Here is a 71,567-nt window from a genome sequence, read left to right on the forward strand (position 1 = left end):
TAATACGTTTTCAGTCTAATTTTCATTGTAATGTAATATGACACTCATGTGTGACTCCTTTTCCTACTTATCTGTGACGTCAATAAACCACGCCTACTGACCGAAGGAGGTCAAAACTCAATAAGTGTTTTTATCTGAATAATTCTGCCAGCAAAGAGTTTATATCTTTATAAACTCTGACAGAGAGACCCGTGTGTGGCTCCAGAGCAAGTCGAGCAGTCCAGTTTGTTGGCGATAGAAAGCATCTTCCTCCTCTTTTAGGCCAATTTTACAGGTACACGAAGGGGTTAAATATTCATTTAAAAAAAATAAAACAACAGGGCCATTGATGGTCTTTTGTGGCTAATTAGTATCAGCCCACCCATGGGCCAGTTTTGCTTTCACTTGGCCCACTTGACTTTGAGGGTGGGACACCTCTGAGTGCTTTGAAAACAAAAACAAAAAAGCCTTCCGACGCTTTCAAGTGGCTCTTGTGTTCGTGTGTGTTTTCACGGGACTGTTTGCCTTTCGCCTCGGTGCAATGTCTCCTTTTCTCTCCTTTCTTCTTCTTGACACTCTTGTTCTTTCTGGACCGGAGGCCTCAGATTCCTTTTCACTGTGAGGGACACATCAGCGTGATCGATTCAGGCCCATATATACTTTATTGTGATTTATGAGCTTCTTTGTGTCACGATTGCCCATTGCCCTCACCTGTGCCCGCTCGTTTGGCACCAGTTGCCGCTCGTTGCCCGATTGGTTCCCCCCCTATTTACAGTCAGTGCTCTCATTCACTCCTTGTCAGTCCGTCAACGAGCCTTTGCACTTGCAAGGCAAGCATTTTGACGCTGTCCCGTTCTGTCCGGTATCAATTCCATCAGTCCCGTCCTGTCCTGTATTTTGCTCGTGTCTCCTGCATCTAGTATTGATTCCATCTGGCCCGTCCTGTCCGGTATCCTGCTCGTGTATCCTGTATCAAACCCGCCTGTCCCGTCCTCACCTGTATCTTGCCTGTGTATCCGGTATCGATCCCGTCTGTGCCGTGCGATCCTGTATCCTGTATCCAGTATCAATCCCGCTTTTCCTGTCCTGTCCGGTATCCTGCTCGTGTATCCTGTATCGATCCCGCCTGTCCCATCCTGTCCGGTATCCCGCATCCGGTATCGATCCCGTGTATCCTGTATCGATCCCGCCTGTCCCACCCTGTCCGGTATCCTGCATCCGGTATCGATCCCGTCTGTCCCATCCAGTCCGGTTTCCTGTATCCAGTATCGATCCCGTCTGGCCCGTCCTGTCCTGTATCCTGTATCCAGCATCAATTACGTCTGGCCCGTCTAGTCCAGTACCCTGCTCGTGAATCCTGTATCCGGTATCGATCCTGCCTGTCCCGTCCTGTCCGGTATCCTGCTCGTGTATCCTGTATAGATCCGGCCTGTCCCATCCTGTCCGGTATCCTGCATCCGGTATCGATCCTGTCTGTCCCGTCCTGTCCTGTATCCTGTATCCAGTATCAATCCCATCCATCCTGTCTATCCCATCCTGTCCGGTACCCTGCTCGTGTATCATGTATCCGGTATCGATCCTGCCTGTCCCGTCATGTCCGGTATCCTGCTCGTGTATCCTGTGTCGATCCCGCCTGTCCCGTCCTGTCTGGTATCCTGCATCCGGTATCGATCCTGTCTGTCCCGTCCTGTCCTGTATCCTGTATTCTCTATCAATCCCGTCCATCCCATCCTGTCCAGTATCCTGCATCCAGTATCGACCCGGCCTGTCCGTTATCCTGATCGTGTATCCTGTATCCATCCCGTCTGTCCTGTCCTCACCTGTATCTTGCCTGTGTATCCTGTATCCAATATCGATCCTGCCTGTTCCGTCCTCACCTGTATCTTGCCCGTGTATGGTATCGATCCCATAGGTCCCGTCCTGTCCTGTAACCTGTATCCAGTATCGATCCCGTCCGTCCCGTCCTGTCCGTTACCCTGCTCGTGTATCTTGTATCCAGTATCGATCCTTCCTGTCCCGTCCTGTCCGGTATCCTGCTCGTGTATCCTGTATCGATCCCGCCTGTCCCGTCCTGTCTGGTATCCTGCATCCGGTCTCGATCCTGTCCGTCCCATCCTGTCCAGTATCCTGCATCCAGTATCGATCCCGGCCTGTCCGGTTTCCTGATCGTGTATCCTGTATCGATCCCGTCTGTCCCGTTCTCACCTGTATCTTGCCCGTGTATCCGGTATCGATCCCGTCTGTCCCATTTGGTCCTGTATCCTGTATCCGGTATCGATCCTGCCTGTCCTGTCCGGTATCCTGCTCATGTATCCTGTATCGACCCTGCCTGTCCGGTCCTGTCCTGTATCCTATATCCAGTATCTGTCCTGTCCGTCCCATCCTGTCCAGTATCCTTCATCCAGTATTGATCCCGGCCTGTCTGGTACCCTGATCGTGTATCCTGTATCGATCCCGCCTGTCCCGCCCTCACCTGTACCTTGCCCGTGTATCCGGTATCGATCCTGTCTGTCCCGTCCTCACCTGTATCTCGCTCGTGTATCTGGTATCGATCCCGTCTGTCCCATCTAGTATCCCGCTCGTCTGCCCCTGCCTTCCCGTTTTCCCGCGCCTGACTTCTCTGCCCAGCGATCGCCGAATCGTTGGCGTTTCTGTTCCCGCGCATGACTGCCCCGCTCCCGTAAATAAAGCTGGGTGTGAAACCGTTACGCGTTTGGGTCCACCGTGTGTCCGGGTCCGGCAGTTGGTGCACATTTCTTTTATAGCTCAGCCTGTCAAATACCACATTAAGCGTAACAGAACAATTCAAATTTTATCATGTGCCAAAATAGAGCGGCACGTCAACTCCAGGAGAGGAATGAGGTTTTTCCTGAGCCAGCGTGTATCTCGTTATTTGCATTCTCTCCAATCTTGGCACTGCCCTCATCGTTGCTCTTCTTTATTTGTAATATATGCCTCCTTAAAGGGGCAGTTTGTCATATTTAGGGTCTACTAGTGGTACAAAAATATTTCATTCATTAAAAAAAACCCACATTGATGTGAATCCTAGGCAAAAATACACAAATGATCATACCAGTGTTATTTTTTTAATGTTATAAATGTTTCCATATGTTGGCCTGGAGAGGGATGGGTGCCACCAGGCTGTACTTGCCCAAGACACTCCACAGGAAAGGGCATGATTCCCTGTTAAAAGGTTTTGTACCACTAGGATGCACAAAGTATTACATGGGTTCCCTTAACCCAGGGTTGTCAAAGTCATTTGAACTCAGGGGCCACATGATAGAACAAACGTTCTGTCGGGGGCCGGACTAGTGGATTAAAGCGAAAGAAAAAGAGAGATAGAGAAAAAAGAGAAAGAGGGAGGGAAAAGGAGAGTAGGCGGGACAAAGAATGAAAAAGAGAGAGAGTGAGAGAGCGTGAGAAACAAAAGAGATAAAAAAGATAAGTCGTGAGAGAGGGGGAAAGAAAGGAAGCGGAAGAAAAGAAAAGAGCGACACAGAGAGTGATAATACCTGATCTATCATTTAAACAGTATATGTTGAGGAATTTGTATTTCTTTTACATAGGAGAATCCCTACCTAGTACTCGCCACCATCTTTGTCAGTCATCTTGCTGCTATGCTGTGCTCTCGGCACTGGTTTTTGTTTGCTTTAGAGAATGCAGTGCCATCTAGTGCTCAAATACAACACACTGGGGATTTCAAGGTGGGGTGCGGCATTTGAAGGCTGCAATCATGACTTAAACAAGGAGATGGCGACAGAGGGACCCGTGATTTGCGTGCATTTCTTATTTTTTTTAGGTTTGTTCCGCTCTGCCCTCAACAGGCCCAAAAAATAAGAGAAAAGCAGTCCAGTGCAATGGAAAACAAAGCATAAGGGCTCTTTGAACTCAGTTGGGTCGTGTTGGGAATTAATTATCAAAATGTACCGTTTATTAAATTGTTCGAATGAGTTATCTGACTCCATTAATCAAACACAACCTACCTTCACCCAACAATCATGCGCGCTCGTTTCTTGAGAGAAAAATGATCAGGAAAGCCGAATTTTGCACACGGGGGCGGATTTATTTTCTTAAAATAAGAACTAAGTGTACTCAGAAGACGGCCGAAGTGAGATTGGAGTCTGAGTGGGAAGCCTTCTTCTGAAGTCCTTTAGCTTTCTCTTATTTGCTATCTTCTCCCCGCATAATGGTGTGCTGGCTCCTCCCATGGGCGTGCCAAGGAAGCCCCCTGGGCTTTACAATCTCATCCACGAGCGCCTTGATGTCTGACTTCCCAAAACCACATGGCCTCCACGAGTGCTGTTATCAAAATTCCCTAGACAAAATATTCTGCATTTCGAACAGCCTGCCCTTGTACATTGTACTAAAGCCCACTCAGTGAAAATCTCCATTGCATTATGAGTCAATCGTATAAAATCCTTTATAGTCAAATGTATAAAATCCTTTACCTGTTACCACATACTTAATAGAGAACATATTTAACTTTTATCTTCATCAGGACTACACAAACCATGCACCTGCCCTTTCAATTTAATATTATTGGCATCTCATTTGCTCCTAAATGTCACTTTTCCCTTTTTAGTACTCGCGTGAGAGAAACTGTGTGACACAAAGTAGATTATATTAGATGCATGTTTTGAATTTGCACAAAGAAGATTATATTTGAGACATGACTCGAAAATCAACAATAGCGGTTAAGCGGAGAGAGGCTATTATCGGTATTGTTAAGAAATCAAATAGTGAACACCGCCCAGCTTTATTTGCCGGGCGTGTACACGCAGATTACGTAACGGCCCTTTAATTGAACTTGACATTTGATATAATGTTCCTCGCTGTTTGTCACCAGGTGAGTCTCTGTTTGGAGTAACATTTCATGTCCGTGTCTTTCTCTTCACCTGATTTTTCTCTATAAACTCCAAAATGTTTATAAACTATGTTAAGATGATCCGACCGTGTAAAAGAGTTACTCTAAAACACACCATAATGCAGACGGATAAAAAAATCCGCCTAAAAGCATTTCTGCTTTGCTGGACAATCCTTGCTGTAATCCGTTTGTTTTGCTCCGAAACAAACTCGTAAAACTATTCCCAATATGGCCGTTGTTGGGAATTAAACTGTATTTACAAATGTACAGCACGGCGGCGCAGTGGTTAGCGCTTGTGCGGCACAGTTCATGTCATGGGAACCTGTCGTGGGTTCAAATCCAGCTCCAGATTTCCTGTGCGGAGTTTGTATGTTCTCCCCGTGCTTGCGTGGGTTTCCTCCGGGCACTCCGGTTTCCTCCCACATTCCAAAAACATGCATTTCAGGTGAATTGGCCGGTCCAAATTCTCCCTAGGTGTGAATGAGTGAATGAGTTGTCTGTCCCTGTGTGCCCTGCGATTGGCTGGCAACCAGTTCAGGATGTCCCCTGCCCACTGCCCGGAGATGGCTGGGATGGGCTCCAGCCCCCCCGCGACCCTAATGAGGATAAGCGGTACGGCTAATGAGATGAGATGAGATGAGACAAATGTAGCGTTTACCAAATTGTTCGAATTAGTTATCCATTGACCAAACACAAACTTTATTCTCCTAACAATGCATGCTCATTTCTTAATGGGAACATGAACAAAGATAGCGGGCATTTTCACACGGGGGCAGATTTATTTTCTTAAAGTATTTATTAAGTGAATTCCATCGAATTTAGCCGAATTATTGTCGAATTCGTCGAGCCTCCCATGTCTGATCCCCCGTCTCTATTCCCGTCTCTCTCTTCCGTCTTCCGTCCACGTCTTTTTGACATGTCGGGGCATCGGCCTTCGCCGCCGCCTCGCCGAAGAGCGTCGCAGATGTTTGTCTTTGTGCGTCTGGCCTTCTCCCGTCAGCATTCACAGGAATTCTGTTATTTAAAAGACGTCTGATGCATTCCATAACCTTCTAATGTACCTTGAAGAAAAACAGTCAGTGAATATCTCTATTGCATCAGACTGAGTACATATACTTATTTTGTAGTTAATTTTATAATATCCCTTATAGTCAAATTATAGAATCTTTCACCGTTAGCCTCTGTCCTTTTAAATGACACCACTCTCGGCCGATAGCAGGCTTTTTTTCACGGTCCACAGCTCTCATTAGCCAATAAGAACCTTAGATGATCAAACCTAGACCACCATTTTTGGGGTCAAATATGTCAAAGTGTCCTTGCGCAAGACACTGAATCCCTAATGCCCCCGATAGCAGGTAGTCGCCTTGCATGGCTGACGCTGCCATCGGTGTGTGAGTGTGAGTGTGTGTGAATGGGTAAGTGTGAAATACATTGTAAAAGTCTTTGGGGGGTCTTCATTGACTTGAAAAGTGCTATGTAAATGCAGACCATTTGTCAATTTAATGGCGCTCTTACTCGTGGTATTACGGTAAGCCGTTTTCCATTGTGTGACGTCATGACGCACATACCATATTTGGTTTGGCTAATTGTAGATCGCCATTTTGAATTGAATGGAGCCGTGTTGTTGTTTGCTTGCTGTTGAGGAATAAATATGCTTAAAGGCTGAACCACAATGTCCTGCTTATTTTCTCACGCATTAGGAAACTGCACACTCTACACTCTGACATATCCTTAACAAACTATTACAAAAAAAAACACTTCAAAATATAATTTTGTATTTTTATTGTGTGCGCAGTGCAATGTAAACAACTTCTTCAAGACGTGTAGGTCCTATAAAATTATTTTTTTTCTTCAATAATTTGATAATCTACACTTCACTTAATTTCATTATGCTGTTTATATTTTACTTGCTATTTATCCACCCTGTCCTCAATCGCCCTCCCCCCCCCGAAATACTACAATTCCCTAAAAGCCCTTAACAGGAAGTGACATCATTTGATTGTGGTGGGAGTTCAACTGTGGAAAGAGACGTAAGCTTCGAATTTTACTCTTTTTACTTTTCTTATTTGATTTTAAATATGTTATACTTGTATTACGAACTAGTAAATTCATGGAAAATCATGTAAAATGTTTATTGAATTTTCTTTATTTATTCTGTTGTGTATACATGTACACGTATTACATAAGGGCATTTAAATGAACTTGACATTTGAAATAACGTTCCTCACTGTTTGGAGCAACATTTTATGTCCACGTCTTTCTCTTCACCTGATTTTCCTCTATAATCTACAAAATATTTATAAAATATTCATTAATTAGCAAAATTAAAAAAAAAAACAATTCAAATAATTTGTATTTTAGATCATCGTTTTGTGCAATGTAAAAAACTTCCTCAAGACGCGTAGGTCCTATAAAATTATAATTTTCTCCAATAACTTGATAAAATACACTACACTTCATTTCATTCTGCAATTAAATATAATGAGTTTATGCACCCTGTCAAAATGTCCTCAATTGCCCCCCAAAAAGACTACAATTCCATAAAAGCCCTTTACAGGAAGTGACATCATTTGATTGTGGTGGAAAGAGACGTAAGCTTCGAATTTCTCTCTTTTTACTTTTTATTTAATTTTAAATGTGTTATAACTTTATTAGGAACTCTTAAAGTTCTACCCTGTTATGGAAAATCATGTAAAATGTTTATTGAGTACAATTTTCTTTCTTTAGCTGGTTGTGTGTACATGTACACAGGGTTAGGTAGGGATACTTTAACTTGATTACTTTCAATGACTTTTGGATTACTCCAATACCAAATACGCTAATAAAAGACAAAACAAACTAAATAGGAATGAAATCACTCAATTTTGTGCAGGCTCGGGGAGTAACGGAATACATGGAACGGCAAAAATGATGTTGGATTGATTTTCATTTTGTTTCTGTGGCATTTGATGTTCGTTTTGCCGGAGATCAAAGAGATCAAAGCCAGGAGAGAAAGCTTACCACGTGTTGTGAGTCATCATTTGATTCATATTTAGTTTATTTTGTCTTTTATTAGCATGTTTGGAATTGGAGTCATCCAAAAGTCATTGAAAGGAATCAAGTTAAAGTAACCCTACCCAACCCTGCATGTACACGTATTACATAAGGGCCTTTTTAATTAACTTAACATTTGATATGACGTTCCTCACAATTTGTAACCGTTAAAATTAACTTGTAAAGTAACTTAAAGGGTTTGTGTATAAAAATAAGCCCTGCGGTGGTGTTAACTAGTTTTGCATGTTTTTTAGAGTAAAAGTTCAATTTATGCTCACAAAGTGATAGAATCCAAAGTCCAAACTCGGGGTTAAATAACTGAAGTAGACTTGCTGTTGACTCATGCAAATTGATAATGGAAATATATGTTCTTTAACGACAGCCCGCAAGCTTTTTCACTCCACGGACCGGTTTTGCACGGAGATACTGCGATACTGTATTTCAACGCACCGGACACACTTTGACGTACGCAGCTCTCGATTTCACTCCATTTTTTGTTTTTTAATGCGGTTGCTGTCATGTTTCTTAGCATCAGAGTAGCCAAAAAGGATACTCAAGTAAAAGTACTGTTACTTCAGAATAATATACCTCAGGTTGACAGGAGCAAGAGATACTGCTTTTGTATTTAGGAATCATGGATAAAGTAGTCCTACAAACTAACCTCTGCCAATGAGTCAAGTGTGAATTTGCAAGCCATTAGGCACATACATACTATATATATATCCTTCCATCCATTATCTGCACCGCTTATCCTCATTAGGGTTGCGGGGGTGCTGGAGCCAGCCAATCACAGGGCATATAGAGACATACTCATTCACACCTAGGGACAATTTGGACCGGCCAATTCACCTAACATGCATGTCTTTGGAATGCGGGTGGAAACCGGAGTGGCCAAAGAAACCCATGCAAGCACGGGGAGAACATGCAAACTCCACACAGAAGGTTCGATCTCATGACCTCAGAAATGTGCCGCGCATGCGCTAACCACTGCGCCGCCATGCTGCCCATATATTTTATCAGTTTTTTTCAATTGCTGCTGCTAAATGTTATTGCACTTATTCAATGCACTATTCTTCTTCATTGCATTATTATTATTATTATTATTATTATAACTTAGGCCAGTTTTTCTAAGCACTACGTTGTTATGACTTTTTGGCCTTTATAGTCTTATCATTTTTTTTACATATATGCAAACAGCACTCCAGTGCAAATCTAGTTGCGTACAATATTTCCCAACGTTGATATCAATGACAATAAAGACAATTGTAATTCTAGATCAGGGGTGTCAAACTCATTTTAAGTCGGGGGCCACACGATAGAACAAACATTCTGTCGGGGGCCGGACGAGTAGATTCAAGAGAAAGAAAAAGAGAGATAAAGAAATAAGAGAAAGAGGGAGGGAAAAGGAGAGAGGGCGGGACAAAGAAAGAAAAAGAGAGAGAGGGAGAGAGCGTGAGAAACAAAAGATGGTGAGAGAGGGGGAAAAAGGGAGAGGAAGAAAGAAATCCAAAGAGAAATAGAAAGACAGAGGGAGAGAAAAAAGAAGCGAAAAGGAAAAAATGAAGTTAAGAGTAAAATAAGTTAAAAAGAGACAGAGAGAGAAAGAAAAAAAGAGCAACAAAGAAAGAGAAAAAGAGAGACACAGAGAATGAAAGAGAAAGAGACAGAGAGTGGGAGAAAAGGGGTGGGAAAGAAAGAGAGAGAGAGAGAGAGAAAGAAATGAAAGTACAGTGTCTTTGTGAGAGGCACCTGGCTTTGGCAACATCAAGTTGACATATTTCAACCTGCTGCTTGTTTTTCTCTTGTGCTTCTCTGAGTATTGTCTCGCGGGCTGGATTCAATCCCTTAACAGGCCTGATCTGGCCCGCAGGCCGCCTGTTGGACGTATGTGTTCTAGATGAAAAAAAATGTCTTGAGCCTCAACTAATGAATGAATGAAGACTTTGTTTCAAACATTAAAATAAAAACAGGACAAAAACAATAACTCAATAACAAAATAATGTTATCATCACATGTTCGAAAAGGGGCAGTAAGAAGCATATGCTTATTTTCTCTACCCCTTCATCTGCCTTATTAAGTACATTTTACAGATAGCTCCTCTTTTGTGTCTAAATACAATCACAATCTCCAAGACACACACACATTACACAGGTCAGATAGCAATAATTATAATAACAATCTTTAAAAAACAATTTCCTGAGAAAAGATGAACAAAGTGCAAAACGAAGTATTGAAAGGCAATCAAGCGAGACGATGAGGCGACATTCCAATGTCGGGCGAATAAAATCAGATTACTTGTCATAAAAGCATCTTTGGACAAACAAGTCCTGCCCATTTGGACTATTGTTCACACCACAAACACCGCAACAAGCGCTCACAATGCTCGCCTGAGTGACAAAGAACAGGTTTTCCAGGAGGGGCCAAAGTATAAATAGGATCCTGTAGACCGGCGAAAAACACTAGACGCTCTCCTGCACTCGAACATGATGCTGCGGACGACGTGCGCGCTCTTTTTGGCCGTGCTGCTTAACACTCTGGGTGAATGCATACGCTCGCCTTCTCAACATGACTGACTCTGCTATGGGTGTGTGGGTGAATGGGTAGAGCGGGAAGTCCATTGTGAAATGCTCGTCTTGGGACCAAGGGGTCAAGGTTAGATTCCCGGCTCCTCCGTGTTATATGTCGAAGTGTCCTTGGGCAAGACACTGAACCCCCTCATGCCTCCGGCAAGCAGGTGGGTAGGTGCGTAGCATGGCTGACTCTGCTATCGGTGTGTGAGTGTGTGGGTGAACGGGTAGAGCGGGAAGTGCATTGTAAAGTGCTCGTCTTGGGACAAAGGGGGCAAAGTTTGATTCTTGGCAGGTCTGGGTTAAATGTGGAAATGTCCTTGGGCAAGACACTGAACCCCCTCATGCCTCCGGCAAGCAGGTGGGTAGGTGCCAACATGACTGACTCCGCTATCAGTGTGTGTGTGCGAATGGGTAAAGTGGGAAGCGCATTGTAAAGTACTCGTCTTGAGATCAAGGGGTCAAGGTTTGATTCCCGGCTCCTCAGTGTTCTATGTCGAAGTGTCCTTGGGCAAGACTGAACCCCCTCATGCCTCCAGCAAGCAGGTGGGTAGGTGCCAACATGACTGATTCTGCTATCGGTGTGTGAGTGTGTGTGCGAATGGGTGGGAAGTGCGTTGTAAAGTGCTTGTCTTGGGACCAAGGGGTCAAGGTTTGATTCTTGGCAGGTATAGGTTAAATGTGGAAGTGTCCTAGGGCAAGACACTGAACCCCCTCATGCCTCCGGCAAGCAGGCGGGTAGGTGCCTAGCATGGCTGACTCCGCTATCGGTGTGTGAGTGTGTGGGTGAATGGGTAGAGTGTGAAGTGCATTGTAAAGTGCTTTGGAGGTCTTCAGTGACTGTTTATAGTGCTATAGAAAGGAAGTCAGTTTACCATTTCACCATAAATGTTAATCATTATCTGTAATATGGGATTTTACCATTTTTATGAAACAGTTTTACTATATTTTCATCTTGGGTCTTTTTGTAGAAAAATAAAAAGAATAGAAACCGAATACTTCAAAAAAGCAAAAAAAAAAATCTACTAGCGGAACACCACTTCTTGTGGTGTGTCTCAGGTTAGTACAGCCTGGCGTCGCCCATCCTGCTCCAGGCTGTTTTTATGGGGTAGGGGTTTGCTCCCCCCACGCGAAATAAATAGTACTGGTATCCATGGTTACCAGTAGACTCGGATACGGCACCTTTGTCATCCGGTGGCCGTTGTTTTTGGGTGTGCAGCATCACCTCGGCAGCGGCATATTTGCTGTCACTTTCTACTATTCGAAAAGTGAAACGTGAAATTAGAGCGTCTGGTATCTTGGGAATTGAATAGTCTGTCCTAAAATGAATGTATTCATGTCAATATGACTGTTTGTCAATAGTAAAGATGTTTTTTGAGCTCCAAGGAAAAAAAATGCAGTTGCCAGACAAGCAAACGGCAATATCGCTGAAATATTAACACTCTTCTCTTCTTCTCTCTCTCTTACAGGTGGCTCAAAAGCTCAGGGTAAGTTCAGCGATAAGTTGTTGCATCCCTTTATATCATAATCGATTGTCAAGAGTTTTAGTCCCACTTTGGTCCGGCGGAGGGCCATATTAATAATAGAGTTCTTCCATTTTTTAAAATCTTCAACACAGCATCGTTACAAACAAAATCGGCATGAAAGTTTCAAAAACACAACAAAAATATCAATATTTTGTATAAGCGTAGAAAATCCCGTCACATGTCCAATTCAACTTCAGGGATTCGGACCAACAATATGGATAAAGAAACAAATGCTGAAGAGAGCAGCTCAGTGGAGGACTTTTATTACAAAGAAACAAAATTAGAAACAAACTGAATATTCTGGGCTTGTAAATAGGACACAGTTATTCCTAAACAAGCATCGAGAAATCGCAGACCGATATTTTTTGTAGGAAACTTTGCCGAAAATGAAACTGAACAGATACGGGATTTTCCAGTCCAATTTAGGGAATGACATCTTCACAAGAGACCTTTGTTAAGACTGGATTTAGTTACATTTTGCAGGTGATATCATAAACCTTTATGAGACTTATCAGAACACCGCTTGGAAACATTGCTGGGATCGTAGTGAATAAATAAAAGCATCAAATGAATACAGCATGTAAATACTTCATTCAAATATGTGGATGTACATACTGTTTAAATAATAAAAGTAATATAACTAGAAATCTCACGCAATGGTCATATGATATTCAGTGACACGGATCGATAATCTAACAAGAGCAACAACAAAAAGACTGTTACATTTGTCACTTTAAGAAAGTGGTCATCGTGAAACGCACTATTCTGGAAAAACACAGGGAATATAGATTCAAATATTTACAAATGAATGACAAAATGCAAAACGATGACAACGTTTTATATACTCGACAAAAAAATGCACGTTAACTGACTGCATGCGCCTTCGAGAGACGAAAGAAAAGTGTTTCATAGGGAGCCGGCTCTCTTCGATCACTTCAAGGAGTCGGCTTATAGAGCCGCTTTGTTCACAAACGACACATCACTATTCATTTGTTCATGGTTCTTCTTGAGCAGCTCACCTTTATAAAATAAGAGCCATCGTCTTTTTCTTTGAAACAAAGTTTGCGGTTAAAGAGACCGTCTGCGTTATTCTGCGCCTCCTAGTGGTAGGAAAAGAACTTCGATGATTTCAAAGAAAACTTTTTTGATTTGATTCGAGAAGGAAAATCCATGAACTATTATATAAAATATTCATTGGCAGAGAGATTTGTGTTTATTTGACATGAGATGAGGGGGGCTCACATGTGCTTCTATTCTTCTTTTTTGTGTCCCTTTTTTAAAAAAAAATCAAGTTTTCTTCATTTATCTTTCATTACTCTTCTGAATACTTTTCCTTTTCTGACATTTTTCCATGTCTCATCTTTTTTTCTTTCCATCATTTCCTTTCTTCTTCCCTTTTCTTCTCTATTGCTTAATGTCTTTGATTTTCCTTTTCTCTCGTTCTGTATTTGATCTTTCTTTTCTTCCTAAGCTGTTTTCCTCATTCTTTTCAGTTTTCCCCTTTTTACTGTTTTTCTGTTTGTGTTTCTTTCTTTAGTTTTCTCTTTTTCTTTTTTCCTGTTCTTCTTCCCCTCCTCCTTTTTCCTTCCTTCAATAAAGGAGGGGCAAAAAAAGGGAATCATTAGCATTTTGGTCATTTTGAGTCACCGTAGTTTGTATTATTTGACACAACACAGTGACATCATGCTACACACTGTAGCTTTAATGGTTTTTTTTTCCTCCCGCAGAATGCGGAGTGGCACCCCTCAACTCCAGGATTGTCGGTGGCGAGGACGCACCCTTGGGTGCTTGGCCCTGGCAAGTCAGCATGCACGTCAACGGGAGTCACATTTGCGGCGGCTCGGTCATCTCGCCGGGGTGGGTGCTCACCGCTGCCCATTGCATTATCAGGTAAGGTCCTTCCAAATCTTCTCCACTTGAAGGTTCGCCATCTCCTGGCCTAAAGTCGTAAATGCGGCCTCAGTCAGCTGGTTCCTCAAATATGAATAAACTCCTTTTTTCATCTCATTGAATTGAAACGGGGGATTTGTGTTCAGTGTTAAACTGATTTTAGCCTTTTTTTAGGCTACACTAACAAAATGACCCCAGGGACGAGCATGAAATCGCGACCCCCTTCCCCCGCTGCCTTTCCTTCCAGCTTCCTAATGTGTTGCGAGTCCCGAAACAGTTGTGCTAAATGTTTGATAAAAGCAGATAGTTTATTCATCCCCGTAGGGAAAGTCACACTTCCAGCAGTATCCTTGTGTTGAAAAATAAAATAATAAAATATAGAATACAAAAATACCCAGTATAACGTTTTGCTATAGAGTATTTAAATAGTGCTACGGAAAATAAGCACTGTCATAAAAATAGGGTCATATGCAAATGTGGGGGTGGGGTTTTATGTGGGCTTTTACTCCCCCGGGTGGAGTTAAAGAGCCTCATGGCATGAGGAAGAAATGATCTCCTCGGTCTGTCCGTGGAACAAGACTGTGACGGCATTCTGTCGCTGAAGCTGCTCTCCTGTTTGGAGATGATGCTGTGTAGTGGATAGACGCAGTGGAAAAACATTGTAAAGGCTCTTTAAACTCAGTTGGGCATTGTTAACACGTATTCAATTGAGAAAACATTCTACTTTCAACCTTTTAAGGACACCTCAAACAATGCACCCCACATTTAGGTAGTATACCCTCAATTCTAGGCTATTCTTTTCGGGGCAGTTTAAACACTGCGGCTTTAATGCACCAAAACTTTAAGTTCTTAATTATAATGTACTCAGAATATTTCAACTTCTTCATCCGAGTATCATGTCCTTATTTTATATTTGGACTACAGTGGAAGTTATCTATAAAACATGCTACACTCCTCTTTCCGTATCACGGGGGTCAATGTTATTCCGCAGAATTTCCCTTTAATCGGCGAGAAACAATAACAAGCGGAGGCAATCTGGTTCTTTACCACGGCAACAACACAAAAAGACACGTCCCCGTTACGATCAGGCACTATTCTCCGCGGCCGGCGCCGTTGTCTAGAAATAAAGGGTTCCAATTTAAGGCGATGCGGCGCGCGTTCGTGTTTTCGTTCGACGCAGTAGTAAATAAGCGCTCGCCTTTGTGATCGCCATCTCGAACGGTCAAGTCAAGTCATGCTTATTTGTTTGGCCCTTCATCACAAAGAGTCTCAAAGGGCTGCACAGACCACAGATCATTGCAAACCACAGACTTTTATGACACCATCCCCTGATCTAAAACCTACATGAGGGCAAGGAAAAACTCAAAAACCTCAGTAAAGTCAAGTACTGTTTATTTGTGACGCCCTTAATCACAAAGAGTCTCAAAGGGCTGCACGGATCAAAGACTATTGCAAACTACAGACTATTATGACACCATCCCCTCATCTAAAACCTACATGAGGGCAAGTAATACACAGATATTGTCAACATCAAATTTAGGTTATTCATATGCTATAGAATAGAAGTGTGTTTTAAGCTTAGATTGAAACATTTCCACTGAGGTTGCAGATCGGATCTCAGGGGGAAGAGTATTCCACAGCACCGGGGCCTGAATAGGTTTTCAAAAATACTGATTTCTTCTTGGCTCTTGGGATCTCTAGTAAACCAACGTTTTCAGAGCAAAGGCTCTAGACCTGAACATTGAATTTGAAAGATATGAGGGAGCCAGTCCATGCGTGATTTTGTATACTACCAACAGAACCTTCAAATTACATCTTAAGCTAACAGGGAGCCAATGCAGGTTAGCTAAAATTGGGATCACGTGGTTAAACTTTCTTGTCTTAGATAAAAGCCTGGCTGCAGCATTTTGTACCAGCTGAAGGCTCTTGACTTTGGACTTTGGGAGACCGGAGAGTAGGGCATTTCAGTCATCGAGACGGGAAGTAACAAACGCATGGATTATAATTTAAGCATTAGGACTGGGACATCATGGGGCGAATTTTAGCAATGCTGCGAAGATGGAAGAAAGCTCATGTGATCCGAAAATACATGACGTGCAGGGGTAGGTGGCGCTCTGTGTTCCGCAGCCGAATTCCCCACGCGGTCGTTTTTTGGTGTGTGCCGTGGCGAAAAATGGAAGAAACGAGTTGATTTTTCTGCCTGTTCTGCTTGTCAAAGACCAAATCGAGTGCGGTTCTTCGATTTGAGCACGTGATTTTTTTCGAGGTGCACTGTCGTTGGGGATTTACGGTAGTTCTTGGCGAAGGGTGTGCGGGAAAATTGAGTGAGGCGTCTTGCACTTGGATTGAAAAACCTGCCCAGGATCAACATTGTGCAAATGAGTCAAGCGTGACTCATCATATCTCTAAAAAGATAAGAGGCCAACATGGGTATTTATTCATAGGCGTGTCATCGACCAACCCAAAATGGGACATTGGCGTTACCTCGACATAGAAGGGATCGGCAAACGGTTGGCCTTTCGCTGGAATCGTGTGACAGGGTTCCCGCAGATCCTTGAAAAGTCTTAAAAGGTCTTGAATTCACCCTTGGAAAAATAAAGCCTGAATTGGCACCAAAATGTCATAAATCCGGGCAGCACGGTGGCGTAGTGGTTAGGGCGTGTGCGGCACAGTTCTGAGGTCATGAGATCGAACCACCTGTGTGGAGTTTGCATGTTCTTCCCGTGCTTGCGTGGGTTTCCTCCGGGTGGTCCGGTTTTCTCCCACATTCCAAAAAACATGCATGTCAGGTGAATTGACCGGTCCAAATTGTCCCTAGGTGTGAATGAGCGAGTGAATTGTCTATCTAGCTATCTATCTTTGTATCTATATCTATGGTATCTATCTATCTACCTATTCACAAAGTGGACCTTTCCAATGTCCTATCTTGGTATCTATCTATCTCTCTATGGTATCTATCTATCTATCTCTATGGTATCTATCTATCTATCTTGGTATCTATATCTATGGTATATATCTATCTATCTGTCTATCTATCTTTCTATCTATTTGCCTATCTATCTGTATATATGGTATCTATATCTATGGTATCCATCTATCTATCTTGTTATCTATCTTGGTATCTATATCTATGGTATCTATCTATCTGTCTATCTATCTGTGTATCTATCTATCTTGTTGTCTATATCTATGGTGTCTATATCTATGGTATCTATCTATCCATCTATCTTGGTATCTATCTTGGTATCTATCTATCTAGACATCTATCTAGACATCTATCTATCTTTGTATCTATATTTATGGTATCTATCTATCTATCTGTCTATCTATCTATCTTGGTATCTGGAGGTCGGTGGTTCGCGCCCCGGCCGAGTCATTCCTAAGACTTAAAAAGTGGTCGGCGGCGCCCTCTGTTGGCTGCGGCTGCATCGGCTCGCTACAACGAGTCAGGTGCAATCGACATTTCGTTCTGTGTACAATGTTACACAGAATGACAATACAAGGAAATTATTATTATTATTATTATTATTATCTATATCTATGGTATCTATCTATCTATCTATCTTTGTATCCATATCTATGGTATCTATCTATCTGTCTGTCTATCTATCTATCTTGGTATCTATATCTATGGTATATCTATCTATCTATTATCTATCTTTGTATCTATATCTATGGTATCTATCTATCTCTCCAGGAAGTGGACCTTTCCGATGTCCTTTTTATGAACTAACCGGTCGGTATCTCCCCTTCTCCCCGCCGTTAGCCTGAAACTGGGCGAGTGGCTCCTGTACTTCGGCAAACAGAACCAAAGCACGACGGCGGAGAACGAGATCAACCGCACCGTGGCCCAAATCATCGTCCATCCCGGCTACGACGATCAGAACTTCCAGAACGACATCGCGCTGATGAAGCTGAGCAGCGACGTGACCTACAGCGATTACGTGCGGCCCATCTGCATGGCCAGCAACTCCAGCCGCTTCAATAACGGGACCATGTGCTGGGGGACGGGATGGGGGAGACTCGGCGCTGACGGTGAGTTTCTTCCTTTTCTTCAGGATTTCCTCGCCCTCCTGTAGCTTCCGGATCAGACTTTTTCTCTGTGGCTTGCGGGCTTGGGTTAGGGTTACTTGAACTGGATTGCTTTCAATGACTTTTGGATTACTCCCATACCAAATATGCTCATAAACAGGGTTGGGTAGGGTTACTTGAACTGGATTACTTTCAATTACTTTTGGATTACTCCGATACCAAATATGCTCATAAAAAACTCAATATGAATCAAATGACTCCATTTCGTGCAGGCTTGGGGAGTAACGGAATACACGGAACGGCAAAAATGATGTTGGATTTCTTTTCATTTTGTTTCTGTGGCATTTGATGTTCGTTTTGCCGGAGATCCAAGAGATCAAAGCCAGGAGAGAAAGCTTACCGCGTCTTGTGAGTCAAGGAAAAGGAGAGAGGACGGGACAAAGAAAGAAAAAGAGAGAGAGGGAGAGAGCGTGAGAAACAAAAGAGAGAGGGGGAAAAGAAAGAGAGAGGAAGAAAGAAATCCAAAGAGAAATAGAAAGACAGAAGGAGAGAAAAGAAAGTGCAAAGGGTAGGAAGAGAGAAAGGAGAGAAAAGGAAAAAAGGAAGTTAGAGAAGAAGAAGTTCAAAAGACACAGAGAGAGAAAGAGACAAAGGAAGAGAAAAAGAGAGACACAGAGAGTGAAAGAGACAGAGACAGAGTGGGAGAAAATAGAATAGAATAGAATCTACCTTTATTGTCATTGCTACAAATGGGATAACATATTGTGACAACGAAATTGGGCATGACACTCCAGTTTTACACATTCATAGTGAGGTATGAGCAAGAAGATAAAGGAACAGAGAAGATAATGTTATAAGACAAGGTGGAAAAAAGGCGAGAGAGAGAGAGAGAGAAAGAAAGAAAGAAATTCCAGTACAGTGTCTTTGTTCAGGGCACCTGGCTTTGGCAACATCAAGTTGACATATTTATACCTGCAGCTCGTTTTTCTCTTGCGCTTCCCTGAGTGTTGTCTCGCGGGCCAGATTCAATCCCTTAGCGGACCTGATCTGGCCCCCCGGGCCGCCTGGGCGACACCTGTGTGCTAGATAGATACCATAGATAGATACATAATAGATTTAGATTTATTCATCCCCGTAGGGAAATTCACACTTCCAGCAGTATCCTTGTGTTGTTTATTAACAGATTAACAGGATGACCTCAGGGTGCTGTGCTGTAGTTTAGCAACAGCGGAGTGGATAAAGTCGCACGCTAGGCCACGGGTGTCAAACAGGCGGCCCTCAGGCCAGATCAGACCCGCTAAGGGATTGAATGGTTCAATCTTTGCTAACATGAAGACGCTCTATAATATGCTTAAAAATCTGCCACCGTATGTAATTATTATGATTTTACTGTTTACTTCTTCAGCATTTTCGGTTCCCTTTTTTTGTGCTAATTTTGTTTGTAATAATGCAATATTTAATCATGCATTTTTTTTATAAAAACAGTCTGCTGGACAAAAGTGGTACTACAACTCTTAGTGTCGAATTGTGGATGCTCTTATCCGCATCGATTTAACCTAGTTAGTGGCACGTGAATCACGTGATACAACCAATGGATGCCAAAGCTTTTGATCATCGGTCTCATCGATGAGTTGTCGCGACCCTAAATATTTTATAATTTACACAAACATTAAAAACAAAACGAGTTGTTATCAGTTGATATAAAAGAGCGGATGAATGAGCGTCGGACTCCAACGATGCTCACCTGCTTTCGTTCTCTTCTATATTTTTTCTCAAACGACATAGCCTGCCGCCATCTGGTGGCCGGCGGTGGTATTGCACTGCGATAAAAAAACTGAGGAGGCCGCTGTGTCTCTATTTCCTCACAGAGCCGAACGTGGCCTTCGAAAGACTGCAGGAAGTTAAGATTCCCATCATCGGAAACAAGCAATGCAGTTGCGTCTACGAACTGGTGGACAACATCAACGTCACCAGCAATATGATTTGCGCCGGAGAGGAAGGAAAAGGAATCTGCCAGGTGAATATACCGCAAATTTTGGCATAAGCGTGTCCAAAGTCTGGCCCGGGGGCCAGTCACAGCCCGGGATCCAATTCTTACCGGCACAAAATGATTCATACGGGAATTTTAGCCCCACAAACGTCGATCGAAAATGGAAAGTTGTAACGAGTAGGTTTGTAGTATTTCTCTTGCAGTACTTTTGTATCATAATAGTACCGTAGTAGCATTTTTCTAGTATTTATATAGTACTTTGTTCTTTTCAGAATGAAATCCAAATCATCTTTTAGGTCCTTGTTTTTAAAACCAAAATGTGATAGATTATAATATTTCTGTAGTATTATTTGTGTCGGCTCTTTTGGCCCGGCTCAGCAAATAGAGTCGGCTCCTCCGGCACCTGAACGACTCTTCAGATTGTTTTTGTCGCTTCTATCCATATATTACCGATCATGATGTAACATTAAGCACATCATGACTTAAAAGGTGGGGTTAATGGAAAAAAAGGAAACTAGATCAAAAGAAAAAAAGGAAAAGAAAAAAGAAGAGGAAAAAAAAACGAAAAAACAGGAGGGATGTAAGAAAAAAAAAAGCTAGGAAAAAAAGAGAGAAATAAATTAAAAATAACATTAAAAAAGGAAACTATGAAACAAAATAACAAAAAAAAGCAGGAAAAGAGAAGTAAAAAGACAGGAAAATACGATAATATATGTATTATTTGCCCTCATGTAGGTTTTAGAGCACAGGTGTCAAACATCCGCCCCTCGGGCCGGATCAGGCCCGCCTAGGGTTTCGATCCGGTCCGCCAGACATCACTGAGAGAAGCGGGAGAGAAAAATGAGCTGCGGTTTTAAAACTGTCCGCCAGGTGTCGCCAAAGCCAAACTAAAGCTCTTTCTCTTTTGGTCTCTTTATCTCTCTCTTTCTCTGTTTTTTTATTATTCCAGTCCTTCTATCTTCTTTTGTTCTCTGACATTCTTACCCTTTCTTTCCATTTCTTTCACTCTCTCGCTTTCCCTTTCTTTTTCACACTCACTCTTTTTCTCTCTATCTCTCTTTGACTCTCGCTTTCACTTCTAATTTTTCTTTGTTTCTTTTCCCCCTCTTTTTTATATATTATTCTCTCTCTATACCGCTCCCCTTTTCTTTCTCTCTGTCTCTCTTTTTCTCTGTTTCTCTCTCTCTTTTATTACTTCAGTCCTTCTATCTTCTTTTTTCTTTCTCTCTTTTTATCTCTTTCTTTCTTACCTTCTCTTTCACTCTCTCGCTTTCCCTTTCTTTTTCACACTCACTCTTTTTCTCTCTATCTTTCTTTGACTCTCTCCCTTTCACTTTTAATTTTCTTTATTTCTTTCTCTTCCCCTATTTTTTATATAGTATGCTCTCTTTATTTTTCTCCCCTTTTCTTTCTCTTTCCTTCTCTTTCTCTCTCTCTATTGCACTCCTTACTCCGTCTCCCTTGTTCTCTTTATATTTCTCTTTTTCTCTTTGTCTCCCTCTCTCTTTCTCCTAAATCTACTAGGGTGGCCCCTGTGACATTTATTTTCTAGCATGTGGCCCTCCGCTAAAATGAGTTTGACACCCCTGTTTTAGAGGATGGTGTCATAATGGTCTGTAGTTTGCAATAATTTGTGAGTTTTTCCTTGCCCTCGTGTAGGTTTTAGATCAGGGGATGGCGTCATAATGGTCTGTAGTCTGCAATAGTCTGTGGTCTCTGCAGCCCTTTAAGACCCTTTGTGATTAAGGGCCAAACAAAAAAACATGACTTGAGTTTTTTGAGTTTTTCCTTGCCCTCATGTTGGTTTTAGATCAGGGGATGGTGTCTACATAGTCTGTAGTTTGCAATAGTCTTTGATCTGTGCAGCCTTTTGGGACTCTTTGTGATTAAGGGCCAAATAAATAGGACTTGATTTGACATGACTCGTAAACACACAAAAGGATAACGGAAACAAACCCCAATCTTTTTATCGGTTGTTTTTTTACTTACTCGGGTATATCTTGTCATGGTATTTTGGAGAAAGCGAGACGGGCCGGGGGCCACAGCTCGCCCACCCTTTTCCCGATCCTGATCTTGCACCCGTGAATCGTATTCCCAGGGGGATTCGGGCGGACCGGTGCAATGCAAACAAGGATCGGTGTGGATCCAGGCCGGCCTGGCCAGTTTCGGCGTCCCCTGCGCCACCGGACTCTTCCCCGAAGTCTTCGCTCGCGTCTCCTATTACCAGGACTGGATCACGGCGCAAGTGGGAGGAGCCAATATCAGTTTCCGCACCTACGAGTCCGACGGCGCGGACGCCGACCAAGCTTTCGTCTGCCCGGACCTTTCCGACGACTCGGCGGCCGCCGCCGCGCTTTCCAGTTTCGGCCTCTTGCTTTTGGCGCTTTCGCTACAGGCTTTGTAAGCCGCTCCCAATTTTTTTGCGTTTCCAGTTTGGTTTTCCTTCCAACAGAAAAGCTCGTCATCGCGCTGTGAACGTTCCTGTCTTACATTTACTGTTTTAATCATCAAATAGGACATATTGTAAAAAGATTTTCCATGTTCCCCGTCATTTTCCCCAGTTCTGAGCGTTGACACAAAGTGGGTGAGCAACGCTTAAAACAACAGTGAGCAACGGCAATCCCAAGTGTGGCATTTAAGTCATTATTAAACGTGTCCAAAACTTGACATCATTTTGCTGAATTTCCGGCAATGCAAAATCATTTTTAGCTTTTGAATTGATTTGACTCATGTATGATTGCCTACAAACATCATTTGTTGTGATGAAATGCAATGAAATGATCTGCATTTCTATGGCGCTTTTCAAGTCAATGACTTCCCAAAGCGCTTTACAATGTGCTTCACATTTCCCAATAGCGGCCTTGCAGCCATGTAAGGCGCTGACCTGCTTATTGGGGGCATTAGGGGTTCAGTGTCTTACCCAAGGACACTACGACATGTAACACGGACGAGCCGGGATTCGAACTGGGATACCTTGATCCCAAGACGAGCGCTCTTCCTCCTGAGCCACTGCCGCCCTAATGTAACACAAACTTTCCTCTTTTTCCCTGTTTTTTTCTACTTTTTTAAAAAATCCCTTTTTAAAAAAAATCTCATTGTGTTTATTTTTTTCCTAGCTGTTACTTTTTTCATGCTTTTTTGTTCTCTATTACCTTTTTTCCCTTTATTTGCTTCTTTCTTTTCTTCTGGCTTTTTTTCTGAATTTTTCATTCTTTTTTTCCTCTTCCTTTTGTTTCTTTTTTTCTCAGCTTCTCACTACTTTTTCATTTTGGTATTTTTTTTCTTTTTTGCTCTATTTCTCCCCTTCCATTAAGTCATTTTTTGCATTGTTTTACATAATATTTGGTCTTGTTGGGATGAAAGAAGCAAAAACAACCTGAAAAGCCATTTGGGATCCGAAAGAGCCGCTTCTTTTTAGTGAGCCGAGCCGAAGAAGCCGATTCTCAAAAAACTCTACTGACTTTACTCCACTTTGTTCGACTTCGACCTTGTTTTCAAAACACCGCATTTGGAACACAGCGTCAGGGGAACTCGTGTATTTTGACCTTCATGCACTCTAACTTTGACTTCATTCGCTTTTCAATTAATTTTCATTTTTGTGAAATGGCTAGATTTTCTTGTGCGCGGAAAAGCTCTGGGTAGCTTAGAGGGAACATTGATGGTCAATCTGAAATCAATGTTCATTCAAAAAATGGGAAATCGCCCTATTTTCTGTTAGGGCCTGACACACCTCCCGCCACCAGGGGGCACCGACCGGGGTTTGAAGTTTTCCAATTATCTTACCTGTGCCGGATTATCCATAAACTTTAAAAGGACATTTTGAGCATTGTCATTTTACGTTTCTCCTTCTATTATCCCTTTCCGGTTTCAGGCTTTGTCGCTGATTCGGACTTTGATTGGTTTCCTTTTGATTGGACATTTCCTTTTTTTTAATTTTTATGAATCCATGTTTGTTTGTCACTGTATATCACCTTTTGTTATTAAATGCATTCCCTTTCAAGCGCCGCTGTTTTTTTGTTTTTTTGTCCACGGACTCAAACTTATTAGAAACACCTAACCCCCAAAGGACCCGGGGGTGGAGCCTGGTTCCTGTCCTCAAAATACCTGCCCCCTAGTGGTCGACAGAGGCTACCGCAACTCGCTTTGGGAATGAATGGACCGTCGGGACGCCTCAACTACAGTGTCGCGACATGGATTTTTGCGGTACTGCAGCTACCGTTGGAAATACATTGAGCAGTGTCAAACAGGCGGTCTGCGGGCCAGATCAGGTCCGCTAAGGGATTGAATCCGGCCCGCGAGACAACACTCAGAGAAGCGCAAGAGAAAAACAAGCTGCAGGTTGAAATATGTCCACTTGATGTTGCCATAGCCAGGTGCCTCAAACGAAGACACTGTACTTGTATTTCTTTTTCTCTCTCTCTCTGTCTTTTCCACCCCTTTTCTCCCACTCTGTCCATCTCTTTCACTCTCATTCTCTCTTTTTCTCTTCCTTTGTTGCTCTTTGTGTCTTTTAACCTCTTTTGCTCTAACTTCCTTGTTTCCTTTTCTCTCTTTTCTCTTTCTCTCTTCCTACCCTTCGCGCTTTCTTTTCTCTTTTCTCTCCTTCCGTCTTTCTATTTCTCTTTGGATTTCTTCCTTCCTCTCCCTTTCTTTTCCCCCTCTCTCACGACTTTTTATCTTTTGTTTCTCACGCTCTCTCCCACTCTCTCTTTTTCTTTCTTTGTCCCACCCTCTCTCCGTTTCCCTCTCTCTTTCTCTTATTTCTTTATCTCTTTTTCTTTCTCTTGAATCTACTGGTCCGGCCCCCGAGAGAATGTTTGTTCTATGGTGTGGCCCCCGAGTTCAAATGACTTTGACACCCCTGTCATACTGATGGAATGTTGACGTCATTGAGACACTGGGCAAAAATTTGAATACCACAGAATTCAGAAGTACAACATTCCAAAGTGACTCTGTCACAAGTGATCTAAAAATGCGCCATGCCGATTTATTTCTGTCACTTATGAGAAAAATTCGCCCTTCACAGTTAAAATCAGTCCGTCTTTGAGCTTTTCTTGCATGAAAATGAACTTCCTGTTGTTTGGAAATCATCCAAAAATACTACTGCCTAAAGATGGACACAGAAAAATGTATCTATTTAAAACTCCATGAATACAAACAAGAGGTACATGACCATCTCGTTGCATAAAATGGTCCCATTATAAATAATTATTTCAAAAACTGGTTCTACCAAAAATACACATAGAGGAGATCATAGGAGATCATTTCTTCCTCATGCCATGAGGGTCTTTAACTCCACCCGGGGGAGTAAAAGCCCACATGAAACCCCACCCCTTTCTCTCTATCTATCTATCTCTCTATGGTATCTATCTATCTATCTAGACATCTAGACATCTATCTAGACATCTATCTATCTATCTCTATGTATCTATCTATCTAGACATCTATCTATCTAGACATCTATCTATCTATCTCTATGTATCTATGTATCTAGACATCTATCTATCTAGACATATATCTATCTATCTCTATGTATCTATGTATCTATCTATATAGACATCTATCTATCTAGACATCTATCTAGACATCTATCTATCTATCTATCTAGACATCTCTATCTAGACATCCATCTATCTATCTATCTATCTATCTATCTATCTATCTATCTATCTATCTATCTATCTATCTATCTATCTATCTAGACATATATCTATCTATCTCTATGTATCTATGTATCTATCTATATAGACATCTATCTCTATGTATCTATGTATCTATCTATATAGACATCTATCTATCTAGACATCTATCTAGACATCTATCTATCTATCTAGACATCTATCTAGACATCCATCCATCTATCTATCTATCTATCTATCTATCTATCTATCTATCTATCTATCTATCTATCTATCTATCTATCTATCTATCTAGACATCTATCTAACTAGACATCTAGACATCTATCTATCCAGACATCTATCTATCTATCTATCTATCTATCTATCTATCTATCTATCTAGACATCTATCTATCTAGACATCTAGACATCTATCTATCTATCTCTCTATGGTATCTATCTATCTTAGTATCTAGCTCTCAATGGTATCTATCTATCTATCTATCTATCTATCTATCTATCTATCTATCTAGACATCTAGACATCTAGACATCTAGACATCTATGGTATCTATCTATCTATTTCTATGAGAGTGTGTATTTTATGCAGCACTATTAAAATATCAGGGGTCGGCAACCTATGACACGCGTGCCAGCGATAAATGAACGAATCGTGACGGCTCCTCGAGCGAAAACATCTCGTTCTTTCCAGCCATGGACAGATGACTGGGGCTATGTGCAAAAAATGACCGTGCTGTTTTTTTTTGCATTATGCCTCGAGAGCGTTGTACCTCGCGCAGCAAGTGTTCAACGTCATTACGAGACGAAACATGGACGTGAATTCAAGGAGAAGTCTGACAAGGCGGAGACATTAAAACGCATTGTGTCCAGGTACGGCAAACAAACACAGACCCTGAAGACCTCTGTCACTGCTAAAAACACCACCACTGAAGCAAGCTATCACATTGCTCACTGCATAGCAAAGCACAGAAAACCACTGACTGATGGCGAATATTTTAAAGAAGCGTGTGTGTGTGTGTGTGCCTGTAGGAGAAAATGTAGGTTCGATAATCTTTTAAGTCTTCTTATGTGATTTAATAAAGTACACCGGGGCTTGCCATGAGGGGGAGCTCTTTATTTCGTCATCCCAAAGAAACTCAGAGAACTCCAGACATAACAACGCTTTTATAGCTTCAGTTTGAGTACAACCCAAAAGGCGGCCCTAGTCCTCAGTAACAACAAGGAAGATGCTGTCGTACCCTTATTAGGACATGTTGTTCGCCTCAGTTTGCTCAGAGAGTCCTTGAAGGTCCCAAGGACCTTCCCGAAATGATGTCAACATTCTGTCACACTGTAAGCAAGTCTTTCTACATTTCTTTCTAAATGTACGCAACTCTATTCTACAAATGCAAGTCTATTTTCCACAACATGCCTTCTGCATTGCTGCTGTTAATTCAAGTTTTGATATTTTCTGCAAGAAAATATCATCGATGAATGGTATGCTAGCTGTCCATAGCACTTGTTTTTTAATTGTAGTTAATTGTTGATGAAGAATGGTTAATTGTGGTTCATTCTTATGGTAAAAGGTTGAAGTCATGGATGGCTACAGGTCTTTCCACTTGTTTTTCACTTTCATGTTTTAGTTCGTTGATGAACAAGAAGAGTGGAAGATAAATTGGTCAGTTATACAATTTCAATGTCTATCCATTTGGACTGCTGCTTGGACCCCTGCTCTATATCAACACGTTATATTGGGTATTTCTGTATTCTATTTTTATTTTAAATTTTATGATTTTATTTTTCAACACAAGGATACTGCTGGAGGCAGCACGGCAGCGCAGTGGTTAGCGCATGTGTGGCACAGTTCGTGTCTTGGGGACCTCCTGCGTGGGTTCAAATCCAGCTCCAGACTTCCTGTGCGGAGTTTGTATGTTCTCCCCGTGCTTGCGTGGTTTTCCTCCGGGCACTCCGGTTTCCTCCCACATTCCAAAAACATGCATTTCAGGTGAATTGGTCGGTCCAAATATTCCCTAGGTGTAAATGAGCGAGTGAGTTGTCTGTCCCCGTGTGCCTTGCGATTGGCTGGCAACCAGTTCAGGGTGTCCCCCTGCCCACTGCCCGATGATTGCTGGGATGGGCTCCAGCACCTCCGCGACCCTACTGAGGATAAGCCGTGTCGCTAATGAGATGAGATGAGATGAGATACTGCTGGAAGTGGGAATTTTCCTACAGGGATGAAGAAACTATCTATCTATCAAAATACATTCGATGTAAAATGAAGACTTCTTGCAGCTGTCACCAAATCCATGTCATGATATCGGTCTAAAAATCCGCAATAAATTCAGTTTCAAATGCAAAATCGCTGCATTATTTTAAAATTGAGCCTTGTCTGCAAGAGCTACCATGTCAATATTCTATATCTTTACATTCTCAACAACACTGCTGTTTTATGCGTTAGAATGCCGCTTTTCTACCTTTAAAATGCCAGCAGATTATTTTTAATCTAAAAAAATGAATAACTTCGACACGAGTTTTTAAATATATGACTGTTTTATTTTGAAGTCTTTGAGCGTATTCAATTTCCGTTTTGGTATTTTTTTTAGTGTTTGAAACAAACGCACGTTTTTTTTCGTTTAGTTTTTTTTTTTTTTCATTAATCTGGAGCCAAATTGGTTTTTTAATAAAAACATCAACCGCTTTTCAATATCAAAAGTTTTTTTTGTATATTGTAATATAATTTTACATCATTTTTTTCTTAAGTCTTTTATTACATGTTCATCCCGGGGCTCCACGTCTAATCCCGCTGGGAACAATGTCGTGCACGTTGCGATAAGTGACAATAAAGACAATTTTGATCGCAAATTTTATATATACAATGTCTCGATAATGCACGCAGAAGACATGTTGTTTAAACGCATTGTGGCAGCGCCGCCTGGTGGACTGTTTGGGACAAAGCACTTTTTAACTTCATGGCCTTGTTTTTCTCTAAAATCTGCAAAATGTTTATAACTAATTATTCACTTCAAGTGTTTCAGTTAACCTTTAATAAAATACATTTCAAATGTTGGTTTGTATTTCAGTCAACTTTTCGATATCACGTATCACGCAGTGCAAGCTAAATCCCTTCCCCAGAAGTTGTAGGACGTATCAAATTATAATTTTTCTTCAATCGTTTGATAAACTACACTAAACATTATTTTATAATGCAATTAAATGTTATGAGATTCTATTCTTCTTGCAATTTCGTTCAAATTCGCTGTTAGAATGTGCTCGATTGCTCCGCATAAAGACTACAATTCCCTCAAAGCCGTTTACCGGAAATGACATCAAAAGAGGTAAGCTTCAACTTTTATTCTCCCGACGATTGATTTGATTTAAAACATTTTTTATTTGTACGAGCCACTCACAAATGATGAAACACTTGAATCGAGTACATTTTTAAATATATATTTTGATCAAAGGTTTGTTAATCTGTCAAAAAGTTAGCTAACTAAAAGTTGTTCATAGCTAGATTAGCCAAGAAATCCACCCGTTGGTTTATAAAGCCAATTGGTCACAAACAGTATCATGAAGTATTATTAATAATAATGTTCTACATTATTATTATGATAATTATAATAACTTTATACGTGAAAGATACACGTGTTTATAGAGAAAACCTTTTAAGTCAACTCATGTTCATTTGTGATGCCCTTAATCACAAGAAGTCTCAAAGAGCTGTAAAGACTATTATGACTCCATCCCCTGATCTAAAACCTACACGAGGGCAAGGAAAAACTCAAAAACCTCAACATGAGGAAAATGAAGAAACCTTGAGAAGGGGCGGTCTCAAAGGGCTGCACAGACCATAATGACACCATCCCCTGATCTAAAACCTACATGAGGGCAAGGAAAAACTCAAAAACCTCAACATGAGGAAAATGAAGAAACCTTGAAACCTTGCACACGAGGTCATCCTTCTTCCAGGATGACCAGGCTAAAATGGATGTTGCAATAACAAACTCAACAGGAAATATAGGTCATTCATTAACTATAGAATAAAATGTGTTTTAAGCCTGGATTTAAACATTTCCACTGAGTTTGCAGCTCGAATCTCAGGGGGAAGAGCATTCCACAGCACTGGGGCCCAAATGGAGAACGCTCTCGAACCTGCAGATTTCTTCTTGGTTCTTGAGATAATTGAATAGACCAGCATTTTCAAAGCCAAGGCTCTGGACCGTAACATAGGGGGAAATGATAAGCCCGCATCGAATAACTTTGTGCTTCCGGACTCTCCCGAGCATAATAACCTCGTGCATTTGCATATCATTTTCCAAAGTAGACGCACAGAGAGTACAAGAAAAATGGAGAAGTGGTTAGGAATTAAGGCAAAACCTCAGCCCTTGAAGAAAGATTCAAAAGAAGCTACCAAAATGGATGACGCTACAAAACGTAAACATACATTAAAAGCATCGTGGAAACAGTGGTGAGGAATCTAGCCAAAACCTCAGCCCCAGAAGAAAGATTCAAAAGAAGCTACCAAAAATGGATGACGCTCCAAAACGTAAACATACATTAAAAGCATTGTGGAAAGAGTGGTGAGGAATCAAGGCAAAACCTCAGCCCTTGAAGAAAGATTCAAAAGAAGCTACCAAAATGGATGACGCTACAAAACGTAAACTTACATTAAAAGCATCGTGGAAAGAGTGGTGAGGAATCAAGCCAAAACCTCAGCCCCAGAAGAAAGATTCAAAAGAAGCTACCAAAATGGATGACGCTCCGAAACGTAAACATACATTAAAAGCTTTGTGGAAAGAGGAGTTCACGTGGCTTGGAGCAAACATTGCATGAATGAAGATGAGTCAATACCCGTACATACTGATGGAAAACATGCAATGAATATTATAAGTCGATTTTTAATAAACTTCATTTTGAAGTGTTGTCCTGTTATATATTTTGATTTGAAACAATGTTTTTTTTTTTTTTGCGATTCGTCCTTAACCCAAAACAGCTAATACCCAGTCATACGCAACGGTTACACGATGTCTTCTTTATTCTGAGAAAAAGAAAGAATAACAAAATGGAATGTGTATCGCTTGCCCCTTTTCTGGGAAACCAACTAAGAATGCAAAGACCGTGACTCGTTTTTGTCAAACAAATCATCCGTTTGCCATTCCTGAGATAAAGAAAGTGAAAGGAAATCTTGACAAAACCTGTTTGAGCACATTCCCACGTTTGCACAAATTTAGGTTTGTGTAGGGTTACTTGAACGGGATTACTTTCAATGACTTTTGGATGACTCCAATACCAAATATGCTAATAAAAGACAAAAGAAACTCAATAGGAATCAAATGATGACTCACAAGACGTGGTAAGCTTTCTCTCCTGGCTTTGATCTCTTTGATCTCCGGCAAAACGAACATCAAATACCACAGAAACAAAATGAAAATAATAATGCCGTTCCATGTGTTCCGTTGCTCCCCAAGCCTGCACAAAATTGACTCATTTGATTCCTATTTAGTTTCTTTTGTCTTTTATTAGCATATTTGGTATTGGAGTAATCCAGAAGTCATTGAAAATAATCCAGTACACGTAATCCTACCCAACCCTGCACAAATTACTTCCTCGAGTTAGCATACCGCTCCAGGGCTCCATGCCAATTACAAACTGTCGTATTTTCCCTTACACGATACAAAATAATCTTGCACCATATTTTTCTTTCAAACGTGTTTATTGATGTAGTTCTCATCTCATCTCATCAGCTGCACCGCTTATCCTCAGTAGGGTCGCGGGGGTGCTGGAGCCCATCCCAGCAATCATCGGGCAGTGGGCAGGGGACACCCTGAACTGGTTGTCAGCCAATCGCAGGGCACACAGGGACAGACAACCCACTCGCTCATTCACAGTCCTGTCAGTCGCCTGTTGTCAGTCCGTCTGCAAACCTCAGTTCACACTAGGCAAGCCTTTTTTGACCCTGACTCCAACCTGTCCCGTTTTTTTGCTCCCGTCTGTCCCCCGGCTTCGACCTGTTTTTGATCCTGACTACGTCTACCCTCCCGTCCCGGCTTTCAACCTCTTTTTGTCCCCACGACTCGTTTCCGACCCTGACCACGTTTTTGCTCTCCTGTCCTGGCTACTGACCCGTTTTTCTGTCCCTGACACCGGCATCGCTCGCCACGGAAGATCCACTTCCGTGTTTGGATCTCAATCCGAGTCTGAGAGCGATTTTCTTCCCACCTCCAGCGAACACCGGATCGTGGGCGCAGCCCTTCTTCTTTCCTCCAATAAAACTTGAGGTAAACGTCACGCAAGTGGGTCCTGTTCCCGTTTAGGTCCTGACAATAATACCTCATCTCATCTCATTAGCTGCACTGCTTATCCTCAGTAGGGTCGCGGGGGTGCTGGAGCCCATCCCAGCAATCATCGAGCGGTGGGCAGGGGATACCCTGAACTGGTTGCCAGCCAGTCACAGGGCACAGAGGAACAGACAACTCACTTGCTCAGTCACACCTAGGGACAATTCAGAACAGCCAATTAACCAGACATGCATATTTTTGGAATGTGGGAGGAAACCGGAGTGCCCGGAGGAAACCCACGCAAGCACGGGGAGAACATGCAAACTCCGCACAGGAAGGTTGGTAGCTGGTTTTGAACCCATGACCTCCGAACTGTGCCGCACACGTGCTAACCACTGCGCCGCCGTGCTGCCTATTGATGTAGTTGAACATGTTCTATTGCACACGTGTTTCGTTATCTCATATATATTGTTCATGAACATTTCGAGTTGCTCGACAGGTTTATGATTAAAACAAAGTTCCAAAATGAAGTCGCTTGGACGTTCACTGTAGAAGGAAAAAATACATGCAAATAGAATGAAGTAGGATTTTCTTATTCCAATGATGAATTCATTTTCTGCATTCAATTATTCTTGGAGGTAATGTATTGATTAAAGGGATAACCACAAACCTGTCTTTTCTCATTTTCTACTTCCTTTTTTTATTAACTTCTTTATATATACATATATATATATACCAGAGCCAAGTCCCCCTAGTGGGAGGTGGCTAGAGTCATTTCTGACTCTTTCTGGGAAATCGATACAGAGGAGGGGATTCCCAGCCCCCTCGCTCAACCCAACTGAGGTGTTGGGAGTCATTAGGTGAGCAAACCCCCCAATTCCAACCCCTGATGCTGAACGCCAAGCAGGGAGGCAACGAGTACCAATGTTTAAGTCTTAGGTATGACTCGGCCGAGGCTCGAACCACAACCTCCCAGTCTCGGGGCGGGCGCCATACCCCCAAGGCCACCGAGCTGACTACTCTACTCATAATTTGACATCATACTTGGTCATAATGGGATGAAAAGAAGCAAAAACAACCCGAAGAGCCGTTTAGGACCCGAAAGAGCCGGTTCCTTTCGGCGAGCCGAGCCGAAGAAGCCGGTTCTCGAAAAACTCTACTGACTTGACTCAACTTCGTTCTACTGTGACAAGGACTTCCAAATACCGCAGCGTCAGGGGAACCCGTGTGAATTTACCTTTATGCACTGTAACTTTGACTTAATTGGCTTCTTAATGAGCAATTTTGAGCCCTGATTTTTGTGAGCTGGCTCGATTTTCTTGAAATGAAATGAAATTTTCGATTTTCTTGTGCGCAGAAAAGCTCTGGGAGGTGCGCAATTGCGCACAGGCGCAGCTTAGAGGGAACATTGGTTAACAGGTTCCTTTGACAGTTGAGCGAATGCAGTTTTACACCTGAACCGACTCGCCACGCGATTGAAACTCAACACTGCCCTCTAGTGGACAGGGAGAGCTTTTGATCTGCAGTTATTTTTTTATGGAAATTACCGAGAGATTCCCCTTTTTTTGACTCAGAAATGTATCCATTGATTTATTGCGCCATTTCATCAAACAGAACACGAAATCTTTTTGCTTTAGAAGATATTTTGCCGCCGTCAGGTGGACGTTATGGGGAAACGATCATAACGTCATGTTTTTATCAAGTTTATCATTATTCTTTTTATTTATTTTTACAATTTTGCTCTTTTTGTGATTTATCATGGTAAACGTGAACTGTCTACCAAATAAGACCGACGAACTGGCTTTGCTGGCGAAAAACATCAAAGCGTACAGGGAGTGCAGTTTGCTGTGTTTTACGGAAATGTGGCTCACGTCTAGCTAACGTAGAGCTACCCGGAGCTACCCGGCTTCAGCGCTCTTAGACGGAGACACGAAAGCCTGCGGGAAGCGGAGAGGAACCGGACTCGCTATCTACGTGAACACGAGGCGGTGTAACCCTGGGCACTAAGAGTTCCGTCTGCTGCAGGGACGTCGAACTTTTGGCCTAGCGTGAGACGTCATCCACTCCGCTGTTGCTAAACTACAACACAGCACCCCGAGGCCATCCTGTTCATCTGTTAATAAACAACAAAAGGATACTGCTGGAAGTGTGAATATACCTGCGGGGATGTATGAGGTTTCTATCGATCTATCTAGACATCTATCTATCTAGACATCTATCTAGGAATCTATCTGGACATCTATCTATCTATTTAGAGCCCATTGGTGCTGTTCTCTGAAAGGAGTAGTACACCCCGTTGAAGGAGATCTTCAGTTTTTTGTCCCTTCCAGGCATGGAATCTCCTTCATTTCTCAGACCGAGAATATCTCACCACGTTTGGCACGAAAGCTCTCTCCTTTGTTTTCAAGACAAACAGTAAACATTTGGCGCCCATACCAGGAAACCATGAGTCTTTCCCCTCCCTTGCCTCGATTACGAAAGCGGCGCTGAAAGTTACCCGTTCGTCTGCAATTGATTGGATGAACCGGTTTTAAAGGCGTGGCCAATTAAAAGTATTTATACAAGCGTAGGATTGGCAGGACAAGCCGAATCCAGTCATCGATATCATGATGCTGCCGACGACGTGTGCTATCCTTTTTGGCGTGCTGCTCACAGTACCAGGTAAATATGGCCGGGACCGACTCATTTCCGGTTGAATTGTCGAAATATATTGAGGACACGATAACGTCCGTTTCTTTCTTGATTCCTCCATCTCCGTCGCTGGAAGGCGACACTCACTCACAGATTTCTTTTGTCTCTTTCCCACAGGCAGCTCCAAAGCTCAAGGTAGGTTTTGCAAAACAAATGCCCTTTCTGGGTGCTAGAGGGCCGTTTTGAGTTTGTACAGCGTGGTGAAATGGTTCAGGTGTAAAACTGCACTTACTCGACGGTTAACACAATCAATGCCATATTGATATTTTGTCAGTACTGGAAAACGAAAATGTGGCATCAAAATACTTCCTTTAGCGCACTGCTTCTCTATGATATTCTCTCACGTCCCCCCTAGGAAGAGGAAAACCTCTCGTATTCTGGCTCGGTCAACACGCTTTTCACGACTGCAAGGTATTTGAGGGACAGGCAGAAAAGGGGAGGGGTGACTTTTAAGCCAATAGGAATTCAGAACATAATAAATAAGCAGTCTCAAACTCGCCGCTCGCGGGTCTCCAAGTCGGGGGTCTCAAACTCAATTGGGTTGGGGTCCCACTAAAACGGCACTCTTTTTAAAAAGGACTGTATTTTATATGAGTCCACTAGATGGCGCCCTCATGCCTAGTGCAATAAAAAAATGAGTCCAAGGAAGACTTCAAACTACGGCGACTGGGCGGAGCAAAAAGCAGCCTTTTCTTTCCCTTTTTTTTTTTTTTTACCCAGCCTTTCTCAAAAGAAGGGAAAAATAATGTCGATCTTATAGGAATGAAAAAAGGGGAAGAAGAAATAAGTAAAAGAGGCATAAAAGGATAACGGGAAAAAAGATAAGTAGGGGAAAAGAAAATGGATAAAAAAGAAAGCAAAAGGGAAAGAAAGAAAATAAAAGAATCAAGGAGGAAATGACAAGAATAAAAATATATTTCTCTTTTTTCTTTTCTTTTTTTTGCACCTTTTTCTTATTTCACTTCTTTTGAATCCCCGTAGTTGGTCTTCTTCAGTTGTGCTCTTAGCACTGGTTTTCGGTGACAGAATAAGGCGACTTCTAGCAGGGAAATAATACACACTGTCCCTTTTACTCTAATATTAAGGCAGGGGCTTCAAACTATCCTGGGGGCCGCAAGTTGTCCCCGGGCTGCGAGTTTGACACCCCTGGTCTAAAGGGACAACGCGCCTCTTGTATTCATTAAAATAAAAACTGATATAGGAAATTGGCAAAATTACGTGAACTATGAAATAAATGTCCGTGTTTTAAAATAATCATCCATCCATCCATTATCTGCACCGCTTATCTTCAGTAGGGTCACGGGGGTGCTGGAGCCCATTTCCAGCTATCTTCGGACAGTGGGCAGGGGACACCCTGAACCGGTTGCCAGCCAATCGCAGGGCATTAAAATAATCAAAGGGAGAGAAATTTGCATCGATCTGACATAACATTAGTTGGCGCTGACATAAATGCCCGTCGTCTTGCTGCTACAGGTACCCCGATAAAACCAAAAATCTGATTCTCCCCTTTTCTTTTTTTTCCCCCTCACTTTTCATGTTTTCTCTCCTTTTTCATCTTCTTTCTTTGGCTTTCCTTTTTTCCCTTTTTTCTACTTTTGCATCTTTTTTCATTTTTTCTCCCTTTTCCTTGATTTACTTTTTTCTTTCTTTGTAAAAGGCCGTTGGTCTCTCCAAGTCTCTCTTTTTGTCACCTTTCTTTTTAGCACTCGTTTTGTGTCGCGCGGCACGATAAAGCGACAGGAGAGGCTGAGAGGATTTCTTCTTCAGAGGGGGGGGCGACAGAAAATAATGAATAAGCCTGACTGTTATCTTTCAGTGCTCGGTGAAACTTGATGAATGCATCGGGAACATTTCACGCTTCATTTGTCCCCTCAACTCCAGGATTGTCGGTGGCGAGGACGCACCCTTGGGTGCTTGGCCCTGGCAAGTCAGCATACACTTCCGAGGGTTTCACAGTTGCGGCGGGACTCTCATCTCCCAGGGGTGGGTGCTTACGGCTGCCCATTGCATTGGCAGGTAAGGCCACCTTAGGGCGTCACTGGAAAGTGCAAAGTATCAAGCTCGCCTGCTATCTATCTATCTACACATCTATCTATCTATCTAGACATCTACCTAGACATCTATCTATCTATCTATCTCTATATACATATCTATATCTGTCTATCTCTATCTAGCTGGCTAGCTCGCCTGCTATCTATCTATCTATCTTTCTCAATCTATGGTATCTATCTATCTCTATCTATGGTATCTATCCATCTCTATCTATGGTACATATCTATCTATCTCTATATACATATCTATATCTGTCTATCTCTATCTAGCTAGCTAGCCGGCTAACTCGCCTGCTATCTATCTATCTATCTAGACATCTATCTCTATATACATATCTCTCTATCTGTCTCCAACTATGGTACCTATCTAGACATCTATCTACACATCTATCTATCTAGACATCTATCCCTCTATCTCTCTATCTCTAGCTAGCCTGCTAGCTAGCCTATATAAATATTACTTCATTGCATAAGAAAATGCATGAAAGGGAGCGGGACAGAAACAATTTATTGAATCCCACCGCTTTTCTCATATCTACAAAAATAGTCAATTTCTTGAAACATTTTTTGGATTTTTTTTATATATAAAAAAAGATACATGGTAGAATAGAATCAAATCCCATATAGCAGAAACCAAAATGAATAACATTTATGGTAAATGGACTGCATTTCTATAGCAGTCACCGAAGACCCCCAAAGCACGTTACCCATTCACACACACACACACACACACACACGCCGATAGCAGAGTCAGCCCTGCTAGGCGTCTACCTGCTTATCGGGGGCGTTAGGGATTCAATGCCCGAGGACACTCGCGCATTTAACTCAGAGGAGCCTGGAATCGAACCTGCGACTTCTTTACTCTACCTCCTGAGCTACCGCTGCCCTGTTTATGACTTCCTCTCAGGACCAGAACAGAGACAGGACCCACTCGCGTAACATTACTCACACTTTTATTGGGAAGAAGGGAAAGGATTGCACTCACGATCCGGTGGTCGCGGAGAGCAGGTTGCTCCGAACGCGGAAGTGGTATTTCCGTGGCGAGCGATGTCGGGAGCGGAAAAAAACAGCTCGGTAGCCGGAACAGGGGAGCATAAAACGTGGTCGGGATCAGAAAATGGGTCGAAGCCGGGAAACAGACGGGAGCTAAAACAAGAGTGGGTCAGGGTCGAAAAGCTAGCGTAAACTGAGGTTCGCAGACGGACTGACAACAGGTGACAGACAGGGGTATAAAAAGTGACCGGGAGCGGGCACAGGTGCCTCGCATCAGTAATCATGACACATTGTTCAAGTTAAACATTATATAAACTCTATGTTGGCACAATGACTCAAGTAAAAGCAGATATTAAGTTTTTAAAACTCCCTGCGGAGGAGCCCTCCTCGACAGAACTGGGGACTTCCGGTCAGGAGGGCTTTTATTGAAACAAACAGGAAAAGGAACATACATGAGCGCGACTTCACAATAAAAGAATATAAAATTGATAGACGTATAAAAGATGTACCGTATTTTCCACACTATAAAGCGCACCGGATTATAGGGCGCACCCCGAAAAAATAGTTTTTGGTCCTATATTTGACATACATAAGACGCACCGGATTATAAGGCGCTAGAATGGGAACGTGGACAAAACAGTCAGATGGTTCAGTCCAACTTCTTACCCCCTTAACATTCCCAAAGCTTGCAAAGAAGCAAATACGTGTCGTAGACACGTGCGGATGCGGTGTCCGTACCATGTCACTCAAATGCATCGTTCCATCATTCGGAAGGTTAAAAACTTGGGATTCAAGAAATGCCGACCATTCCTTAGTTTCTATTTTCTTTTTCGCTCGCAACTTTACTGTGCATATGACAATAAACACTTGGAATTGAGTTGAATTTAAAAAAAGACACTCCATTCCATCCATTAACATCGAGTTCAGTCTGAAACAAAATACAGGGAAAATATATAGCCGGAGTAGCTCACCGAAGTCGTTGTGTTCAATAATAATGTGCAGCCATGGTCCTCTTATATCCGTGAGTGTTGTAAATCCAGGAGAATAAAATATTTACAAATACAGAATAGTAAAAAAATGCTTTCTGTATGCCGTCAACCGCGTGCTATACGCATTCATCTTTGTCGGCCAATTGCAGGCTTTGTTTTGCCGTTCAAGCCAATGCCAGCCTGTAAATGATAAAAAGGATCCTCCCCTTGACCTCCGAATAACTTTAGCCAATAGTGATGGATTCAAATGATGATTGACACATTGTTTAGCCAATGAAACGCCGGTATATAAATCCCAGCATACACCGCAGACTACTCGCGTTCGGGGGAAAATCGAGTCGGCGGCTGCTCGGATTAGTTGCAAGACTTTGCGAATTAATTTTGTTCCATAAATAAGGCGCACTGTATTATAAGGCGCATGGTCAGCTTTTGAAAAAAATGAAGACTTTTAGGTGCGCCTTATAGTGCGGAAAATACGGTAATTAGGCTGATGTTTGAAACGTGACTTTATGTGTGTGTGTGAGAAAGATTGTTTTTATATTTAGGAATATAAAGACAAGTTCTTTTCATTGCATTGAATTCTGAGAAATGTACATATCCAAAACGGCCAACTTTACACACTTCCTTATTCAACAATCGATGCCAGGAAGAATTTTTTCCAAATGCTTTTGACGCAATAACGCCTCGAGATTTTCAGGTCGGAAAACGTGTGCCTGGGAAACACCGGTGTCAAGTCGTCCGACTGCCGATTTCTTTCAGACCGATTCCCTTTTCTTTTTCTCTCAGCCTCAACTTAGGCGATTGGCTCCTGTACTTCGGCAAACAGAATCAAAGCACGACGGCGGAGAACGAGATCAACCGCACCGTGGCCCGAATCATCGTCCATCCCGGCTACGACAACCAAACCTTCCAAAACGACATCGCGCTCATGAGGTTGAGCTCCAACCTGACTTTCAACGATTTTATCCGACCCGTCTGCTTGGCCGATTCCCCCAGCCGCTTCCACAACGGAACCGCGTGCTGGGCTACCGGATGGGGCCGACTCGGCTTTGACGGTGAGTACTACGCTCCTCCCCGGGTTTCTGCGCTTAACGGGAACCAGGAAGCTCCTACATAATGGAAAATCCACAGAGTAGCATCCTTCATAAAAGCCCCCAAGGGCCAAACGTATCTCTAGATGACATCCTTACCTTCAGAGAGAAATTTTGACGGGAGAGGGAGAAGTTGTTCATTGATATTCGTCAGCGTTCAAATCAGCGTTCTCATTCGTCTAAGAGACAATCAGCTTTCTTATTCCCTCAAAAGCATCACGTCAGAAATTTCACATGTCGCTTAGTGCGTCCTCTTGCGATGAGGCGCTTGTTCTTCTCAAAGGGCACGCTTCCAGGAATCGACCATGTTTTTTCTCAGAATGTTTTCGCGCTCTTTCGATTCTCCAAAGTTACACAATTTCCGAGAAAATCGTTGGAGTCGGCCTGACCCAGCCAAATTCCTGTCTCTTAGATGAATGAGAAGGCTGATTTGAACGCTCAATAAACAACTTCTCTGCTCTTTGTGCATATTTCTGGGGCATATTTCACGGGCTGCTCCGAAATATTTGGCACCCAACGTGGGGGGGATGATTTTGTTGTTCCCTCTCAGAGCCAAACGTGGCCTTCGAAACTCTCCAAGAAGTGGAAGTCCCCATCATCGGAAATCGCCGATGCGACTGCGCCTACAGGGTGACGCAAACCCCCATCACTGGCAATATGATTTGCGCGGGAGACGAGGGCAGAGGAACGTGCCAGGTGAACATCCCACCGTGACCGTACGGCACTCGGACCCGGGTTTCATCCCCGGTCTTTTTCAGGGCGATTCCGGCGGACCCGTGCAGTGTAAACAAGGCCCGGTGTGGATCCAGGCGGGCATCACCAGTTTCAGCGTCTCCTGCGGCACCGCCCGTTTCCCGGCAGTCTTCGCCCGGGTTTCCTTCTTCAAGGATTGGATCAGGGAGCAAACGGGGGGAGCCGATATCTTTTTCGTGGCGTACAATTCGTCCGGCGTGGACGCGGACGAAAGTTTCCGTTGCGATCAGGACGTGCTTCCTACCGCTCCTTCGGTCAACGAAGATGATCCGGTCAGTCGCGCCGTCTCTCTTTCCTGCAGGAACCTCCTGCTCTTCGGACTCCTGCCGCTAGCAAAGTGGATCTAAATTTCCTGGATGTCCGCGCTTCGGGGCGCGCACCCCAAAAACCAATCTTTTGTCATTCTGTTTCCAGATGTATAAGGTCTTCTAGACCATAATGTCATTAAAGCCAAGAAACGGATCCGTGTCATTTTTCTTCTTGAAATCTGCAATCTTCTTTTACATTCTGCCAAGAAGATGCTTTTCCGCTTCAATGAACCTGTTTTGGTCCCGCTCCCGTTAAAAAGCACATAGTCGTAGCATGATAATAGATTAGCCTTACCTCCAAAGCGCTTTACAATATACTTCACTGTTTTGCTCGTTCACGCTCATTCATTTCACTCGGAGGGGCTGGCGATCGAACCTGCCACCTCTTTGGTCCCAAGACGACCGCTCTACCTCCTGTCGATAGATAGATAGAGAGATAGATACCATAGAGAGATAGATAGATAGATACCTTAGAGAGATTGATACATAGATGCCATAGAGAGATAGAACGATACCATAGAGAGATAGATAGATCGATACCATAGATAGATCGATACCATAGAGAGATAGATAGATCGATACCATAAAGAGATAGATACCATAGAGAGATAGATACCATAGAGAAAGAGAGATAGATAAATAGATACCATAGAGAGAGAGATAGATAGATAGATACCATAGAGAGATAGATAGATACCATAGAGAGAGAGATATATAGATAGATACCATAGAGAGATAGATACCATAGAGAGAGAGATAGATAGATAGATACCATAGAGAGATAGATACCTTAGAGAGAGAGATACATAGATACCATAGAGAGATAGATAGATACCATAGAGAGATAGATCGATACCATAGAGAGATAGGTACCATATAGAGAGAGATAGATATAGATACCATAGAGAGATAGATACCTTAGAGAGATTGATACATAGATACCATAGAGAGATAGATTGATACCATAGAGAGATAGATACCATAGAGAGAGAGAGAGATAGATAGATAGATACCATAGAGAGATAGATACCATAGAGAGAGAGATAGATAGATTGATACCATAGAGAGATAGAGATAGCAGGATTAGGCCTGCAAAGGGATTGAATCCAGCCCGCGAGACAACACTCAGAGAAGCGCAAGAAAAAAACAAGCTGCAGGTTGAAATATGACAACTTGATGTTGCCAAAGCCAGGTGCCTCAAATAAAGACACTGTACTTGTATTTGTTTGTATCTCTCTCTCTCCCTCTCTCTCTCTTTTCCACCCCTTTTCTCCCACTCTCTGTCTCTTTCACTCTCTGTGTCTCTCTTTTTCTTTTCCTTTGTTGCTCTTTGTCTCCTTCTCTCTCTCTGTGTCTTTTAAACTCTTTTGCTCTATCTTCATTTTTCCTTTTCTTTTTTCTCTTTCTCTCTTCCTACCGTTCGCGCTTTCTTTTTACTTTTCTCTCCTTCTGTCTTTCTATTTCTCTTTGGATTTCCTTCTTCCTCTCCCTTTCTATTCCCCCCCTCTCTCATGACTTTTTTATCTTTTGTTTCTCACGCTCTCTCCCGCTCTCTCTTTTTCTTTCTTTGTCCCGCCGTATCTCCTTTTCCCTCCCTCTTTCTCTTATTTCTTTGTCTCTCTTTTTTTTTCTCTTTCATCTACTAGTCCGGCTCCCGACAGAATGTTTCTTCTATCGTGTGGCGCCCGAGTTCAAATGACTTTGACACCCCTGCCATAGAGAGATAGATAGATAACATAGATAGATAGTACCTACCTACCTATCTTTCTTCATCCCCGTAGGGAAATTCCCACTTGCAGCAGTATCCTTGTATTGAAAAATAAAATAATAAAATAAAAGGTATAGAATACAAAAATGCCCAATATAACGTTTTGCTATAGAGTATTAAATAGTGCTCCGGAAAATACTGTTGTAGATTAGGGACTTGCTGACATTTGTTAAAAAGACTTTCTTACATTTCAGGGAAATGTTGCCTACATTTCGGGAAAGTCTTGGCAGACGAATTGATATAAACAATCTTCCTTAAGGTAGGACAAGAGAATCTGGCAAAGGGCAAAGTGACCCAAACTTAAAAACACTTCCAAGAAAGTACAAAACCCCTTCACTGGGCGTCTGCCTCACGTGGCGTGTGTGTGAAGGGGGACGGGCCAATCTGTTCAGTCATGCTGTGTTAAAACTATAAAGCGCCACTCATATCCGGAGATTCTTTGAGTTTCTTGTTGAGATTGTTGCATCAATAAACGAGAGCTCCCTCTGACGTCATTGATTCCTGCATTCTCTTTGAACACGTATGAGACGAGTCCGATCTCATTTTCCTCGATAATACACACTGTCATAAAAATAGGGTAATATGCAAATGTGGGTGTGTGGTTTAATGTGGGCTTTTACTCCCCCGGGTGGAGTTAAAGAGCCTCACGGCATGAGGAAGAAATGATCTCCTCCGTCTGTCCGTGGAACAAGACTGTGACAGTCTTATTTTTGGAGATGATGTTGTGTAGTGGATGTGCTGAATTGCCCATGATTGACCGCAGCTTGTTCAGTGCCCGTCTCTCAGCTACAGTTCGTTTGTAAGTGTAGAAGTTTCGGGTCCTCGTCCTGATGTAAGGCGAACCTGCACCCCATTCTCAGGTCTCTTGCAGACTCAAACTAATTTTGTGCCAGAAAAGCAACTCAAGACGTGATCCTGCCACCACCATGTTTGACAGCGGGGACGGTATTTTCAGGGCGATGAGCAGTGTTACTCTTACGCTCATCTTACCGCTTTGCATTTTCAAATCATCTGACCGCAGGACCTTGTTCCGCATGTTATTTGCGTCTCCCAGGGACTCCTTGCAAATTCCAAACGGGAATTTTGCGCTATTCCTTCAAAAATGTATTTCTTTTTGCCTCTCTTCCGCAGAGAAGAGAACGACTATTGGTTGTCTTCTGCACAGATTGTCCCACCTCAGCTGTGTATGCCTGCAAGAAAAAAAAAGGAATTAAAGACAGAAAGCGAAAAGGAAAGAGAGATGGAGAAAAATGAAGGGAGGCAGCCAGTGTTCCCTCTAAGCTGCGTGTGTGCGCAATTGCGCACTACCCAGAGCTTTTCCGCGCACAAGAAAATCTAGCTGGCTCACAAAAATCAGGGCTCCAAATTACTAATTAACTAGGTCAAAGTTACAGTGCATGAAGGTAAAAATACGCGGGTTCCCCTGACGTTGTGTCCTAAATGCAGTATTTTGAAGTCGAGTCGAAGGAGAACGAAGTTGAGTAAAGTTAGTCGAGTTTTTCGAGAACCGGCTTCTTCGGCTCGGCTCACTAAAAGGAACCGGCTCCTTCGGGTCCTAAACGGCTCTTCGGGTTGTTTTTGCTTCTTTCATCCCAACATGACCAAATATTATGTAAAATTCTGTGGAAAATGACTTAAAGAAAGGGGGGAATAGAACAAAAAATAAAAAAATACCAAAATGAAAAAGTAGTGAAAAGCTGAGAAAAAAAAGAAACAAAAGGAAGAGAAAAAAAGAAGGAAACATTTGGAAAAAAGACAGAAAAAAAGGAAAGAAAGAAATGTAGGAAAAAAATAAATAGAGATCAAAAGTAAAAAGTAACAGCTCGGAAAAATTAAACACAATGAGATTTTTTTTAAAGGTATTTAAAAAACAGTAGAAAAAAAACTGGGAAAAAGAAGAAAAAGTTTGTGTTGCATTCAAATCATTTCCAATGATATCAAGTGAATCTTGTTGCCAACATTGTACTTCCACTCAAAAATATGATTAAGTACAATTCTGTATCTTACAAGCGACTCAATAAGCCCCCAAAAATGTTAATATTATGCCACAAAATATGTCAGGAAATAAAAAGAAATGGAAATCTTGTGAAAGAATTGTAAAAACAAATGACGTTTGTAGTCAATTCATTCAAAAGAGAAAACTGCCAGAAACTCAGCAAAATGTAAGTTGATGTCAAGTTTTGGACATGTTGGATGATGATTTAGTTGCCCCACTTGGGATTGCCGTTGCTCACTGTTGTTTCAAGCGTTGCTCAGCGACTTTGTGTGAACGATCAGCCCCGGAAGGGAAATGACAGGGAACATTGGAGGCAGCCCTGCTATAACGCCCAGTTCAAATGTGGCCAGGAGATGGCAGTGTTGAACACCGTTTGGCATAAAGGCTCTAGTATTTCCAACGTGCAGCGAAGTTGGAAAACCAGTTGAGACCCTATACTGGTTTGGTGACAATTCTTAAAAGATTGTCTGTCTGCCAAAATATCGTTCTTTGTCATCGAAAACCGCATGCGTCTTAAAACAGCCGCGGGGAAAATGTATATTTATATTTATATCTCGTCGAAAAACAAAAACAACTTTGTTCACGTGTACCCTTTGTGCGGCTACAACCTTAATACTACTACTAAGACTAAATAGCAAGGACAGAATGTATTCATTTGCTCGAAAGAAAAAAGTACCATAGAAATACTTGACGATAACACTATCTCATCTCATCTCATCAGCTGTACCGCTTATCCTCATTAGGGTCGCGGGGGGGCTGGAGCCCATCCCAGCCATCTCCGGGCAGTGGGCAGGGGACACCCTCAACTGCTTGCCAGCCAATCGCAGGGCGATTACAATAACACTATAGTGCAAAAGTACCACTACACAAATATTACAAGGCAAATACTACAAAATACAACAGTACATGTCAAAAATAATAAAGACCAAATACTACTGAAATACTTTGAGAAGCCTCGTGTGTAAGTTCTACAAGAATAGTTTTATGGAAATACTGCAAAAATACCAACACAATAATACTATATTTAAAAAAATACAACAAAAAAGGCACGATCAAAATAGTCATAAAATATTGATAAAATACTCCTGAAATACTACTATGGAAATACCACAAAGATACTACTACAGTAGTATTACAAAATACTACGAACATACCGCAAGAAAACACCTACGCAAATCCTACTGAAATACTTTGAGAAGACTCATATGGAAGTTCTACAAGAATACTTTTATGGAAATACTGCAAAAATACCAATACAGTAATACTATAATACAACAATACTACTACTGAAATATGCAAATAGTAATACAACTAGAATTAATCACAATTTTTTTTTTAAAAATACAACATAAAAGTTAGGATCAAAATAGTCATAAAATATTGATAAAATACTACTCAAATACTACTATGGAAATACCACAAAGATACTACTACAGAAATATGACGACAGAAGTATCACAAAATACTGCAAGAAAAAAACCTAGCGAAATACTGCAAAACACTACTATGGAAATACGTCTGCAGAAATACGACAAAAATACTACAACGGTAATACAACAAAATACTATGGATATACTAAGAAAATCATCTGTGGGAATACTACAGAAAAATGATCCCCCCCGAAAAATCAGAAATACTACAAAAATACTACAGAAATATTACAAGAATACTTTAATGGAAATACTGCAAAAATACCAATACAGTAATACTATTATACAAAAATACTACTACTGAGATATGCAAATACTAATACTACAAAATACAACTAGAGTAAATCACAAAAATATTTTAAAAATTCCAATCAAAATAGTCATAGATATTGATAAAATACGACTGAAATATTGCAAGAATACTACTACAGAAATATGACGACAGGAATACCACAAAATACAACAACAGTAGTATTACAAAATACCGCAAGAAAAAAACTACCGAAATACTGCAAAACACTACTATGGAAATACGTCTGCAGAAATACTACAAAAATATTACGACAATAATGCAACAAAATACTACGGATATACTACGGAAATCATCTATGGGAATACTACAGAAAAATGATCCCCCAAAAATCCAATTTCAGAAATACTACAAAAATACTTCATAAATATTACAAAAATACTACTATGGAAATACCACAAAGATACTACCACAGTAGTATTACAAAATACGACAGACATACCGTAAGAAAAGACCTACGCATATCCTACAGAAATACTTCAAAACACAACTGCAGAAATATTACAAGAAAAACTACAACGGTACTACAACAAAATACTACCGATATACTACGGAAATCATCTATGGGAATACTACAGAAAAATGATCCCCAAAAAATCCAATTTTAGAAATTACTTCAAAAATACAACAGAAATATTACAAGAATACTACTATGGAAATACTACAAAGAACATTACTGCGGTAATACTTTAATACAAAAATAGTAGTACAGTACGACAAAATACTATTGATATACTACGGAAATCATCTATGGGAATACTACAGAAAAATAATTCCCCAAAAAATCCAATTTCAGAAATACTACAGAAATATTACAAGAATACTACTATGGAAATACTACACAGAACATTACTGCGGTAATACTTTAATACAAAAATAGTGGTACAATACGACAAAATACTACCGATATACTCCCAGAGAGTTCCTTGCCATGGTGTGCCATCTTGGGATTTTTTATAAACCGGTGTGATAAAGTGTGAGAGCTGAACTGCATTTCGAACACATGGGCTTCCTATTCCCGACAGAGACCTAGTAAGATTACCAAGTCACTATTTTGGAGGGGAAATGACAGGAAGTGCTTTGTTTGGACATTTAGGGGTGTCATGTATTCACTTTTCTCGCCAGCCAATTGCAGTTCTACCTGGCAACCCGATGCGTGTGCGTGAATATTAGCAATTGATGGCTATGTCTTGAGTTTTTTCGAGGAAAAAAAGAAAGCTACACAGCTGTATGAGCTTGACATAGACTTCCTTGTGTCATTGAAGGAAATCTCTGCAGAAATGCAGCACGGCGGCGCAGTGGTTAGCGCATGTGCGGCACAGTTCTGGTTCAAATCCAGCTACCAACCTTCCTGTGCGGAGTTTGCATGTTCTCCCCCTTCCTTGCGTGAGTATCTTTCCACATTCCAAAAACATGCTTGTCGGGTTGATTGGCCGGTCCAAATGGTCCCTAGGTGGGAATGGGCAAGTGAATTGTCTGTCCCTGTGTGCCCTGAGACTGGCCGGCAACCAGTTGTGGGTGTCCCCTGCCCACTGCCTGGAGATGGCTGGGTTGGGCTCCAGCACCCCCCCCTGTGACCCTACTGAGGATAAGCGGTACAGATAATCAGGGTTGGGTAGGATTACTTTAACCGGATTACTTTCAATGACTTTTGGATGACTCCAATACCAAATATGCTAAGAAAAGACAAAAGAAACTCAATAGGAATCAAATTACTAAATTTTGTGCAGGCTTGGGGAGTAACGGAATCCATGGAAGGGCAAAAATGATGTTTGGATTGATTTTCATTTTGTTTCTGTGGCATTTTCTGTACGTTTTGCCGGAGATCAAAGAGATCAAAGCCAGGAGAGAAAGCTTACCACGTGTTGTGAGTCATCATTTTAGTCATATTTTGTTTCTTTTGTCTTTTATTAGCATATTTGGTATTGGAGTCATCCAAAAGTCATTAAAAGTACCGTATTTTCCTCACTATAAGGCGCACCGGGTTATAGGGCGCACCCCCAAAAATAGTTTTTGGTCTTATATTTTCCATACATAAGGCGCACCGGATTATAAGGCGCTACAATGGGAACGTGGACAAAACAGTCAGATAGTTCAGTCCAACTGATTACCCCCTTAACATTCCCAAAGCTTGCAAAGACGCAAATGCGTGTCGAGAACACGTGCGGATACGGTGTCCGTACCATGTCACTCAAATGCATCGTTCCAAAGATCATTCGGAAGGTTAAAGTCTTGGGATTCAAGAAATGCCAACCATTCCTTAGCTTCTATTTTCTTTTTCGCTCGCAACTTTACTGCGCATATGACAATAAACACTTGGAATTGAGTTGATTTTAAAAATAGACACTCCATCCATTATCTGCACCGCTTATCACAGAAACATCGAGTTCAGTCTGAAACAATATACAGGGATAATATATAGCCGGAGTAGCTCACCGAAGTCGTTGTGTTCATAATAATGTGCAGCCGTGGTCCTCTTATATCCGTGAGTGTAGTAAATCCAGGAGAATAAAATATTTACAAATACAGTATAGTAAAAAATGCTTTCTGTATGCCGTCAACCGCGTGCTATACGCATTCATCTTTTTCGGCCAATCGCAGGCTTTGTTTTGCCGCTTCAGCCAATGCCAGCCTGTAAATGATAAAAAGGATCCGCCCCCTTGACCTCCGAATAACTTTAGCCAATAGTGACTGATTCAAATGATGATTGACACATTGGTTAGCCAATGAAACGCCGGTAAATAAATCCCAGTATACACCGCGGACTACTTGGCTTTCGGGGGGAAATCGAGTCGGCGGCTGCAAGTTAGTTGGAAAACTTTGCGACTTAATGTTGATCCATATATAAGGCGCACTGTATTATAAGGCGCATGGTCAGCTTTTGAAAAAAATGAAGACTTTTAGGTGTGCCTTATAGTGCGGAAAATGCGGTAATCAAGTTCAAGTAACCCTACCCAACCCTGCAGATAATGGATGGATCTGCAGAAATATTAAGGATGTCCTCACTCGTGGTTCATACTGTACATTAATGGGGAACCCGAGGTAACCCGGACGATGGAGCGAAAAATGGAGCTGGCCTATCAACGCGTTCCTGCACTTGATATGGAAAGTCCTGGAAGAACGTGAGAACTCGACGTACTGCTCGTGGCGAGAGCGCATTCCAAACTCGGGTTGATTGCTTCGTTCTTAAATGTATCGAATGAAACCTTGGAAGGCGGCCAGATAGACGAAGACGAAATATGCCGCTTCGGTCCGCGAGGGCGGAAAAACCATGGCATACGGTAGGAGTGGCTCAGGTATAAATGCGCGTGGAAGAGAGACTCGACTATGCAATTGAAACAAAAGATGCTGCGGGTGAGGTGCGCTCTCCTTTGGGGCCTGTTGAGCGTCATTCGAGGTGAGTGAGCGCAACGCTTGAGACTCTTAAGTCAAGTCGGCTCCGTTTCGGGAATCATTGCGATTGTCTAGGCCAGGGGTGTCATTTGAACTTACGGTAGAACCAACATTCTGTCGGGGGCCGGACGAGTAGATAAAAGAGAAAAAAAAAGAGAAAGAAATAAAGAGAAAAAGGGAGGTAAAAGGAGAGAGGCCGGGACAAAGAAAGAAAAAGAGAGAGAAAAAAAAGAGATAAAAAGTCGTGAGAGAGGGGGAAAAGAAAGGGAGAGGAAGAAAGAAATCCAAAGAGAAATAGAAAGACAGAAAGAGAGAAAAGAAAGCGCAAAGGGTAGGAAGAGAAAAAGAGAAAAGGAAAAAAGGAAGTTGAGCAAAATAAGTTAAAAAGACAGAGAGAGAGAGAAAGAGACAAAGAGCAACCAAGGAACAAAGAGAGACACAGAGAGTGAAAGAGACAGAGACAGAGCGTGAGAAAAGGGGTGTAAAAGAAAGAGAGAGCGTTAGAAACAAGAGATAAAAAGTCGTGAGAGAGGGGGAAAAGAAAGGGAGAGGAAGAAAGAAATCCAAAGAGAAATAGAAAGACAGAAGAAGAGAAGAGAAAGCTTGAAGGGTATGAAGAGAGAAAGAAAATAGAGACAAAGAGCAACAAAGGAAGAGAAAAAGAGAGACACAGAGTGAAAGAGACAGAGTGGGAGAAAAGTGGTGAAAAAAGGGGGAGAGAGAGAGAGAGAGAGAGAGAGAGAGAGAGAAATAAGTACAAGTACAGTGTCTTTGTTGGAGGCACCTGGCTTTGGCAACATCAATTTGACATATTTCAACCTGCAGCTTGTTTTTCTCTTGTGCTTCACTGAGTGTTGTCTCGCGGGCCGGATTCAATCCCTTAGCATGCCTGATCTGGCCCGCGGACCGCCTGTTTGACACCTGTGCTCTAGGAAATATGAATGTATAGAATCAATCAATAATAACAGTTTTTTAGATTAGCCGATTTTATCGATGTTTTTTCCCTTTTTAATGATGCGTTTGTGGCGGGTGGGACTCATCTTCCGTGGCGACTTATAGTCCAGAAATAACGGTAATTGGATGTCAATGTGTGGAACTGGAGGCATAAGAACAAAGTTTTCTCAAATTTTAATCACTCTTAATATCCATGAAGTTCATGTTTTTGTCGCTCTTTTCTCTGCAGGCGGCTTCAAAGCTCAAGGTACGTTCATCCATACCTTCTTTATATCTAAGAGCACGATGCGTTCGTGTGAATCGGGGAAAATCAAACTTTGTCAAGCTACGAAGAACACCCGCAGGGTTTCCTTCAATGCTTTATATCAGGGGTGTCAAACTCATTTGAACTCAGGGGCCACACAATAGAACAAACATTCTCTCGGGGGCCGGACGAGTAGATTCAAGAGAAAGAAAAAGAGAGAGAAAGAAATAGGAGAAAGAGAGGAGGAAAAGGAGAGAGGACGGGACAAAGAAAGAAAAAGAGAGAGGGGGGGAGAGCGTGAGAAACTAGAGATAAAAAGTCGTGAGAGAGGGGGAAAAAAGGAGAGGAAGAAAGAAATCCAAAGAGAAATAGAAAGACAGAAGGAGAGAAAAGAGAAAAGAAAGAGCGAAGGGTAGGAGGAGAGAAAGAGAAAAGAGAGAATAGAAGTTAAAGAGACACAGAGAGAGAAAGAGACAAAGAGCAACAAAGGAAGAGAAAAAGAGAGACGCAGAGAGTGAAAGAGACAGAGACAGAGAGTGGGAGAAAAGGGGTATTTGCTTCTTTCTTTTCTTCTGGCTTTTTTTCTGAATTTTTCATGCTCTTTTTTTTCTGTTTTCTCTCCTTTTGTTTCGTTTTTCACTACTTTTCTTCATACCCATTTTGGTATTTTTTTCTTTTTTTTCTATTCCCCCTTTCCTTTAAGTCTTTTTGGGCACAATTTTACATCGTATTTGGTCGTGTTGGGATGAAAGAAGCAAAAGCAACCCGAAGAGCCGTTTAGGACCCGAAAGAGTCGGTTCCTTTTAGCGAGCAGAGCCGAAGAAGGCGGTTCTCGAAAAACTCTACTGACTTGACTCAACTTTGTTCTACTTTGATCTTGACTTCAAAATACCGCATTTAGGACACAACGTCAGGGGAACCCGTGTCTTTTGACCTTCATGCACTGTAACTTTCACTTCATTGGCTTCTTAATTAGCAATTTGGAGCCCTGATTTTTGTGAGCTAGGTAGATTTTCTTGTGCGCGGAAAAGCTCTGGGCAGTGCGCAATTGCGCACACACGCAGCTTAGAGGGAACATTGCCCTCTACCCAGTCAGAAAGACGGAAGCCCGAACCCGAACGTGATGATCTTCGACCGATCTCAAAAACGTCATGATGCATTCCTCCCACCAGAGTGCGGGACGGCGCCCCTGAACCCCAGGATCGTCGGCGGCGGCGATTCCCCGCGAGGGGCGTGGCCCTGGCAAGTGGCGTTATTCCGAAATGGGAATTACGTCTGCGGGGGGAGCGTCGTCGCCCGGAATTGGGTGCTCACCGCCGCCCACTGCATTCTGAGGTAAGGAGTGAAAGGTTTCACCTCTGCCCAGTTCTTCCTGCGGAGCTTCAATTTAATTCATAAGTATAGGTACCACTGTACAGTGTGTCATATTTGACCGCTAGATGGCGCTTTTGCGCTAATGTGAATGAAAATATGCACAGCGTTGCAGCAAGATGCGACTTCGAGGTACGGATTCCACAATGTAAAAAACATTTTTTTTTACATTTTTTATAAAAAGCATAACATTGGTATGATAGTACATGTATTTTTTTCCTAGTCGTAAAATCAATGTGTGTTTTCATACCTTTTTTTATATATCTTGCTTAGTTTCAATGACCAGAAAAAGTCTCTTCCTCTTCTTTTCTCTTGTGCAATTTTCTGCATGTCTTTCGTGGGATCCATTGTGAATGATAGATCTTTGTAGCGGTGGCATACAGCAGACTGTTTACAGAGCAGGTAGGGGACACGAAGAGCATGCCAGTATTCACTCATACACATCGGGTTGCCAGGTAGAACTCCGGGAGTGGCGAATGGCAGCACTTTCGTACCTTATTTTTGACCGCGTATCCTGAAAGGCAAAATGTTCACGTTCAAGTACTTTGTAACCTGAACTCTTTGTATGTAGAGACATTATTTAAGTGGAGGTACCACTGTAACCTGCGCAAGAATACCTTTAGATAGCAAGAGGTGCCAAAGCAAGGACAAGTCGCAGCAACCCACCTCAGGAAGTATGCCCTCTACATACTGAACCGAACCATTCTCTCTATCCACTTGATATTGGCTTTGCATGCTCTCTGTTAAGCCATATATAGCTCGTGTGCCGTAGGTTCCAGACCTCTACCTTAAAGGGACCGTGGGTAATATGGAATGCTTCCTATTGGTACAAAAAATTCAGTAAAAAAAAAAGCACATTGATTTTACTTCTAGGAAAATATACATGAACTATCATACCAATGTTATACTTTTTATGAAAAAATGTAAAAAAAAAAAAATGTACACAGTGGAATCCGTACCTTGAAGTCGCATCTTGCTGCAATGCTGTGCATATTTTTCTTCAGTGGTGAAAAAGCGCCATCTAGTGGTCAAATACTACACACTGTACAGTGGTACCTATACTTATGAATTGAATTCATTCTGGGAGTCGCTTTGTAACCTGAAAACTTTGTAAGTAGAGAACGTAACGAATCATAAAAGAGCATGATAATATGAAAAACATGCATGTTAAAATGACACACAATAAACATAAAACGAGAGGCGCATCATGTAAAATAACAAAGAATATAGGGAATAATACAAATGTGTTTTTGCCTCCCGCTCCTTGAAAAAACTGATTCAACGACGTCTGCTTTTACCATTTTTTAACCAATTTTACCAATTGGAGTTCTACCTGGCAACCCGATGCGTATGCGTGAATACTTGCATGCTCTTCGTGTCCCCTTCCCGCTCTGTAAACGGTCTACTGTATGGCATTGCTACAAAGATCTATCATTCACAGTGGATCCCACGAAAGACATGCAGAAAAGTGGATAAGAGGAAAGGAACATAGAACGAGAGGCGCATCATGTAATATAACAAAGAATATAGGGAATAATACAAATTTGTTTTTGCCTCGTGGTCAGGGTTGGGTAGGGTTACTTTAACTGGATTACTTCAAATGACTCCATTTTGTGCAGGCTTGGGGAGTAACGGAATACACGGAACGGCAAAAATAATGTTGGCAAGCTGTTTGGATTTATTTTCATTTTGTTTCTGTTGCATTTGATGTTCGTTTTGCCGGAGATCGAAGAGATCAAAGCCAGGAGAGAAAGCTTTCCACGTGTTGTGATTCATAATTTTATCCCTATTTAGTTTCTTTTGTCTTTTATTAGTAGATTTGGTATTGGAGTAATCCAAAAGTCATTGAAAGTAATCCAGTTAAAGTAACCCTACCCAACCCTGCTTGTGGTCCTTGAAAAAACTGATTCAACGACGTCTGCTTTCGCCAGCTTTAGTCAATTCGGGGCGAATGCGCGAGACGGTCAAACGAAAGCCTGACTTTCCGAGACTTTGCGGAATTAACGGCCGTCATCTCGCCAAAACTCTGACGGTGACACGGAGAGCATGCTGGGATACGGTCTATTCGAGGCGATGGGCAGTTTGTTGACGTTGGTGGAACGTAGAGACGTTGGCAAGAAATTTTTTGTCTTTTTCCGATTGTAGAAGCGACCCGGAAGACTGGCTCCTGTACTTCGGCAAACACAATCTCAACAGAGTAGGCCAAAACGAGGTCAGCCGCACCTTGTCCGAGATGATCGTCCATCCGGAATTCGCACTGAAGGCCCCGTCGTTCGACATCGCCCTCTTGAGGCTGAGCCAGGATCTAACCTTCGACGATTACATCCGACCGGTGTGCTTGGCCAGTAACTCCAGCCGCTTCAACACCGGCACTTTGTGCTGGGCCACCGGATGGGGCCGACTCGGAGTCGATGGTCTGTATTAACGCCCCCTACCCTAGACTGCCACTTTGCGTTTAAAAACCACTTAGAGCCAGGAGATGGCGACAGAGTAACACATCATTTGGTGCATTTATTATTTAAAAAAAAAAAAAAAAAAAAAAAAAAAAAACTCTTCCTTTTTCATCTCTTTAGGGGTTTGTTCCTGGACATGCCTGATAAAAGTAAGATAATAGCATTGCTAACACATACCTCATATTTTTAAGGACACCCCAAAAGACACACCCCACTTTTTAAGGCACAGGTGTCAAACAGGCGGCCCGCAGGCCGGATCAGGCCCACTAATGGTCTGAATCAGGCCCGCAAGACAACAGTGAGAGAAGCGCAAGAGGAAAATGAGCTGTAGTGTGAAATATTTCCACCGGATGTCACCCAAGCCAGTTAACACTTGCGAAACGATTGTGGTCGTATTTCTCCATTTCTTTCTGATTCACTTCTTTTTTATTTATTTCTCCCTCTTTTTCTTTTTCCTGTTCACTCTCTTTTTCTCTTTTCTCTATTTCTCTCTCACTCTCTGACTCTTTCTTTTTCTCTGTCCTGCTCTCTTTCTATTTTGTCTCTCTCATTTACACTTTAATTCTCTTTCTTTCAATTGTTCTCTTTCTTTCTCACCCTCTTTCTTTCCTTTTTTGACCTCTCTTTCTCTCTCTCACCTCACTTTGACCAACATTTTTGTCCTAAATTGGTTACAAAACAAGGTGCAAGCAAAGTTCTTTTGTAAAAATGTCACCAAATCCTGCAAATGAGGATACCAAGGTTTGTACCTTCAGACAGCGCTAAGCAGTAGTAGTGCGTGCGTCCGGTGTATAGCTTCGCTCATTCCTACCCCTTACCCAATCAAATTGCTCAAGGTGCTTTTGCAAGAGCTTCTGGGTGTTTAAAGCTCGTTGTGTGGCTTTTTATCATGAAGTTTCTTAACTTTGAACATAGATTGTTTATTGAGATTCCATATAAAGGATTATTGAGTGATTTACAGCCAAAGCTGGGACTGTTGGCGAGACGCAAGTTCTATTTTAACTCCATTTGCCATTTGAACTCATGAAAAGAGCCATAAACGGCTCACAAGCCATAGGTTTTGGAGCCCTCGGCTATAGAATAGAAGCGGGTCTTAAGTCTAGATTTAAACATTTCTGTTGTGATGGCAATTCTGACCTCAGGGGGCAGAGCGTTCCACAGCACCGGGGCCCGGATGGAGAATTCTCTCACATTTGCAGATTTCTTCTTGGCTCTTGGAGTCACGAGTAGACCGGCATTTTCCTAGCTGAGGCTCCGTGCGGGAACATAAGGGGAAATTAAATCAGGGAAAAAAGAAGGCTCTTCAGATTTTGTTTACAATTTGATCATTTCCTGCCAGTAGAGGGCTTAAGATAGGATTACAAGTAATTGATTGAAAAATACATAAAGTCTCTTTGAACTCAGTCGAGCACGGTGAACAATTTAAAGCTTTGAAGGACCTTTAAGTTTGCTAAGATGAAAAGGAATGCACTTTGTCCCCGCAGAGCCAAATGACCCCACTGGCACGCTCCAACAAGTTGAAATCCCCATCGTGGGAGAGCGGCAATGCAGATGCGCCTACGCTCCATTAGAGGGCACTATCACCAGCGACATGATATGCGCGGGAGAGGAAGGCCGAGGATTATGCCAGGTAATTGTCCGACGGTGCCCCCTACCTGATTTATTTTGCATATGCATCACTCTCAAAGGTTTCGGTTCATTCAACCAATTTACATACGAAACAGAGACGACTCGAGAAAATACCAATTGCCCTTTTCAAATGTTGATTCCATTTAGCAAGGAACAAAATTAAATTGAAAAAACGATCTGGGCCACCTCATAACAGAAATCGAACCTTCACGTAATTGTTAATGAGTCTTTCGCAACTCTGTAGAGGAATTTTGACCCACTCTTCTTTGCAAAAGTGTTTCAAGTCTGCCATATTGGAGGGTATTTTATCATGAACCGTTCAAAATGGGCCACCTTTGAAAGCCATAACAGAAATCAAATGTTTACGATCATTGTTAATGAGTCTTTCGCAACTCTGTAGAGGAATTTTGACCCACTCTTCTTTGCAAAAGTGTTTCAAGTCTGCCATATTGGAGGGTATTTTATCATGAACCGTTCAAAATGGGCCACCTTTGAAAGCCATAACAGAAATCAAATGTTTACGATCATTGTTAATGAGTCTTTCGCAACTCTGTAGAGGAATTTTGACCCACTCTTCTTTGCAAAAGTGTTTCAAGTCTGCCATATTGGAGGGTATTTTATCATGAACCGTTCAAAATGGGCCACCTTTGAAAGCCATAACAGAAATCAAATGTTTACGATCATTGTTAATGAGTCTTTCGCAACTCTGTAGAGGAATTTTGACCCACTCTTCTTTGCAAAAGTGTTTCAAGTCTGCCATATTGGAGGGTATTTTATCATGAACCGTTCAAAATGGGCCACCTTTGAAAGCCATAACAGAAATCAAATGTTTACGATCATTGTCAATGAGTCTTTCGCAACTCTGTAGAGGAATTTTGACCCACTCTTCTTTGCAAAAGTGTTTCAAATCTGCCACATTCAAGGGTATTTTATTATGAACTGCCCAAAATGGGCCACCTTTGAAAGCACTAACAGAAATACAATTTTTACGATCATTGGTAATGAGTGTTTCACAACACTCTGGAGGAATTTTGACCCACTCTTCTTTGCAAAATGATTTCAAATCTGCCTTATCGGAGGCTTTTCTAGCATGAACTGCCCGTTTAAGGTCACACCACAGCATTTCAACTGGATTTCAATCTGGACTTTGACTTGGCCACCTTAGAACCTCCATTTTTGGAGCCATTCAGAGGTGGACTTGCTGCTGCGTTATGGATCGTTGCATGATCCTGCTGCATGATCTGAGAGCGCTTGAGTTTAAGGGCATGAACTGATGGCCAGACATTCTCCCTCAGGATCTTCAGGTCAACACCAGAATTCATGATTTCATCAACCACAGCAAGTGGTCCTGGTCCTGAGGCAGCAGAGCCGTGACACTGCCACCACCATGCTTTACAGTTGCCATCATGTTCTTTTGCCTTTTGGACGCCAGATGTAACAGGCTGCACACATTCCAAAAAGTTCCATTTTTGACTCATGGTCAACTGAATGTTTTTCAAAAAGTCTCGAGGATAATCAAGATGCTTTTTTGGCCAATGTGAGTCGACTCTTTGTGTTCTTTTGTGACAGCAGCGGTTTTCGCCTGGGAATTTCCCCCACGGATGCCATTTTTGACCAGTGTCTTTCTTAGAGCAAGACCAGCAAAACCCGCTGTTCATCAGGTGTTTTTGAGGTTCTTTTGTCACCCCCCTGGATGGATTTTAAAGTAATCTTACTTGGTCAACCACTCCTGAAAATATTAGCCACTGTTCCCAGTTTTCTTCACGTGTGAATAATGGCTTTGACGGTGGTTCCCCTTTCAACCTTTTCCTGACCGATACATCGGAATCACTTTTGTTCTCATTTCTTGCGGAAATTCTCCGAAACCTGGCACGTCTATCGGGTTCTTTGGAGGCCGTCGCCCTACTTCAATTGAAGTCCTTTCTCCATTCAACAAAGGTGGCGATTGCTTTTGGGTGTGACCTGTGCAATTGAACTCAAACTGTGGTTAATCACGTTGACTCTGTGATTTAAAAAGGGAGGGGTTTACTTCTTCACAATGTTTGTGAATTAAACTAGATTAAATACCGTTTACCAAATCGTTCGAACGAGTTATCTGACTCCATGAACCAAACACAACCTACATTCATCCAACAATTTATGCTCATTTCTTGAGAGAAAAAAGTTTAGGAAAGCCGACATTTCACACGGGGGCACATTTTATTTCATTAACAATTTAACTAAGTGTACTCCATTGAAAACGGCCGAATTAGTGACGTTGGAGTCTCTGGGAAGCCCTCTTCTGAAGTCCTTTAGCTTTCTCTTCTTGGCCCACGTCTCCCCCCTTAAGATGGCGTCTCGGCTCCTCCCATGGGCGTGCCAAGCATTTGTTTGCACCCAACGATCTCTGGTCATCCCACATTAGTACATCCACGAGTCCTGTTATCAAAATTTCCTAGACAACATATTATGCATTTGGAACAGCCTGCCCTGGCATGGACTTAAAGCCCAGTCCAGGGGTGTCAAACTGGTTTGAGCTGGGGGCCACAAATGCTATAAAAAAAATCTCACGGGGGACCGGACAAGTAAGTTTAAGAAAAAGAGAGAGGGAGAAAAAGAGAGAGAAAGAGAGGGAGGCAAAGAGAGAGCGATAAACAGATAGGGAGAACAAAAGAGACAGAGTAACATTGAGAGACATTAATTGAGAAGAAGGGAAATGAATATAGAAAGAGAAAGAAAGTGAAAAAAGAGAAAGATAAAAAGAATAAGAGAAGTGAAACGACAGAAAGAAAAAGAGTCAGCAGGAGAAAAAGAGACAAAGTGAGGTGAGTGAGAGAGAGAGAGAGAGAGAGAGAGGTCGAAAAAGGGAAAGAAAGAGGGCGAGAAAGACAGAGAAAAATAGAAAGAAAGACAAGTAAAGTGTAAATTAGACAGAGAAAATAGAAAAAGAGCAAGACGGAGAAAAAGAAAGAGTTAGAGAGTGAGAGAGAAATAGAGAAAAGAGAGAGAAAGAGAGAGTGAACAAGAGAAAGAAAAAGAGGCAGAGATAAATAAAAAAGAAGTGAGTCAGAAAGAAATGGAGAACTACGACCACAATTCTTTTGCAAGTGTTAACTGGCTTTGGTGACATCCGTTCGGAAATATTTCAAACGACAGCTCATTTTCCTCTTGCGCTTCTCTCACTGTTGTCTTGCGGGCCGGGTTTAAACCATCGGTGGGGCTGATCTGGCCCGCGGGCCGCCTGTTTAACACCTGTGGCCCAGTCAGTGAATATCTTCATTGCATTAAACTGAGTCAATCATATAAAATCCTTTATAGTCAATTGTATAAAATCCTTTAGCATTGGGAATCGACATTTGAAAATTTCGGGTGGTCTCCGTTTGATATTCAAGCTTCTCGGATGATGTGAAACCTTCGTGAGGGAGGAATTCAGAATTCAGGAACGGATTTTTAGGGAGCCGAACCCAGGTCTAGTCACCGTCTCCGATCTGTGATTTCAGGGCGACTCCGGCGGACCCCTGCAGTGTAAACAAGGCTCGGTCTGGATCCAGGCGGGCATCACCAGTTTCGGCATTCCCTGCGCCACCGGCATCGTCCCCGACGGTTTGGTCCGGGTTTCCTTCTTCCAGGACTGGATCCTGGATCAAGTGGGAAGGGACCGGGTGGGTTCGGCCACGTACACATCCGCCGGCGAGGATACCGATCAGAACTTTGAGTGCTCGCCGGGGGAAGGCTTCGAAGAGTCCTCGGCCGCGCACCCCCTTCACAGTCTTTGCCTGTTGATCTTGGTTCTGTGGATTCAAGTCGTGGAACTGAATCCCATGACTTGAACTGAGGTTCTGACACCAAATTCAAGCCTTTTTTCAAGGACTTTTAATGCCAGGTTTTCAATTTCTCCCGTACCGTTAAGTCAAGTCATGTTTATTTGTTTGGCCCTTAATCACAAAGAGTCTCAAAGGGCTGCACAGGTTATTGCACAGACTATTATTTCAGACTATTATGACAGCATCCCCTGATCTAAACCCTACATAAGGGCAAAGAAAAACTCAAAAACCTCAACGTGAGGAAAATGAAGAAACCTTGACAAGGGACAGTCTCAAAGGGCTGCCAGACCACAGATTATTGCTAACCACAGACTATTATGACACCACCCCCTGATCTAAAACCTACATGAGGGCAAGGAAAAACTCAAAAACCTCAAGTCAAGTCATGTATTTGTTTTGCCCTTAATCACAAAGAGTCTCAAAGGACTGCACAAACCACAGACCATTGTAAACTACAGACTATTATGACACCATCCCCTGATCTAAAACCTACATCAGGGCAAGGAAAAACTCAAAAACCTCAATATGAGAAAAAGGACAAAACCTTGAGTCGGGACAGTCTCAAAGGGCTGCACAGACCACCGATTATTGCAAGCTACAGACTATTATGACACCATCCCCTGATCTAAAACCTACATGAGGGCAAGGAAAAACTCAAAAACCTCAGTAAAGTCAAGTACTGTTTATTTGTGACGCCCTTAATCACAAAGAGTCTCAAAGGGCTGCACAGACCCCTGATCTTAAACCTACATGAGGGCAATTAATACACAGATTATCAACATAAAATATAGATTATTTATATGCTATAGAATAAAAGTGTGTTTTAAACTTAGATTTCAACATTTCCACTGAGGTTGCAGATCGGATCTCAGGGGGAAGAGCATTCCACAGCACCGGGGCCCGGATGGAGAACGCTCTCCAACCTGCGGATTTCTTCTTGGCTCTTGGGATCACGAGTAGAACCAAGCCGGTGCGAATCGTGTAATTTGCACTTTCAGGAAAAAAATAGCTGTGATTTAAACGTAGTATTTTTGTGCATTTATCAAGACGCCATTTTAAGATCTTGAATAAATCGTGAATATATTGGTGGATCCGAACCATACGCGTGTAAATATTTCGGAGACGAATCTCTCCATGTAAAGGTGTGTGATTCTTGCACGTTTCATTTTTTCCTTTGATTTTTCTCTGAAATCTTCCAAATGATCATGAAATGACTTTAATGATTCACTTTAAGTGTTTGAAAATACTGAACCTTCAATAAAATGCATTTCAAATATTATTTTGTATTTTTTGGTGATACATATTCTCAATTCGATTACCGTACGTCCGTGGTGCAATTGACTTCTTCAAAGTTTGTAGGTGGTAAGAAATTATCAAATATTTTTTGGGGAATAATTCGATAAACTACACCAAACTTCAATTCATTATGCAATTAAATGTTATGAATCAAGATTTTTACTTGCTATTTTGTTCAAATTGGACATCTCCCTGTAGTCATTATCCACCCTGTCAGAATGTCCTCAATCGCCCCCAAAAAGACTACAATTCCATAAAAGCCCTACACAGGAAGTGACATCATTTGATTTTGGCGGGAGTTCAACTGTGGAAAGAAACGTAAGCTAGCACTTTTACTCTCCTTACTTTTAATTTTTTTTCAAACTGTGTTATACTTTTACGAACCACTCTTACAGTTCTACTCTCTTCTTGCAAATGATGGAAAATGTTTGTTGGGTACAATTTAAAAAAACAGAATTAGTTATCAAGCTTTATTAATCTGTTAAAAGTTAGCTAGTTGAAAGTTGATTAGCTAAAGAGCTACAGCAAAATTGGCTAAGAGGTTCTCCCCTTTAAGATTCCGTCCCGTTACGGGGGTAAATTAAGTCGGGGAGTGATTAAAAAGAAAAGAAAAATCGATATTACTAATATTATAAGAATAATATTAGATTCATATCGTATAGATCAGGGGTGTCAAACTCGTTTGAACTCGGGGGCCACACGATAGAACAAACATTCTGTCGGGGGCCAGACTCGTAGATTAAAGAGAAAGAAAAAGAGAGATGAAAAAATAAGAGAAAGAGGGAGGGAAAAGGAGAGAGGGCGGGACATAGAAAGAGAGAGAGGGAGAGAGAAACAAAAGATAAAAAGTCGTGAGAGGGGGGGAAAAGAAAGGGAGAGGAAGAAAGAAATCCAAAAGAGAAATAGACAGACAGAAGGAGAGAAAAGAGAAAAGAAAGCGCGAAGGGAAGGAAGAGAGAAAAGGAAAAAAGAAAGTTAGAGCAAAAGAAGTTAAAAAGACAGAGAGAGACAAAGAGCAACAAAGGCAGAGAAAAAAGAGAGACACAGAGAGTAAAAGAGACAGAGAGTGGGAGAAAAGGGGTGGAAAAGAGAGAGAGAAAAAAATACAAGTAGAGTGTCTTTGTTGGAGGCACCTGGCTTTGGCAACATCAGATTCAGATTCAGATTCAGATCTACTTTATTGTCATTCTAGTACACGTGTATACAGAACAAAATGTCGATACATCTGACCCGCACAGTTTCCTCGAATGTACAGATATAAGTAAAAGTTGTATTGTATTATGGCTACGTATAGTATTTTACCATACCATAGTGCCAATAGTGCAAGAGGAGTAGCTAACCAGATGTGCAAAATGGGCATTCAGGTTAACAAGTCAGGTAAACAGTAACATAACATAACAACATCAAGTTGACCTGTTCTTTTTTATTCATTTCTCCCTCTTTTTCTTTTTCCTGTTCACTCTCTTTTTCTCTTTTCTCTATTCCTCTCTCACTCTCTAACTCTTTCTTTTTCTCTGTCTTGCTCTCTTTCTCTCTCTAATTTACACTTTAATTCTTTCTTTCTATTTTTCTTTCTTTCTCACCCTCTTTCTTTCCCTTTTTGACCTCTCTCTCTCTCTCTCTCTCTCACCTCACTTTGTCTTTTTCTCCTGCTGACTCTTTTTCTTTCTGTGGTTTCACTTCTCTTTTTCTTTTTATCTTTCTCTTTTCACTTTCTTTTTCTCTCTATATTAATTTTCCCCTTCTTCTCCATTCATAACCCTATTCTGCTCTCTCTTTTTCTCTCACTCATACTCTGTCTCCCTTGTTCTCCCTATCTGTTTATCGCTCTCTCTTTCCCTCCCTCTCTTTCTCTCTTTTTATCCCTCTCTCTTTCTCTTCAACTTACTCGTCCGGCCCCCGTGAGATTTTTTTTATAGCATTTGTGGCCCCCAGCTACAACCAGTGTGACACCCCTGATTTAGGTGTAGGGCACAACCCCTCATTAAACAATGCCACACAAACTAATGTCAGCTGCTGTTATGGAGAAGGGAAAAAGAAATACAATGGCAAAGCCAATCTACCAGATAGCAGTGTCAGCGTCATCCTAAAGCAGACTTGTTGTGAACCACGGCAACAATTTCAAGCATTTACAAGCACTTTAGCCTAAATTTTGACCATTTTTGAATACTTGGAAATCCCATTTTTCAAACCCGTACAAACCCTGTTTAAAAGCGGATGCTGTCATTGTCCCGAAGGTTTTCGCAACGTGTCAAAGTCAAATGTACCTTGCCACGTCATTCGTTGTGGACTGCGAGAGTTTCATAGGAGCACTTTGACCAAAAACGACATTTCCCACAATGCCCGTCGACGACAACATCCGCAAAATACCCGCCAGTATTTCCATATAGAATAGAATAGAATAGAATCTACCTTTATTGTCATTGTTACAAAATGGCTTGAACATATTGTGACAACGAAATTGGGCGTGGCACTCCAGTTTCACATTTAACAATGAGGATAAAAGAAAACAAAGAAGATAAAGGAACAAAGAAGATAAGGTTATAATTTACACAATATGAACAAACAAAGAAGATAAGGTTATAATTTACACAATATTTACACAAGAAATGTGGGCATGTAGGAAGTTACATACAGTTTTGGGATCGTACTAGTGCAATATGCGTTAAGTGCCAAAATAGTCAACATTGTGCCAAAAAATAGTCAACAATGTGCAAAGTGAGCATAGGCATGAACACAATTTGACATCTGTATGAGGTCGTGTGTTTGCAAGAGTTTCAGTTTTTTGTGCGGTGTGTGTTAAGGGTGCTAACGGCTCTGGGGAAGAAACTGTCTCCGAGTCTGTTTGTTTTTGTTTTGTGTGACCTGTAGCGCTCGCCGAAAGGCAGCGGGTCTAAGAAGTGGTGGCCGGGGTGAGAAAAGTCCTCGTTGATGTTTTCTGCTCCGCTGAGGTAGCGAGAGCAGGCAATGTCCTCCAGACTGGGTAGAGAGCAACCAACGATTCTCTGGGCTGTGTTGATGACCCTCTGAAGCGTTTTCCTGTCTGCTGCCGTGCACCCGGCATGCCACACCGTAATGCAGTATGCTCTCCACTGTGGCTTTGTAAAAGGACAGTGGCAGCTGCTGTTTCAGATGATTTTTCCCGAGCACTCTCAGGAAATGGAGTCGCTGCTGGGCCTTTCCTACCACCGCTCTGGTGTTTGCATAAAAGCCAATGAGTGGAATTGAGAAAGAAATGATCCTAAAAATGAAAAGGTATTTATTTTGTTACGCTTCTTCCCCTGAGGATTATCCTCAGGTGCCTCAACAACCGCAACAAAATACACGTGCTGCAGGGATATCCAACAGGTTTAGGTGTGTCAAGGAACATAAACCCTCTCAACAATGCAAAATATATTTAGACAAACGTACGCTCTCATAGTGTATGCAAATGAGCTTGGGCATTCTTCATTGAGGCCTTGCTGCTATGGAATGCCCTGCCAGATTCTGCAACCTCACTGCAAACACACTCCTAGTCTATATTCTCATGTTGTCACAAGCCAGGAACGGAGACGGGACCCAATAGCGTTCGTTTTACTCAGTTTTATCGAGAAAGAGAGCGGCGCTTGCTTCCACCATCCGATGATGGTCAGGCAAGGGTAGCTGGTGGCAGGAACCAGGGTTGGGTAGGGTTACTTGAACTGGATGACTTTCAATGACTTTTGGATGACTCCAATACTAAATATGCTCATAAAAGACAAAAGAAACTCAATAGGAACAAAATGATGACTCACAACACGTGGTAAGCTTTCTCTCCTGGCTTTGATCGCTTTGATCTCCGGCAAAACCAACATCAAATGCCACAAAAACAAAATGAAAATCAATCCAAACAGCTTGCCAACATCATTTTTGCCGTTCCGTGTGTTCCGTTACTCCCCGAGCCTGCACAAAATAGTCATTTTTTTTCGTATCTAGTTACTTTTGTCTTTTCTTAGCATATTTGGTATTGGAGTCATCCAAAAGTCATTGAAAGTAATCAAGTTAAAGTAACCCTACCCAACCCTGGCAGGAACGCGGAAGTAGCACTTCCGTGTCAAGGGAAGGTCGTCGCAGACAGCTGGAAAACGGGTCGATGGCCGGGACGGAGGAGCAAAAGCAGAAACGGGTCCAGAAACAGGTTGGCAACAGGTATCGAGCAGGAAAACAGGGCAGGATAATGTCGGAGAACACAAAAGCTTGCCTAGCTGAGAGCATAGGTTCGCAGACGGTCTGACAGGTTCCTCTAGGACAGACCTGGGCACTCCGGTCCTGGAGGGCCGTATGTTCTGCATGATTTTTGAGGTTTCTCTGATCCAATACAGGTGATTCCAATCACCAGTATCGTTAACGAGCACTTGCTAGCTTGCTAACGAGGTTATAATTTGTATCACCTGAGTTAAAGAAGAGCAAACTTCAAAATCTGGCAGGACGTTTGGCCCTCCAGGACCGGAGTGCCCAGGTCTGCTCTAGGAAGACGGGTCCCGCGGCTTTTGCCCCAAATCAGTAATCATGACACTGTTTTAATTTGTTAAAACCGAAATGATCTTATGTGTGTATTCCCCTTCAAACATTTACTTTGAAATCAGAACAAAAACAGTTTGACACTTAAAAAACTTGAGGCCTAGTTAGCATATTGAACTTGTTCGACCCGGTTTGTAGTTAGAATCCGCCTGTTACTCAATATAGTTTTATACACCAAACACATCTGTGGCACTTAATCCTTTTATTCCATATATATTATGGTTTGAATGTAACATATGGACGGTTGCAATAGTTTCAATTATAGCGTCTCTGTCTCAAGCAGGAACGTACAGAATTGACAGTGTACACATTAAGTTTTGTGTACCTGTCACGGTTGCCATGGCGCCCAATTGGCCCCGCCCATGTGGCGCCAGCTGCGGCCCGTTGACAGATTGGTTTCCCTTCTATTTAAACTCAGTGCTCTGGCTCACCCTTTGTCAGTCCGTCAACGAACCTCTGCCCCACATGACGTGGGTTTTGACTCTGTCAGGTTCCCTGACTGTGTTTCCTGTCAGGCATTGTCCCTGTCTGTTTTGTCCTGTTTAGTATCGATCTCCAGGTACTTTCCTGTCTAGTTTATCCTGTTTAATCTTGATATTCAGTTTTTTTATCAATCCTGTCTGCCCCGTCCTGTCCAGTATCACTCCATCTGTGTGATATCAGCTCAAGCAATTGGTATCGATCTCGTCGGCTAGCAATAGCAGGTTGGCAACAGGTATCAGTTAGGAAAACAGGGCAGGATAATGTCGGCGGGTACAAAGCTTGCCTAGCTGAGAGCAGAGGTTCGCAGAACGGTCTGACGCTGGTAAAGGGGAGCCGGGGGGTTTAAATAGTGGCAGGGAGCCAATCAGGGCATCGGGGAGGCAGTAGCTCAGGAGGTAGAGCGCTCGTCTTGGGATCAAGGGATCCCAGTTCGAATCCCGGCTCGTCCGTGTTACATGTGGAAGTGTCCTTGGGTAAGACACTGAACCGCTAATACCCCCAATAAGCAGGTTAGCGTCTTACATGGCTGCAATACAAGGCCGCTATTGGGACATGTGAAGCACACTGTAAAGCGCTTTGGGAAGTCATTGACTTGAAAAGCGCTAGAGAAATGCAGATCATTTCATTTCATTTTATCGCATCAGTAATCATGACACGTGTCTGTACAGCCCATGGAGACTTATCATGACGAAGGGCTATCCAAAAAAAACCCCGACTCATTAAAGAAGAAAGACGACAACAAAGTACCACAAACCCTTTATTCCATTGAACCAGTTGAAATGACATGACCGCGCTGGATGGATCCGATCCAATGGAATCTAGAACAACACGTGTAAAAACAGCGCGAGAAAAGGTGCCAATTGAGGTCATGGAGACACGTGAGCAGAGACGCCACGGACACCATCGGACTACTGGGCGTGAATGTGGCTTTTAATAAGCGTGGTTAGCCACAAACAGGGACTCTCCGCCGGCGGCGCTGGCTCCGGAGGGGGCGTACTTGCCCTGGCAGGCCTGGCTGTTGGCCTGGAAGACAAAAACAGTTGTTTTGTTAAAGTACAGGCGTAGCCTAGTGTAGACGCTAATGTGGAGCTATCCGGAGCTACCCGGCTTCAGCGCTGTTAGACAGAGACACGAAAGCCTGCGGGAAGCGGAGAGGAGGCCGACTCGCTATCTACGTGAACTTGAGGTGGTGTAACCCTGGACACAAAGACCTCCATCTGCTTTAGGGACGTCGTACTTTGGGACTAGCGTGTGACGTCATCCACTCCGCTGTGGCTAAACTACAACACAGCACCCTGAGGCCATCCTGTTCATCTGTTAATAAACAACAAAAGGATACTGCTGGAAGTGTGAATTTCCCTACGGGGATGAAGAAAGTATTTAAATATCTATCTATCTAGACATCTAGACATCTATCTATCTAGATATCTATCTATCTAGATATCTATCTATCTAGACATCTAACTATCTAGACATCTAGACATCTATCTATCTAGACATCTAGACATCTATCTATCTAGACATCTATCTATCTAGACATCTAGACATCTATCTATCTAGACATCTATCTATCTAGACATCTAGACATCTACCTATCTAGACATCTATCTATCTAGACATCTATCTAGACATCTATCTATCTAGACATCTATCTATCTACGGTATCTATCTAGACAGCTATCTAGACATCTATCTATCTACGGTATCTATTTAGACATCTATCTATCTAGACATCTATCTATCTATCTAGACATCTATCTATCTATCCATCTATTTTAACATCTATCTAGACATCTATCTATCTATCTAGACATCTATCTTCCTCTATCTATCTATCTATCTAGACATCTATCCATCTATCTATCTAGACATCTATCTATATATCTAGACATCTATCTATCTATCTATCCATCTATTTTAACATCTATCTAGACATCTATCTATCTAGACATCTAGACATCTATCTTCCTCTATCTATCTATCTAGACATCTATCTACCTCTATCTATCTATCTAGACATCCATCTATTTTAACATCTATCTATCTATCTAGACATCTATCTACTTCTATATAGACATCCATCTATCTAGACATCTATCTATCTATCTAGACATCCATCTATCTTAACATCTCTCTATCTATCTAGACATCCAACTATCTAGACATCTATATAGACATCTATCTATCTATCCATCTATATAGACATCTACCTATCTAGTCAAATCATGCTACTTGGAAGCACTAATACACTTCCCTCCCTTCCAGCTACAGACGGGATGCCAAAAAGAAGAAACCAGTTCATTTGAGTACAACGGTACCTCTACTTACAAACGTCTCTACATACAAAAGTTTCAGGTCGTTGAAGTCGTTTCAGGATACAAAGTCAAAAGTACGGTACGGCACTGCTATTAGCCGCTCCGGAACGTAAACCGACCGGCTCTCGCTTCAAATCTACCTGGCAACTCGCCTGCTTTTCGTGTCCCTGCCACAGTATAGAGTAGGAGCCCGTCATCCGATCAGACCAAATGAAAGACATTTTGGCAAAAATCCAAGAAATCTCAGAATTGGTGGAAAATAAATGATTCAGAAAAATCTTTGACAAGTCAGGCTATTGCTAAACATTACTGATGGATTGTCAAAACCAGACGTCATTGGATCAGGGAACATTGATGGTCACGCCAAATCCCTAAAGCTATTCTCTTCCAAACACAAGTTCAAAACCCGACACAGGGGTTGTCCCCAAACGTACCAGAGCTCTCTTGATGAACTCTTCCTGGCACGCCTTGCCGTTCTCTTTTTTGCCACCCCAGGCTTTGAGGGCCGATGCCTGCAGGGCACGTCCGTAGGAGAAGGTGAGGGCCCAGGGCCTGTGCAGGGGGCACTGGTTCATGGCGTTCAGGTTGACCGAGGCTTCCTCCTCACTTTGGCCGCCGGACAAGAAGGTGATGCCTAAAAGGACAGACAAGTTTATTTGTGACGCCTTTAAACACAAGTAACATCATAGGCTTTCCAGCAGCTCAGTGTTATTTCGCTCTTTTTATGATTTATTGTTTTTATTGTCTGCTTTTATCTTCGCTGTTTTTGGTCCCGTTTGACAACTACACTCTGGATGACTTTCTATCCTTTTGGTTATGGGTTTTAACGCACAAAAATGCCTTTATTGGAGGAATCAACTCCTTGCCCTGAAGAATTCTCGTGCCGGCGTGATGAGGGGGCCCTATCTTGGATGCAGAGCCAAAGCTAGTTAAGCAGCTAGCGGCGTTATAAGTCTTCGGTACAGTCCGTAATCATGGTAAATGTGAATTCTCTACCAAATAAGACTGACGAACTGGCTGTACTGGTGAAAAACATCAAAGCGTACGGGGAGTGCAGTTTGCTGTGTTTTACGGAAAGGTGGCTCACGTCTAGCATCCTGGATGCTAACGTGGAGCTACCCAGCTTCAGCGCTATTAGGGCAGACAGAGACACAAAACCCTGCGGGAAGCGGAGAGGAGATGGACTCGCTAGCTACGTGAGGCGGTGTAACCCTGGGCACAAAGATTTCCATCTGCCGCAGGGACGTCCAACTTTTGGCCTAGCGTGTGACGTCATCCACTCCGCTGTGGCTAAACTACAACACAGCACCCCGAGGTCATCCTGTTAGTCTGTTAATAAACAACAAAAGGATACTGCTGGAGGTGTGAATTTCCCTATCGGGATGAATAAAATGTCCATCTATCTATCTAGAAGTGTGAAAGGGCTCTACAGACTACTAGAACACCATCACCTGATCTAAAACCGAGACGAGGGCAAGGAAAAACTCAAAAACCTCAGCACGAGGAGAATGAAGAAGCATGAGGCATTAAATCGATTTATGAGTTGTAAAAAGTCATTGTATTGTACGGAATCTATATCCTGCATCGGACAGCGTTGAAACAGTTGTGTTCATCCTCCCCGATAAAGGTATAAAAACCCTAAGACTGCACTCATTGGATACATACGTTAAATCAGTATGGGAGAAGTAATCGTTTTAGCACGCCAAAGATTTTTTATATGAAAGAACAGTTGGAAGTTGGTCGGACCTGGGACCGCGGGGGGCACGGTGCGTCGAAGGGCGGTGACGGTTGCCATGGCGATCTCCTGGTTGCTGAACTTCATGGAGCAGGAGTGTCCGGCGGTAACCATGTTGGGCTTGAGCAGAGTACCCTCCAGGTAGACGTGGTGGTCGGACAGAGCTTTGTAGACGGCAGCCAGGACCTTCTCCGTCACGTACTGGCAGCGTTTCAGGTCGTGGTCGCCATCGGGGAGGATCTCGGGCTCCACGATGGGCACGATGCCGTGCTGAAGAATGACAGAAAAAAAAAAACCATCGTGTCAAATCCCATTGACTAGCGTAGATGTCTTTAGTCATGGACCATCAACCAACTACCATTGACCACTACAGTCCAGAGGTAATGGCCGTGAACAGTTCAATGATTGACATTTTAGGACTAAGGTCTTAAAGTTCCAACAGGGACTCCTTTGTGTTTTTGCATTGAACGGGTCAATGACTACGGTCCTACCATCTGGCAGATGCTGGCATAGCGGGCCAGGACGTTGGCGTTCTCAATGATGGCCAGTCTTGAGGGAGTTGTGGGTGTGATCTTCAGCACACATCGCCACTTGGCAAAGTCGGCACCATCCTTCTTGTACTGAGCGCAACGCTCGTACAGTCCATCCAGACCTGGAGAAATCCAGCAAAGGAAAAATCAATGAGGAATTTCCTATTTTAACTATCAACTACAAACGTAGCATTGCGTGTATTGTGAGAGAGGACTACATGAAAGCTTCAAGCTTTAAAGTTCACTGCCCACTCTTTCGAGTTTTGAGAAAAGAGAGAACAAATCTAACCAGATATATATACCAGAGCCCAGTCCCCCTAGTGGGAGGTGGCTAGAGTCTTTTCTGACTCTTTCTGGGAAATCGGTACAGAGGAGAGAATTCCCAGCCCCCTCGCCCAACCCAACTGATGTGTTGGGAGTCATTAGGTGACCAAAGCCCCCAATTCCAACCCCTAATGCTGAACGCCAAGCAGGGAGGCAATGAGTACCAATGTTGTAAGTCTTAGGTATGACCCAGCCGAGGCTTGAACCAGCGACCTCCCAGTCTCAGGGCGGGCGCCCTACCCCAAGGCCACCGAGCTAGCCAGACATACGAGACAGAATTTCCAGACACTCACACTAGAGGGCCCAGTGCAAGAGACTGCATGTGCATTTCCTCTTCTCTTTTA

General features: G+C 42.4%; 4 protein-coding genes across 4 annotated transcripts in view; 3 read left to right on the forward strand and 1 right to left on the reverse strand.

The window, feature by feature from the left end:
• Window positions 1-10,262: 10,262 nt before the first annotated feature.
• LOC148347901 (chymotrypsin-like protease CTRL-1) lies at window positions 10,263-23,881 on the forward strand. The gene is made up of 6 exons (XM_088324221.1): window positions 10,263-10,414; window positions 11,913-11,930; window positions 13,697-13,859; window positions 17,626-17,894; window positions 19,760-19,908; window positions 21,980-23,881. Exons 1-6 carry the CDS (start codon window positions 10,360-10,362, stop codon window positions 22,283-22,285), a joined length of 960 nt encoding a protein of 319 aa, XP_088180347.1. The 5' UTR covers window positions 10,263-10,359; the 3' UTR covers window positions 22,286-23,881.
• A 10,410-nt stretch (window positions 23,882-34,291) lies between these two features.
• On the forward strand, window positions 34,292-60,168 carry LOC148347902 (tryptase-like). The gene is made up of 6 exons (XM_088324220.1): window positions 34,292-34,435; window positions 34,583-34,600; window positions 51,918-52,080; window positions 54,262-54,530; window positions 56,054-56,199; window positions 59,678-60,168. The coding sequence occupies exons 1-6, from the start codon at window positions 34,381-34,383 to the stop codon at window positions 60,005-60,007; spliced, it is 981 nt and encodes a 326-aa protein (XP_088180346.1). The 5' UTR covers window positions 34,292-34,380; the 3' UTR covers window positions 60,008-60,168.
• On the forward strand, window positions 35,915-40,804 carry LOC148347903 (chymotrypsin-like protease CTRL-1). Its single transcript, XM_088324234.1, has 5 exons — window positions 35,915-35,938; window positions 36,282-36,481; window positions 39,285-39,553; window positions 40,140-40,285; window positions 40,348-40,804. The coding sequence occupies exons 1-5, from the start codon at window positions 35,915-35,917 to the stop codon at window positions 40,687-40,689; spliced, it is 981 nt and encodes a 326-aa protein (XP_088180360.1). The 3' UTR covers window positions 40,690-40,804.
• A 6,895-nt stretch (window positions 60,169-67,063) lies between the features above and the next one.
• aldoab (aldolase, fructose-bisphosphate A b) overlaps window positions 67,064-71,567 on the reverse strand; it is an 11,409-nt gene continuing 6,905 nt past the window's right edge. Inside the window, exons 4-7 of the mRNA XM_088322902.1 lie at window positions 70,861-71,021; window positions 70,381-70,639; window positions 69,069-69,268; window positions 67,064-67,342 (exon numbers count right to left, since the gene is read on the reverse strand). Coding sequence (XP_088179028.1) covers window positions 67,250-67,342; window positions 69,069-69,268; window positions 70,381-70,639; window positions 70,861-71,021 — 713 coding nt within the window. The 3' untranslated portion in view covers window positions 67,064-67,249. The remainder of the gene's footprint in view (window positions 67,343-69,068; window positions 69,269-70,380; window positions 70,640-70,860; window positions 71,022-71,567) is intronic.

This window comes from Urocampus carinirostris, chromosome 19 (assembly GCF_059441175.1).
Source record: "Urocampus carinirostris isolate Australia breed hairy pipefish chromosome 19, RoL_Ucar_1.0, whole genome shotgun sequence".
NCBI classification, from domain to species: Eukaryota; Metazoa; Chordata; class Actinopteri; order Syngnathiformes; family Syngnathidae; genus Urocampus; species Urocampus carinirostris.

Bases quoted from the DNA above. Each gene is read 5' to 3' on its own strand.
- LOC148347902 (XM_088324220.1), top strand. From the start codon at position 34,381: ATGATGCTGCCGACGACGTGTGCTATCCTTTTTGGCGTGCTGCTCACA. The intron at 54,531-56,053 runs GTCTGTATTAAC...TTGTCCCCGCAG, and splicing joins GGGCCGACTCGGAGTCGATG to AGCCAAATGACCCCACTGGC. The intron at 56,200-59,677 runs GTAATTGTCCGA...CTGTGATTTCAG, and splicing joins AAGGCCGAGGATTATGCCAG to GGCGACTCCGGCGGACCCCT.
- LOC148347901 (XM_088324221.1), top strand. From the start codon at position 10,360: ATGATGCTGCGGACGACGTGCGCGCTCTTTTTGGCCGTGCTGCTTAAC. The intron at 13,860-17,625 runs GTAAGGTCCTTC...CCCCGCCGTTAG, and splicing joins GCTGCCCATTGCATTATCAG to CCTGAAACTGGGCGAGTGGC. The intron at 19,909-21,979 runs GTGAATATACCG...TCGTATTCCCAG, and splicing joins AAGGAAAAGGAATCTGCCAG to GGGGATTCGGGCGGACCGGT.
- LOC148347903 (XM_088324234.1), top strand. From the start codon at position 35,915: ATGCCCGTCGTCTTGCTGCTACAG. The intron at 35,939-36,281 runs GTACCCCGATAA...GTTATCTTTCAG, and splicing joins CCGTCGTCTTGCTGCTACAG to TGCTCGGTGAAACTTGATGA. The intron at 40,286-40,347 runs GTGAACATCCCA...GGTCTTTTTCAG, and splicing joins AGGGCAGAGGAACGTGCCAG to GGCGATTCCGGCGGACCCGT.